The sequence below is a fragment of the Carex rostrata genome, chromosome 17 (assembly GCF_964058835.1).
Source record: "Carex rostrata chromosome 17, lpCarRost1.2, whole genome shotgun sequence".
Lineage (NCBI taxonomy): Eukaryota > Viridiplantae > Streptophyta > Magnoliopsida > Poales > Cyperaceae > Carex > Carex rostrata.
The window spans coordinates 5,542,065-5,614,153 of record NC_135934.1 but is presented as its reverse complement, the minus strand read 5'-3'; the positions used below and the strand labels follow the sequence as shown (position 1 = coordinate 5,614,153).

The 72,089-nt window shown below is 36.8% G+C and overlaps 1 protein-coding gene across 1 annotated transcript; it reads right to left on the bottom strand.

Moving 5' to 3' along the window:
• Nucleotides 1-28,608: 28,608 nt before the first annotated feature.
• TOR (target of rapamycin) lies at nucleotides 28,609-60,724 on the bottom strand. The gene is made up of 59 exons (XM_078318894.1): nucleotides 60,585-60,724; nucleotides 60,267-60,478; nucleotides 60,068-60,135; nucleotides 59,414-59,752; nucleotides 58,988-59,065; nucleotides 58,512-58,684; nucleotides 58,056-58,154; nucleotides 57,574-57,733; nucleotides 56,504-56,647; nucleotides 56,088-56,257; nucleotides 55,200-55,410; nucleotides 53,990-54,172; nucleotides 53,276-53,428; nucleotides 53,005-53,126; nucleotides 52,255-52,354; nucleotides 52,084-52,161; nucleotides 51,631-51,761; nucleotides 51,427-51,529; nucleotides 51,038-51,226; nucleotides 49,727-49,819; nucleotides 49,581-49,616; nucleotides 49,324-49,425; nucleotides 48,916-49,017; nucleotides 48,222-48,384; nucleotides 47,824-47,948; nucleotides 47,342-47,394; nucleotides 44,685-44,808; nucleotides 44,054-44,242; nucleotides 43,369-43,521; nucleotides 42,379-42,531; nucleotides 41,899-41,970; nucleotides 41,219-41,353; nucleotides 40,865-40,926; nucleotides 40,400-40,497; nucleotides 39,819-39,928; nucleotides 39,301-39,477; nucleotides 38,932-38,997; nucleotides 38,231-38,299; nucleotides 38,012-38,122; nucleotides 37,597-37,737; nucleotides 37,153-37,281; nucleotides 36,557-36,725; nucleotides 36,059-36,273; nucleotides 35,268-35,474; nucleotides 34,667-34,780; nucleotides 34,341-34,532; nucleotides 33,657-33,737; nucleotides 33,484-33,558; nucleotides 33,295-33,361; nucleotides 32,643-32,803; nucleotides 32,102-32,275; nucleotides 31,892-32,020; nucleotides 31,721-31,804; nucleotides 31,546-31,607; nucleotides 31,394-31,466; nucleotides 30,745-30,879; nucleotides 30,378-30,554; nucleotides 29,429-29,718; nucleotides 28,609-28,929 (listed from the first exon to the last, which is right to left on the bottom strand). Exons 2-59 carry the CDS (start codon nucleotides 60,310-60,312, stop codon nucleotides 28,911-28,913), a joined length of 7,434 nt encoding a protein of 2,477 aa, XP_078175020.1. The 5' UTR covers nucleotides 60,313-60,478; nucleotides 60,585-60,724; the 3' UTR covers nucleotides 28,609-28,910.
• Nucleotides 60,725-72,089: the final 11,365 nt, after the last annotated feature.

Sequence of the window (72,089 nt, the reverse complement as noted above, 5' to 3'; positions counted from 1 at the left end):
AAGGAAGGGGGGGGAGGTGCCTTAAGGAACGGGCAGGGGATTAAGATCCGGGCAAAAGGAGGCTAAAGGAGGTTGTCTTAATCCGCGCTAAGGAACCGGTGTTCGGCAAGATTAAGTGGCTAAGGAAGCTAAATGAGGCTCATTTAGCCTTAAGGAGGCCCTAGCCGAACGGGGCCAAAGAGAATCTTTTGAGTTAATGAGTATTGATCATCCAATTTGTTTTATGATTCGTACAGATTAAATCTGCACTAATATTAAAGGACCTCCTATATCATAAGCAGAAATCGAATTAGCTATGTTTAAAATCAGATGGTTGAGATTCATTAACTCAAACAATTTCTTTTTTAGTTAATGCAGAGAATATGCATTCTACACTGTCCCACGTAAAAGCTAGATGATGAGGCCGGGACCAGTAAAGTTGATGTATTTCTTTTTGTTTTATTGAAGAGGCCTAGTAATGTGGTAGGAGTGCGACGTGATCGTGATGCATTAATTCAGGAAGCAAATCTGCTGCGATTCTAAAGGATCGCAAGACTCTGCGATTCCAATTTCAACCATTCATTTATTGGAATATACTAATCTCAAAAGGATATTATTTTTGTGCACGAATCTCAAAATATATAAACGGTTGAGATTAGAATCGCAGGTCCCTGCAATCCTTTGGAATCGCAGCAGATTTATTTCCATTAATTCATGATGATGATGGGTTGCAGAGCGTGAGTAGCAAGCAGAGAGGTCGGTGTGGGTCATATTGGGTACATCCAAAATCCAAAACCTGTTCCAAATATGTGTATGCCACTATGCCAGTGGAAATAAATCTGCGACGATCCTTTATGAGTGAATAGTAACTCTACCATTCCTTCTTTTCTGAATTCAACCATTAAATTATTTCAAAATATGTGCATATAAAAGTTCTGAAAAAATTGTTTTGAGATTTGTTCTCTAAAAAAATAGAAGGTTAGATTAAAAAAAAAAATTGTAGGGTTACTATTTACTCATTGTAACAGATTTATTTCCGTATACTAGTTATTCGAAAAGTATATAATAATGTGGTATTAGTCAAACTTAATCTGTATAAAAAGCGGTACACGAATTATGAAATGAATCAAACGGTTTCTAACAGGCATAAATATTACAAAATACTTGTTGGCAGGTTGCTTCGTTAATATATCCCTCCAAAACACACATCCACACACGCAAGAAAATCTGTGTTTATGTATATGCGTCTCAGCGTCTCGTGGAGGAGAAGAGTGTATTCATTTTGTTTTTGTTTTTTCTTTATTAAGAGCTATTATTTTTTCCCTTTAGATTCATATATTATTGTATATATGTATTAATATTGTACTATGTTATTGAAGTATTAAATTTTATTGTTGTTGTTGTTGTTATTATTATTATTATTATTAATTTATGGTATACATGTATAAGTACTTATACGTACGTAGTTAATTTGTTGACAGATAAATTATTTTTTCTTAATGTTTTAGGTTATACTATGAGGTTTATATTAAGCAGTTGCGATTTGTTGATTCTTAAGTGCGATTTTTTTACAATAGCCCCTCTAGAATTTCTTAATCACAAATTTTACTTGACGGAGTGATTTTTATCTTTTGTGTGTCGTGTGCATATCCATCGATATAAAATTAAAGTAATTATATAGTTTCTCTTCATTCATTCTATCGTCCCCGCATCTTAATTTCCAATATCTAATTTAGTTCCTTTTATACATATTTAGACTTGATTTTTTTTTCTCCATGTTATAAAATAATACAAACAAGCATAAGATGAATAAACAAAATAGAGAGGAAAATATGACAATCTCTTTATTTATATATTTCTCATATGTGTGTACAATACAAGATTATAAAGCCTTTATTTATAGGCTACAAATTGTAAATGAAAGCCATACAAATAATAAATGGAGAAATGAATTCCAATAGTAGTGGGGATCAATATGCATGGAGTAGTGGGAAAATAAATTGAGGATTAATATGGGAGTTACAAAATGAATGACATCCACACATTTAATATATATTCATAACACTCACCCTTGGATGTCAATTATATAAGAATATACCTCATTAAAACCTTACTAGGAAAAACCCTATGGGATAAAAACCTAGTGAAGGAAAAATAGTACAATATTCTTCTAAATACGCAGCTATAGCCTTACCAGGAAAACCCAGTGGAAAAAACCATGGTTAAGGAAAATATAATGCATATTAACTCCCCCTCATGACAGCATCAATCAAGATCTTTAAGTCGGCGAACTCCAATATTATGAACTAGCTTTTTGAATATTGCAGTAGGGAGTGCCTTAGTGAATAAATCTGTTGAATTTTTCACTTGAACGAATTTTCTAAACATTAATAACATTATTCTTTTAGAGATCATATGTGAAAAAGAATTTTGGTGAAATATGTTTTGTTCTATCTCCTTTAATGTATCATTCATTTCATTGAGCAATACATATAATATTATATTCATATATGATCTTCGAGATCATTTCTCTAAAAGACAATCTACATGTCTGACAAATGTGTTAAATCACAGATCTTAACCAAACACATACTTGACTTGCTTTTGTGTATTGCTAAATTTTCTCATAGGTAGCGAAATATATGTTTAATTATATGTCAATATCTTCGCGTGAGAGAAGAACTATATCTTGCTAATAAATTTACTATAAATGATATATCATGTATTGAATGCTCATCAAGATAAGTGCTCATATTGCACTAAGATATGATACTTCAGGACCAAATAGTTCTTCATCATTTTCTCGAGGTCTAAATGATCTTTATTCACATCTAATGATCTTACAACCATCGGATTGCTTAATGAATATTATTTATCCATATAAAATTATTTCAGCACTCTTGCAATATAATTTTCTTGATGCATAAATATATCATTTTTAAATGTTCAATTTGCAATCCAATGCAGAACTTTGTTCTTCCAAGATCTTTCATCTCAAATTCTTCATTTAAATAATTTATTCTTTTGGAAGCTCTTCAGTAGTTCCAATGATACTTAGATCGTCAACATAAACTGCAGTTATAATAAAATCATTTCTATATCTTTTCATGAAAATACATGGACAGGTCGTATCATTCTTATATCCATGTTTCAATAAATATTCACTTAAATGATTACAGCATATGCGTCCATATTGCTTTAATCGATATACAAATTTATTCAATTTAACTGAATAATGTTCTCGAGAACCTAAATTACATGCTTCAGGCATCTTAAATCTTTCAGAGATTTTCATATAAATATCATTATCAAGCGAGCCATTTAAATAGGCTGTAGCAATATCCATTAGGTGCAAATTAAGTCCTTCATGGACTGCCAGACTAATTATATATCAAAAAGTTGTTGCATCCACCACATATGAGTATACCTCAAAATTTCACCTTTCTCATTTTATTTTCTCATAAATATTCATTTATATCCTACTGGTTTTATACCTTGAGGTACAAAGACTACAGGTCCAAAAACTTCTCATTTTTCAAGAGAGTTAACATCTACCTCAATTGCACCTTTCTATTTTGGCAAATCATTCTTTTGTCGACATTCTTTAATAGACTTCTAGTCATGATCCTCAATATTTATTATGTTTAGCGCTATATTATATACAAAAATATTATTGATATCAATTTCATCTCGGTTCCATCTTATTTCATTCATGATATAATTTATCGAGATCTCTTTATTTTCATGAATTTCAGATACATGAGTTTCTGCTGGAACTCCAATATTACTTATAATTTTATTCTCTTCTGGAGTTTTATCTAAAATTATCATATTCTCGACTTGACCATTTTTATTATTTGCTCCTTTTCTTTTTCGAGGATTTTTATATTTTTAATCTTTGGAACCGATTGCTTTTCCATGCTTCATGCGTGTTATAATTAGTCTGTCCAACAGGGACACCGACTTTAATTGGAGCATTAGCAGCTGGTACATGTGATTTGGTCACGTTCTTTGAGTTTGTGAATGTGTCTGGCAATTGATTCACTAACATTTGCAAATGAATTATCTTTTGAACATTTAGTTCACATTCTTTAGTACGAGGATCAAAATAAGACAATGATAATTCATACTAATATATGTTTTTCCAGCTGATAGTTTTCTCCATCTAAGGTTAGAAATTTTTATTCATCAAAATCACAACCGGCAAAATTAGCCATGAATAAATCTCCCATCAATGGTTCTAGATACTCTATTATATATGGAGATTCAAAATCAATATAAATTCCCAACTTTTTTTTTATATCACATTTTAGTGCATTGTGGTGGAGCAATTAGAACATATATCGCATATTCAAAAATTCTTATATGGGAAATATTAGGTATGTGACCAAAAATCAATTATAAGGGGAAGCTTTATAATAGCTAGTTGACATGATGTGAATTAGTTTTATTGCATGTAAAATATCATATCTTCTTTTTATATATGAACATTTACATGATGTTCAATATTAATTCTGACATTTTCTAGATGTATTTTCATAATTGGATAATCATAAAATTATGTTATTTAATCAAATCAATTGAGCAAGTAATCTCGCAAACGCCAGGTTGTGATTTGATAATAAACATACATGTGACCATCTTATTGATGCATCAATTAAAATCATAAAATATTCAAATGGTTCACATGTTGGATATATTGTTCCACAAATATCATATTGTATACGTTCTAGAAATAAAACCAACACATAAAAATTCATCAGATTGAATAATCTTCTGGTTCTTTGATGAATGTTTACATTAATTCTCTATTATTTTTCGCATCACTATTGATCCGGAATGGTCCAACCGGTCATGCCAAACTATAAACATATTATTGTATGTAAACTTCTGGTTTACAATAACATGTGTTTCAATTGCATTAATATATGTGTAGTACAAGTCAGAGAAAAAACATATGCAATTTATTTTCAATATGCATTGTTTTTCATATATTCAATATTTTTTCATTAGTTGTCTCAATATGATATCCATTTCGGCGGATATTTTTAAAACTTAACAAATTTATTTGAGACTTACAAGAATATAATACATCATCATCAATATAAATTTGTATTCCTCCATGTAATAACAAAATAACTCTTCTGGAGCTTTCAATCAATTTTTTTTTATAAAAATAAATAAACACCATTTCAACAATAATCAATAATAAAAAGAATAAATAAGTAGTATTTAAAAAAATTAAACATAAATAAGCAAATTTTATCTTACATTTATATTTTTTATGCACTACAATCAATAATTCATTCCCCTTTATTGTTGGTGGTAGGTAGTATGAGTAGTACTAGAATCTATAATTTTAAATTTGATAGATCTTGGTTGAGTGAACGAGGATTTATAGAATTGTTAGAACAATGGTGGACTGAGGTAGTAATTTTAAATAATATAGGAGATCAATGGAGAATTAAACTTCAGAAGTTGCGACAAAAAATTCGAGGATGGAGTTATAATTTAGTAGGGGAAAAGAAAAGAGTTAAAGCATGCTTACTTGAGGAAATAGATGCTTTTGAACTTAATAATGAAACTAGGCTTTTGAGTAATTCTGAATTGGAAAGATGGACTGAGTGTCAAGTGCAATTTAGGCAAATTATGAGTGAAGAGGAATCTTATTGGCAACAGAGAGCTAGGTTGACCTGGTTTTTAGAGGGTGATTTGAATACAAAATTCTTTCATATATGTGCCTCTAATAGAAGAAGAAAAAATACTATTCTAACTTTAGAACATGAGGGGGTAATCATTAGTGATCCAGCAGCTGTGAAAAGTCATGTGACTAATTTCTATAAAAACTTGTTAGGAACATGTAATACTAGAGATGTATCTATGCAGGAGGGGTTATGGGTTGCATCTGAAAAGTTGAGTGAGTCACAATGTTTTGACTTAGATCAGATGTTTTCTTTAGATGAAATTAGGGAAACTGTTTTTGCTTGCAATGCCTCTAAAGCTCCAGGACCAGATGGGTTTTCATTTGCCTTTTATCAAGCTAGTTGGGACTTCATTAAATCTGATTTATACAAAGTTTTTACATCATTTTATTTTCATGAGCTAGATATTTCAAAATTGAACATGGCTTATGTTTGTCTCATACCTAAGAAGGAGATAGCTCCTTGTATTTCTAATTATAGACCTATTAGTCTTATTAATTGCAGTTTTAAACTAATTACCAAATTGTTGGCTGATAGGTTAGCAAAAGTGATGGATTTTTTAATAAGTGATACTCAAACTGCTTTTATCAAAGGTAGGTATATTTTGGATAATGTGGTTTGTGCTAATGAGGTATTACATCAAGTTCAAGTCTCTAAAACAAAAGGTGTCCTTTTTAAGTTGGATTTTGAAAAGGCGTATGATTTAATAAATTGGCAATTTCTACAAGAAGCTTTACTTGCTCGGGGTTTTGGGTCTAAATTTAACGATGGATTTCTGATATTTTGCAAGGTAGTCGGACGTGTATTAGTGTAAATGGTTGTTTGGGAGAATACTTTAGTTGCAAGAGAGGATTGCGACAGGGGGATCCTCTATCTCCCTTTCTATTCGATATAGTGGCTGAGGCTTTGCATAAAATTTTACAAAAAGCTAAAATGGCAGGTTTTCTTAAAGGTTTGGGTAATTTTGTAGGTGTTGGGGATATCTTGAATCTGCATTTTGCAGATGATACCTTATTGTTTTTGGAAGCAAGTGACAAGATGGTCGAAACTCTTAAATTATTATTATCAGGTTTTGAGAATATGACTGGTCTGAAAATTAATTATCACAAGAGTGTTATGATACCACTGAATTTAAATGAGTTAGAAAGTAAGAGATTAGCGGATAGGTTTGGTTGCACCATAAGTCAATTACCTATAACTTACTTAGGAGTACCTGTGCATTGGAAATCTATTCCTGTCGAATGTTGGCATGTCCTAATCGATAAAATTGAGAAAAAATTACAAGGATGGAAAAGTAAATTACTTTCTATAGGGGGTAGAGTAACATTACTAAATGCAGTAATTTCTGCCATTCCTTTATATTGGATTGCTCTGTATAAAATGCCTGTTCAAATTAGAAAGCATATTGACAAACTTAGGAGAAGGTTTTTATGGTATGGGGGTAGTTCAGTTAGAAAAAAGATTTCTTTAGTTTCATCGTCAGTAGTTTGTGCTAGTAAGTCGCAGGGGGGTTTGGGTCTTTTAAACTTGCATACTATTAATATAGCTTTATTAGCTAAATGGTGGTACCGATATAATGACCCTGCAGTTGTAGGGATGTGGAAGTCTATTATTCTAGCTAAATATGGGTCGCAAGGGTATAGTTATAGGATGCCAGCTTTTTGGAGGAATGTTCTCAAACTAAGACCATTTGTTGATTTGGGGTTTCAAAAAAAATTGGAAATGGTAAGGAGGTTTTGTTTTGGACAGATAGATGGATGGGCGAATATCCTTTAAGTGATTTATATCCCCAGTTATTTTTAGTTGCAACTAATATTGGTATATCTGTAGCTTCAGTTCTAGATTCTGGGATTATTAACTTAGCTTTTAGGAGACAACTAACAGGGGAACTTAGGGATGAATGGTATAGTTTAGTTACTCAATTGAGGGTAGTGCACTTGGATATTGATGCGATGGATAGTTTGAGTTGGAGATGGAATACTAATGGTAGATTTACGGTAAATTCTTTTTATAGTTGGCTTGAGTATGGAGGGATTCAAAATGTTGCTTTTAATACTATTTGGAAAGCAAAGATTTCATTTAAAATTAAGATTTTCTTGTGGCTTGTTAACCAGGATAAGATACTTACCAGAGTAAATTTGAGCAAAAAAGGATGGCTAGGAGAAGTAGCTTGTCAGTTTTGTGGGGCACCTGAAACAATAGATCACTTGTTTGTGCAATGCCTCTTTTTTAGAACAATTTGGAATTGGATTGCTGATTATAATAATTTCGCATTTGATATTACAACTATGGAGGAATTGTGGTTTATTGATGCTTTAATTCCTTTTAAAGATAGGTATTTGATCGAATTGGTTAGAGGGGCAGTATTGTGGGTCATGTGGTTAACAAGAAATAAACTTTGTTTTCATGGGATACATACTTCTCTTAGATCCATAGGATCTCAAATTATTTCTTTAGCACAATTTTGGGTGAGATCCAAAGGAAGGGGTACTCTTCTTACACTATCCTTAGTTCTACCTACTGATGTCATGCAATTGCCTGTTTTCTTTGATAATTTTCTATTGCAGGAGGAGAGGGTAGCTGGAATAAATGGGTTAGAGCATCAGACTGATGATGATACCTTATTGGTAGTTCATTCGGTCGTTTCTGACATTTAGCTAGATGATATGCATGTTATTTCGTATATGTTGCTGTTTTTGATGGCTTTGTGTTGCCACCTATTTTTATAGTTTCAATTTGTAGTATGCTATGTGATTTTCGTTGATGTATCGTTTATAGGTTGTGTGTAAAACAGGTACCAGCGGTTTGGTACCACGTTTGATAAACTCTGTAGGTTTCGTTTCTTAATGAAATCGGTGGTCTATACCACTTTTATAAAAAAAAAACAATCAATATAAATAATAAATAAGTATTAATTCATTTTTCAAAATAAAGAATGAACAACTATTCATTTTTTATCTTACAATTTTCCGTAACAACATAAAAGATAAAAATTAAAATTCCACCTTATATTGTAATACCTCTAATGAAATAGATAAGCTTCTTTAAGGCATTGTATTAATAGAAACGAACAAGCTTCTTTTAGGGCATTGTATTAATAGAAAATTAAATGATTTATGAAAGTAAATCATCTCTTTTCAAATAATTTTGTATAAGTTTGATATACTATTTTTTTTTCAAATAGTGAGGGCTCAATTTTTCATAAATGTCACCTATTTTATATATCTCTTTTTCATCATTCAAATAATGTCAAATCATTTGACTAAATTGAGTTTGTCCGTAATAGTTCAATATAATGCTTTGACGTACTACAGGTACATTGGCGTACGACAGGTACATGACTAATAATAGCATGAATTTTCTTATTTGTTATTCTCTTCACTTTCTAATTATTTCTCCACTTCTAGTGGTAATTCTTTTTGTTCATTTATTTTTCCACTTCTAGTGGAATGATGCGTTTTTTCTTCATTATCACGTCCATATCTAATAGTTTGTCCATCATATTATTTTCCACTTCATATGTAATTATTATTTTGTTCAACCAGAACAAGACATGTGGCTTCAATAATTTATTATAATTGAACTTCAGGTCAATTGATAAAATTGATGAAATAGCTTCAGACCAATTTCATTAATATAATTTATATTCATATGGCTTCGGGCCATTTCATTAACATAATATAATGTAAAAGATAATGTATAAACTCGAAATATTTCTTGAATCTTTTTCGGGAAGAGTACATCAAAAAATTTCACATCATATAAATCTTATTGAAATCTTCTTCAAGAAGATATATTGAAATATTCTCATATTAATTTTTGTGAGCCACATAAATCTTCTTCAGGAAGATTAAATTATTAAAAAAAATATGAACATCACATTAATTTTTGCACATTATTTAAAAAAAATTTCATTATCTTTCCACTTCAGGTGGAAATATGTGTTTTTGTAATAATCACCATGATAATAAACTCATTCTTGTACGTCCACATCCACAAGTTTTTTTTTCAAATTTATTATTATATATTGCTATATTTACTTCAAGAAATGAAGCAGAACAAATTAAATTATTTTGTCCAACAACTCATTATAATCTCTTCAACCATAAAGAGATAATAAATCAACTTAGAATATCTTTTAACTTCTTCAAGAAGATTAAATTATTGAAAAAATATATATATAAACATCATGATAAATTTGCGCATCATATAATTTTTCTTTATATCTTCTTCAGGAAGATCTTCTTAATATCTTTTGAAATCTTCTTCAAATTGATAAAATGGATACAATGGCTTCGGGCCAATTGCTCGGTGGATTTTATAAAATTGAGAATTTTCGTAATATCTCTTGAAATCCTCTTCAAGAAGATTCAATTATTGAAGAAAAAAAATATGAACCACTATACAATATTTATACATCATATAAGTCTTCTTCAAGAAGATTTTTCTTTTAAATCTTCTTCGGGAAGATTAAATTAAAAAATGCACTTCATATAAAATTCTATGAATCATACTAAACATCTCAAAATAAATATAAATAAATTGATAACTTATTTCATTTAGAAATTACTAGGAAGTATTATTTATATAAACAAAATAGAGAGGAAAAGATGACAATCTCTTTATTCATATATTTCTCATATGTGTGTACAATACAAGATTACAAAGCCTCTATTTATAGGCTACAAATTGTAAATAAAAGTCATACAAATAATAAATGGAGAAATGAATTCCAATAGTAGTGGGTATCAATATGCATGGAGTAGTGGGGAAATAAATTGAGGATTAATATGGGAGTTACAAAATGAATGACATCCACACATTTAATATATATTCATAACACTCCATTCAATTTAGACCATATTTTTTGACAATCTATGAGTAATTTTGTTAATCTAAAACTATAAACGTCTTTTACGCGATTTTATATTTCAAATAAAATCCATGATGAAGTACTTTCGGATTCTTCACCTCGCAAGTATTTATACCTGATCATGCAAGTGTGCATAGTATGGAATATTTGATATTAAAATATGGAATATGTTAGGTACAAATATCTGACACATGTGTTGGATTGTGTCATAATCTACTTATCTGTTTGACTAGATTTACAAAACATATATATATTTTGTTCGCTTCTCAGAGTGTGCTTACAAAGTTCCAAATACAACTAATTGTACTTGTTTTAAACCTTGAATCCACTCACGTCTAGGATTGCAAGTGTACAATCCTATCCGTGTAGTAAAATAAGGTATCGATCCTCAGGAACGGTTAAACTCAATTCTAGACTTTCACAAATCCAAGTTAGGTACTAGAAGTTTGAAGAATTGGGTTTGATTTGTTTCAATTTCTAAATTTCAAAAGACAATTCAATTAAAGGTAAATGAAAGCGATTAAAAGATTTGGTTTTGAATCAATTATAAAATGTGTTCTTAGGGTTTCAGACTTCATCTCCAAACTTGTTCTTCTCTGGACCTATCATACAACTCGCATCATCTCTGATGCGACCTGTGTGATGCGACTCGCATCATCTCTGATGCGGGTCGCATGGCCCTCGAGCAGAGCTGACATGAGTTCGTATCTAAGTTGATTTCTTGTGCGAGGCTTCGACCTGTGGCTCTCGCCTACTGGTATCTAACCTAGATTGATTGTCTGGTTAACTAGAAGTATCTATAACCTCTCGATAATAGAAATTTCACCTCTCGGTTACTATTGATCTTAGATCTACTTCAAGTGCTCAATTACAATTGCAAGATACATCAAGGCCTAATTACTAGAAGAGATGCTATAGACATCTAACAGTAGACAATCAAGAATCAATCAAGAAATCACAATCAAGCAAACAATGAATACTCAAACAACAATCACACAAGTTCAACATTAGATCAAAACATCATTCAACTCAAAGAAAAGGTTTGGAGATTACATCTTAACCCTAAGAAACAGGGATCTACTCAAGCATAACAAAAGTAAACATGAAAGAGAGAGAGAATAGGCAGATCATAATGGAGCTCGAAGATCCAAGGTGGATTGGAGAGGATCTTGCAATCTTCTCTTCTTCTCCTCTTCTTCAAGCAAGCTCCAATCTCCTTCTTCTCTCTTGATCTTCGCTCTTTTTGTGTTCTGGAATGTAGAGGGGGAAAAAACCTCCCGAATTCTGGCATAGGACCTCCTTATATAGGCAACAGAGTTGACTTTGGGCTTGTCAGATTTAATTTGAACTGGGCGGCAACAGTTGATGCGACTCGCATCAGGTGGATGTGACTCGCATCAGATGGTCTTCAGGAGAGAGCAGTGAGGGTCGCATCGCAGGTCGCTTTGGGCTTGGATGCGACTCGCACCAGGTGAATGCGAGTCGCATCAGAGCTTCCTGAAGTCTACCAATTGCCTGATTTTGCCCAATTTCGCCTGATTCCTGCAAAGTAAGAACCAAAACTTAGCAGTACCACATTCTATGGATATTCAATGTAAAAGGTACCCTTTGTTGGTTCAAAATATAGATTTTTCGTATGGAAACAAGTCGAAATGATAGGTCTAATAATGTGATAACAAATTCCCCCAAGCTTAACCTTTGCTTGTCCTCAAGCAGAAATCTAAAAATTGGTACCGGTTTGGACTCTAAATGCAAATTTCCTAAATGCAAGAATTTATATGAGTTGTTTCAATTGGGAACTTTAAAAATCATGTTGGTATAACTTGGACTTTCCTAATTAACCTTGATTCTCCACACAAATCGACCAACCAAACTTCAAATTCTGAAATATTTGAATACTTGTAAAGCTGAGCACTTGAATCAATCAAGTTATCATTTATCTATTTAACTATTGTCCTCATTTGTGGAGATTTTCCCTTTTTAACCCCCCCAAGCTTGGAACAAGCTTAGGTCAGAAAGTTGCAGACTTCGCGTGTTGATATGTGCAAAATTTTCTTTTTTTTTCTAAGTGGGAGACGAGCTCAAAGGCGCCCTAAAAGGACTTATTGCCAGTACTCTTATGTTCTCCATCTATTATTATATTTTTATTCTTTTGCACATATCATGAATACACACATCCTTTGATATTCATTCATACCAAATGATATCCCAAACTTTCTTTATCAATAACCCCCATTTCCCTATTTGAGAAGGCACAAGTCAATTTCTAAATGAGTTTCTCAATACATTTCAAGTTTTCATCATTACAAATGGTCAAAACATTCGTCCTCATCAGTTTGTTGGTCAATTATGGGATAGTTCGAATCTCCTAGGGTCATCCTGATCAACACCAACAATTATTCAAAAAGTTTCCAATTTACACAATCACACAAATTCCTACCTAAAAATGCAATAAACAAGTAAACATGGTCTAAGTAAGAACGAATAAATCCTAAAAATCCTAAAGTCACCCCCCCCAAGCTTAGTCTGAGCATTGTCCTCAATGCTTCAAGACTCTAGGATAAAGCAAAAGGAAGGGGAGAAGAAAAACAAACCTGCTCAGTCATCGGAGGGGTCGAACCTCCAATCGCGCAGAACATCCTCAATGTCACCCACTCTGCGCTGTAAGTCGTAGAGAATGGCACCCTGCTCAGACCTCATGTCATAGACGAGGCTGTAGATATCCTGGATAGTGGGTGGGGGAACTGGTGGTGGATAGGAAGGACCAGCATAAGAAGTGGAGGGGCCAGCATGATAGGGAGATGGGCCTGCCTGGAAGGTGGATGTGCCTGCCTGAAATGTGGAATCAGGAAAGGGCATAGGAGAAGTGTAAGGGTGGGCAGGAGAGAGATGGACATCTGGCATGAGCACATCAACATGGGCGGGAGAGTGGTGCTGCATAGGAGGAGAAGGTGGTGCTGGCATGTCTGGCAGGGGCTCGGTGAAAAACCAGGTGCTCTCGTCATCGAAAGACAGGGGTGCAAGGCGGAGGGGCATCAAATGCGAGCCATGACCCTTCAAGGTCCAGAAATACCGAGAACGGTGGCCAGCACCACCGCGCTCAATCTTGAGAAAAGTGGCCCGCTCGTAGGCCCTGGCATCCAGGGTGAGATGGCCAGTGGAGAGAGTGAGGCCTGCGGTGGAGATGCCCAGCCGATCAGCGATCAGGGTGACATAGGCGCCAATGCGGACAGCGCCACCCACCTTCGTGTTGCGCTGGAGATCCACCCAGTGACGGACCATGAACAACATCAGGTCCGGTCGCACCAACTCAGCCTCAGGACGGAGCATGTGGTCCATAAGGCAAAGGTCCTCCTCATTGACTCGGGCTGCAGTCTCTCCGCGTGCGAAGATAGAGCAGCCGATGGTGCGCTGGATGCACCGCAGTACCGGGTGAGGGATGGCAATGCTGCGGTACTGGGCACTGGTGGCACTCATCATCCCAGTGATCAGACGCCAAAAATGAGCCTTGTCGAACCCCACGCGATGGTCAAGGGAATCAGTATCGGGGTCGCTGTCAAATCCGAACCACTCACGGAGTCGGACCAGAGTGAGCCGGTGCGTCTGGTTGAGCATCTGGAACTTGATGTAGTAGTTGCCATGCACATCCTGACGCAGCTTGAGAGAGGAGAGGAACTCGAGGGTAAGCTCGGTGTAACAGTTACGCTCGATTGCCCAGAAGGCAGGAGTGAACCCGATCCTTCCAGTGAGACGAAGGAATTCCTCGCGAACCCCAAAGGCATCCAAAGTGTCGAAATCGACTCGGCGAGTGTTCTCATAAGTGCGCTGCCTGAGGTAGAGAAAGCGTTCCAGCATACCATGGCTGGAGAGAGTGAAGTGAGGGGCTGGGTAGTCTGCTGCTCGGGGGGTTTCCCTACCCGAGATGGGGTCAGAGTCATCAGAGTTGTACTCTATAGTGCCCAACCCAGCCCCTGCCTGTGCGGGAGAAGGGTGATAGGAAGACTGAGAAGAATGAGAAGAAGAAGAATGAGAGGAGTTACCACTGGTGCGAGCTGAACTGGCGCCTAGCTGAGACCAGTCTTGGTCCTCAGACTCTGAAGGAGAGGGAGTAGGGTCCGGTATCCCCTGTTGGATACGGAGATCCCTCTGTCGGCGAAGCTCGCGTTGTCGGCGCTCTTGGTTGCGCTTGGATCGGAGCTCGCGGTTCATGGGTGATTCTGGATCACTCATGATGGCTGTGATGCGAGTCGCCTGACTGTTGATGCGAGTCGCCTTGTAAGCGATGCGAGTCGCACTGGGTAGCGATGCGAGTCGCACTGTCTGGTATCTGGCGGCAGAGGCGATCTAGCAGAGGCGGAAGAAGAGAGAATGAGAGGGTTGTGATCGTGGCAATGGAGAAAAGGGAAGTGAGAAGGAGGTTTCGGCAGGGAGAGATGGAGATGGGTGTGATCGATGGAGAGGAGGTGAAGGCCGGCGGATGGAGAAGGGAGAGGCTAGGGTTTTGGGTTGAGGGGTCGGTTGAGGCTCGCACGGAGTTGATTCGAGTCGCAACGAAGAAGAACGAGGAACAGGAGAGGTGGGGTTCGCTGGGCAGAGGAAGAAGAAAGGAACAGGAGAGGTGCGGGTGAGGGTTATATGGTGAGACTCGCGTCGTTTGGGCGCACCCCTTCTGATGCTGCGTCTGTTCGCATTGATGCGAGTCGCATCATGTGGGATGCGAGTCGCATCGAGTGATGCAAGTCGCATCGGAGATGATGCGAGTCGCATCGGAGATGATGCGAGTCGCATCAAGTGGAAGTTGGTAATTCGTTTCGGTAGAAAGGAAAAATAGCTAACTAATCTAACTAAAAGTAAACTGAAAAGGCTTGGGTTGCCTCCCAAGAAGCGCTTGTTTCAGGTCTCAAGCTCGACCTTCTTTGTGCTAATCCTCCGGTGAGACGGGATCAGAGAGGTCTTGAACAACCCGCTCCTGATAATCATGATCTGCCACATAGTGCTTGAGACGCTGACCGTTCACTTTGAAATCCCCACATGTGTCATTCCCAATTTCAATTGCGCCGAAATGGTGCACCCTTCGTACCACAAACGGACCTGACCATCTGGTTTTCAATTTCCCAGGAAAGAGTCGTAACCTGGAATTGAACAAGAGGACCAGATCGCCTTCCTTGAAGTCGCGAGACATGATGCGCTTGTCATGAATTCGTTTGGTTTTGTCTTTGTAGATCCTCGCATTCTCGTATGAGTGCTGACACATCTCTTCCAATTCGTGCAAATCGAGGATACGCTTCTCTCCAGCTGCTAACAAGTCCATGTTGATAGCACGAGTGGCCCAGAACGCTTTGTGCTCAATCTCAACTGGCAGATGACACGGCTTTCCATACACCAGCTTGAAAGGGCTCATCCCAATCGGTGTTTTGAATGCTGTACGGTAGGCCCAGAGCGCGTCACTCAATTTCAAAGACCAATCCTTCCTTGTTCTTGCCACGGTCTTCTCCAAGATAGATTTGATTTCCCTGTTGGAGATTTCAGCTTGGCCGTTCGACTGAGGATGGTAAGAGGTGGAGACCTTGTGCGTCACTCCATGTCGCTGCAGGAGATTGTTGAATTGACGGTTTATGAAATGCTTCCCTCCATCGCTGATGACAGCTCTTGGCACTCCAAAGCGAGGAAAGATGACATCATTGAATAATCGCTTCACCGCGCCTGAGTCAGCTCTTCGACAGGCCACTGCCTCGACCCATTTTGAAACGTAGTCAATCGCAACTAGAATGTACTCATTTCCACATGAAGCTGGAAATGGTCCCATGAAATCTATGCCCCACACGTCGAAGACTTCGACCTCAAGAATGGAGTTGAGAGGCATCTCATTGCGATTAGTGATGTTCCCAGTGCGTTGACACTTGTCACATGACATCACCAAGGTTTTCGCATCCTTAAAGATAGATGGCCAGAAGAAACCACATTGTAAAACCTTGGCGGCCGTTTTGGAGAACGAGGCATGTCCGCCATAGGCGGATGAATGGCAGTGCTCGAGAATGGAACGTGTCTCTTCATGTGGTACACAGCGTCGGAGGAGGCTGTCGATCCCTAACTTGAAAAGAAAGGGATCGTCCCAGAAATAGAATTTTGCGTCAGATTTTAGCTTTTTCCTCTGCTGGTAAGTCATGGCGTTTGGGAGGATCCCAGAGGCAAGGTAATTGGCCATGTCTGCATACCAAGGGTCTGGATACCTGCTCAAGCGGGTCGCATTGACTCCCATGCGAGTCTCATCATGAAGGATGCGAGTCGCAAGACACTCCATGCGAGTCGCATCAAGGTGAGCCAGAGTTGAAGCGGAGAAGAGCTGCTCGTCGGGAAAGGAATCATCGATTGGCAAGTCGGCAGAACTCTCGTCATCCAAACGGAGTCTGGAGAGATGGTCGGCTACGGTGTTTTCGACCCCTTTCTTGTCTCTGATTTCAAGATCGAATTCTTGCAGGAGAAGAATCCATCTTATCAGTCGAGGCTTTGCGTCCTGCTTTTTCAACAAGTACCTGAGCGCGGCATGGTCGGTGTAGATGATGATCTTCGAACCAACCAGATACGACCTGAACTTGTCAAGAGCAAACACAACAGCAAGAAGTTCTTTCTCGGTAGTCGTGTAATTCATCTGGGCAGGGTCTAGCACCTTGCTAGCGTAGTAGATGGCACATGGCATCGATCCCTTCCTCTGCCCAAGAACAGCTCCTACTGCGTAGTCGCTCGCATCGCACATGATCTCAAAGGGAAGAGACCAGTCAGGTGGTTGCAGGATAGGTGCTGAGATGAGAGACTCCTTCAAGCTGTGAAAAGATTTGACGCATTCTTCAGTGAAGACAAAGTCAGACTCCTTGATGAGCAGATTGGTCAATGGCTTAGCAATCTTGGAAAAATCCTTGATGAACCGACGGTAGAATCCAGCATGTCCAAGAAAGCTTCGAACTCCTTTGACGCTCGTCGGAATCTCTAGTTTCTCGATCACTTCGATCTTGGCCTTGTCGACTTCGATGCCTTTTGAGGTCACGACATGTCCAAGGACGACTCCTGACTGGACCATGAAGTGGCATTTCTCCCAGTTCAGAATGAGATGGACTTCCTCACATCTCTGCAAGATCTTGCACAGGTTGGTCAGACAAGTGTCGAAGCATGTTCCATACACCGAGAAGTCATCCATAAAAATTTCAACCTCTTTCTCAATGAAGTCTGAAAAGATGGCCATCATGGCTCTTTGAAAGGTTGCTGGTGCATTGCACAGACCAAATGGCATCCTACGGTACGCGTACGTACCGTAGGGACAGGTAAAAGTGGTCATTTCTTGGTCTTGTGGGTGAATCGGTATCTGGAAGAAACCAGAGTAACCATCCAGATAGCAGAAATAGGAGTGATCTGCAAGTCGTTCGAGGAGTTGGTCAACGAATGGCAGAGGGAAATGGTCCTTGCGTGTGGCTGCGTTCAGCTTCCTGTAGTCGATGCACATGCGATGTCCCGTCACCACACGGGTTTGGACCAGTTCATTCTTCGCATTTCTCACCACCGTTGCCCCTCCTTTCTTTGGCACCACGTGGACTGGGCTCACCCATCTACTGTCAGAGATAGGGTATATAATACCGGCGTCTAGAAGCTTGAGAATTTCTTTCTTGACTACCTCTTTCAGGTTCGGATTGAGCCGTCTTTGGTGCTCAACAGATGGCTTGTGATCATCCTCCAAGAAGATTCGGTGTGAGCAGATGGACGGGCTGATCCCCTTCAAGTCGTTGATCGAATACCCAATCGCCCCTCGATGAAGTGTCAATTTCTCCAAAAGCTTGGCGGTTTGTTCGGGATTCAATTCGGCGTTTACTATAACGGGGAGAGATTGATCTGGTCCAAGGTACTCGTACCTGAGGTTGGCTGGTAGAGGCTTGAGCTCAAGAATGGGTTTCTCTGCCTGGGCTTTGATGCAAGTCGCATCATGCTCCTTGCGAGTCGCATCACACTCCTTGCGAGTCGCATCAGGTGTACTTGAGTCGCCTCCATTAGCTCCAAATTCTCCAGACCTTGGGATGCGACTCGCATGGGGTTGATGCGGGTCGCATCCAGTCTCACCAAAGTCAGCTGCTTTCACATCCGCTCCACATACTTCCGAATTCGTTATTTCAACTTGCATTTCAGACAGAAATTCGAAGTGCTCGTTCATACTCTCATTGGTCCGCTCAAGAAGGTAGTCTTCTACCAAATCCGTTAAACATTCTTCGATCACATCTACTCGGAAACAAGATTCGGTTGAAGGATACTTCATGGCGCGGTTGATTTGAAAACACACTTTCTCTCCTCCAAAGTTCATGGTCAGCGTTCCCTGAGAGACGTCGATGATTGCACCTGCCGTTCTGAGGAAAGGTCGTCCCAAGATGATGGGGACTTCCTTATCCTCTTCCATCTCCATGACAACAAAATCGACAGGTACGAAATACTTACCGACTTGAACTGGTACGTCTTCCACAATGCCAAGTGGTAGTCGTACCGAGGAGTCTGCTAGTTGTAATGACATTCGCGTTGGTCTGAGCTCACCTACCCCCATTCGCTCGTAGATCGTGCGTGGCATGAGACTCACGCTTGCTCCTAGATCGCAGAGAGCTTTCCTGATTGTCGCCTTTCCTATGATGCAAGGAATGGAGAACTTACCTGGATCGTCCAATTTGGGAGGTAGGTCGTTCTTCAGAATGGCACTGCATTGTTCTGTCAACTTCACCGTTTCATTTCCCCCCAAGCTTCGCTTATTGGATAGAATATCTTTCAGGAACTTGGCATAGGAGGGCATTTGAGTCAAGGCATCGGTGAACGGGATCGTGATTTGCAGGCCTTTGATCACCTCAGTGAATTTCGCGAATTGTGCGTTCAACTTGTTCTCAGCTAATCGTCGGGGAAAGGGTACAGGTGGTCTGTAAGGTTTTTCAACTCCTTTCCCTTTCTCTCTGTCAGACTTGTCAGATTCCTTTGATGCGGGTCGCACTGTACCAATGCGAGTCGCATCCAGAGGTTCTTCTGGAGTCGATGCGAGTCGCACTGTGGTGGTGCAGGTCGCATCAGAGTTGATGCCAGTCGCATCAGGGGTGGTGCCAGTTGCATCAATGGTGGTGCCAGTCGCATCGGTTAGAATCTGATCAGTTGGGAAAGCTGGTTCATCGTACTGAGTCCCACTCCTCAGTGTGATCGCCTTAGCTTCTCCTCTGGGGTTTGGTTCTGGCTGCGCTGGCAGTTTGCCAGGTTGAGGTTGGCTGGAAGTGACGATATGACTCAGTTGCTCCAACAATTTGCTTTGGGTGGCCATTTGAGTTGCCATTGATTGCATTTGCTCCCACATCATCTGGTTCATCTTCCCTTGCTCGTGTGTGAAGTTCGTCGCATAGGGAGGCACATATGGTCTGGAAGGGCCAGCTTGAGGTGCTCGGTTGTTCTGATTGGGGAAGGAGGCGTTCTGGTAGAAGTTTCTGTTGTTGCCTCCTCCAGAAGAATTGTTCCAGTTGCTGCCGGATGATGGATTGATGAAGGAGTTATTGTTGTTGGTGGGGTTGGTGAAAGGGGGCCTGGGAGCATTGTTGAAAGGCGCAGGGTTGTTTTGATTCCTATTCCAATTCTGTTGTTCCATTGGATCCTTGGAGTAGGATCGGTTGAAGGGAGGTTTTGGGAAAAAGGAAGGTTCATTGTTGATGGAATTGACCTGCTCGCTCTCCTCATCAGCTTGCACCAATGGACATTGCTCGTAAGCATGTCTCTCATCACCACACATGACGCATGCTTGGGGTTGCTGTTCAACTGCTTTGACGCTGAGCTTGTCCATCGCTCTCTGCATGGCGTCCATCTTAGCGGTGAGAGCCGTGATGTGATCCACCTCGTACTTGCCACCTCCTTGGCTACCTCCTTGGCCTCCTCGTCGTCGTGAGTTGTCACGGCCGGACCATTGCTGGTTCTGCGCCATGCTGTCTATCAAGTTCATAGCCTCTAAAGGCTCCCTTGACATCAGCGCGCCTCCAGCAACAGCGTCGACGTAAGCACGAGTGCTTTCGTTCAAGCCGTCATAAAACGTTTGGATCAAGAGCCAGTCCGGTATACCGTGGTGTGGACAAGAGTATTGCAATTCTCTAAACCTTTCCCATGCCTCATTCAGGGGTTCATCAAAAATTTGACTAAAGCTGGTCAGGTCATGTCTTACCTTGGCAGTTCGTTTATGAGGGAAAAATCTGGTCAGAAACAATTTGGACAATTCCCTCCAAGTCAAAACTGAGTCCCTAGGTAAAGATCCTAACCATTTCTTTGCTTTGTCCCTAAGAGTGAAAGGAAATAGAGCAAGCTTGGTGTAATCAGCATTCTCACCGTTGGTTTTGATGGTCGTGATGCACTCGAGGAATGTTTGGAGATGAGAGTGCGGGTCTTCGTGGTCGAGTCCATGAAAGGTGTTCTGCTGCACCATGTTGACAACTCCCGGATTAAAGTTGGGTTGTTGTCCTGGAATGCGCGGCAGCCGGATTGCACCTCTCACATCTCCAGCCCTTGGTACATTGAACTCTCGCAAGGTCCTTGGCATGAAGACATCCATGTCGTCGTCAGACTGGTCAGTCAAGTCTTCTTGCTCTCTATTTCTTTCTGCATCCCTGTCCTCCCTGCTCGGATGTTCTGACATTGTCTCTGTGATGCGAGTCGCTTCGGTTGTGATGCGAGTCGCTTCGGTTGTGATGCGAGTCGCTTCGATTGTGATGCGAGTCGCGTCAACCCCTGTGCGGGTCGCTTCAGTCGATGTCTGAGCAGGGACTGTGTCTTCTGGAGGTGTTTCGTCGAAGAGTGGTCCTCTGCTCCTCAGTTGGTAAGTCAGCTTGTATTTACCTGCAGTAGGGGGGATGAAAGCCAGTTTTTTTTTTTTTTAGTGATAAAGAAGTAAAGCAAAAGAAAAGATACAAACTAAAATCTAGATTAACTAAGAAAAGTGTAAATCTAGAAAGGAATTGATAGCCGTTCCCGGCAACGGCGCCAAAACTTGTTCGCTTCTCAGAGTGTGCTTACAAAGTTCCAAATACAACTAATTGTACTTGTTTTAAACCTTGAATCCACTCACGTCTAGGATTGCAAGTGTACAATCCTATCCGTGTAGTAAAATAAGGTATCGATCCTCAGGGACGGTTAAACTCAATTCTAGACTTTCACAAATCCAAGTTAGGTACTAGAAGTTTGAAGAATTGGGTTTGATTTGTTTCAATTTCTAAATTTCAAAAGACAATTCAATTAAAGGTAAATGAAAGCGATTAAAAGATTTGGTTTTGAATCAATTATAAAATGTGTTCTTAGGGTTTCAGACTTCATCTCCAAACTTGTTCTTCTCTGGACCTATCATACAACTCGCATCATCTCTGATGCGACCTGTGTGATGCGACTCGCATCATCTCTAATGCGGGTCGCATGGCCCTCGAGCAGAGCTGACATGAGTTCGTATCTAAGTTGATTTCTTGTGCGAGGCTTCGACCTGTGGCTCTCGCCTACTGGTATCTAACCTAGATTGATTGTCTGGTTAACTAGAAGTATCTATAACCTCTCGATAATAGAAATTTCACCTCTCGGTTACTATTGATCTTAGATCTACTTCAAGTGCTCAATTACAATTGCAAGATACATCAAGGCCTAATTACTAGAAGAGATGCTATAGACATCTAACAGTAGACAATCAAGAATCAATCAAGAAATCACAATCAAGCAAACAATGAATACTCAAACAACAATCACACAAGTTCAACATTAGATCAAAACATCATTCAACTCAAAGAAAAGGTTTGGAGATTACATCTTAACCCTAAGAAACAGGGATCTACTCAAGCATAACAAAAGTAAACATGAAAGAGAGAGAGAATAGGCAGATCATAATGGAGCTCGAAGATCCAAGGTGGATTGGAGAGGATCTTGCAATCTTCTCTTCTTCTCCTCTTCTTCAAGCAAGCTCCAATCTCCTTCTTCTCTCTTGATCTTCGCTCTTTTTGTGTTCTGGAATGTAGAGGGGGAAAAAACCTCCCGAATTCTGGCATAGGACCTCCTTATATAGGCAACAGAGTTGACTTTGGGCTTGTCAGATTTAATTTGAACTGGGCGGCAACAGTTGATGCGACTCGCATCAGGTGGATGCGACTCGCATCAGATGGTCTTCAGGAGAGAGCAGTGAGGGTCGCATCGCAGGTCGCTTTGGGCTTGGATGCGACTCGCACCAGGTGAATGCGAGTCGCATCAGAGCTTCCTGAAGTCTACCAATTGCCTGATTTTGCCCAATTTCGCCTGATTCCTGCAAAGTAAGAACCAAAACTTAGCAGTACCACATTCTATGGATATTCAATGTAAAAGGTACCCTTTGTTGGTTCAAAATATAGATTTTTCGTATGGAAACAAGTCGAAATGATAGGTCTAATAATGTGATAACATATTTGTTGAATTTTACAGTTTTCTTATCTTGAGATATTGTGCATGTTCATGACTATAAAGATTGCAATATACACATCAATGATGGATGATCAATTGCTAGATTTATCAAAGATGCAATCATGAAGAACTTGGCATTGGACATAGAAGCATCATTTCAAGATTAGAATTAGATATCTGCAAAGTTGGTAAAATATGTTTGAGAATGTGCCAATTTATGGCTAACCGTTATAACGGTTCAATAACTATTGTAAAGGAATAAATTAGAATCTTTAACCATTGTGCAACAAAACAATTCATTCTTAACCGTTGCACAATGGAACAAATCAATTTGGCACTCCAAAACTTCCAGAGCCAACCGTTAGGGTTTCTTGACAGCCAAACCTGAGTAATTTGGCTAACCGTTAAACGGTTAAGACCAAATTACCTTATTCTGCTTCCCTCTCTCCATAAATAGAATCAAAATCTAAGTTTGGATTATCACTCTAGCCGCTCCTAACTACAATATTTCAAATTTTTAGATCTAGAAAAAGTCATTGTTGCTTGTACACTCGAACTTCAATACTCATATACAATCGCAAGCATATTCAACCAATACCCAATCTCTCTATAAGAGTTAGAGTGATCCTGCATGATCAACCTTCTTCATTCATACACTAGAGCCTTTGTTGGTCACCTTATTCAACCTTGAGCATTTAGTGCTCGTGAACCATTTCCGTGCTCGGGCCGTGTGATTTCTAGAAACTTTGTAAGGGCTCACCATTTTCACATTGTACTTCCTTTCTTATTGGGCAAAGAAAGGCGTGCCATCTCAAAAGTCGTGGGCCCCGAAAACATAGGCGTTAGTGCCGAACTCTATAAACAACTCTCATGTTAAGTGTCTCTAAACTCTACTATTTACTTTTATATATTTGTTTAGATTAAAGTTATTCTAGTTTCCACCAACAATAACTTGTAAGTACGTTAGTTTAAAAGTACTTTACCTTAAAATTTAAAAATGCCCATATTCACCCCCTCTAAGTGCATTTGGGACCAACAACATGAACTATATACACCTGCATATTGAGATATAAATACTTGTAATATTTGATATTAATACTTTTACAGGTCATTCAGCGTCATATGGAATTAAAAGTTAAAATTTGTTATTAGGTACAAATATTTGACATATGAACTATGCACACTTGCATATTAAGGTATAAATACTTGCAATGTTTGATATTAATACTTTTAGATGTCATTCAGTGTCATATGAAAAATAAATTAAAATTTCATATAATATGCTAGGTATAAACACTTGACATGTGAACTATTCACACTTGTATGATGATGTATAAATACTTGCAATATTTGATATTAATACTTTCATGCGTCATCGAGTGTTCTATGGAAACAAAAATTATATAATATGTTAGGTACAAGCACTTGACATATGAACTATTCATATTTGTATGATGAGGTATATATATTTGCAATATTTGATATTAATATTGCTGACATCATCCAATGTTATATGTAAAAAAATGCTTGCATGACGAGGTAAAATACTTGCACAACGAAGTATAAATACTTGCGTGATGGCGACTCCGAAAGTACTTCATCATGTATCTCATTTTAAAAAGAAAATCATGTAGAAGATGTTTGTGGTTTTAGATTCGCAAAATTTCTCACAGATTGTTAGAAATACATATGAGATTGAACGGAGAAAAAAAAATCCATCTCTAAGGACGTGTAGGGTCCCCGTGTAGTTTGAGTGCTCTCCCGGATATTTATAGTACATGTTAGAAGAACTTGATTGGTGGAACAATTATTTACGTACAAATTGTTCACCTCATAGGTATAAGTAATTCTATTGATAGAGTTAAATGCTTTAAAATAACAATATTAATATTTGTAAAAAAAAATTTCTAATACTGGAGCTATGCGGTCACCCCATATAATTATGATTCAACATACATTTCTAAGTGGTCCCAAATAATTATGGTGCTGGAATATTTGAGAGATTTTTTGTGCGAAAACAATTATTAGCTTCCACAAAATTACGAGATAAATTTTCTTCGAGATGCTCGTAACATTTTTGCAATAATAAAGACACCAATATTAAATATTTTGTCATGGTTTTGATAGTCACCTGTTCGGACCCTCAAACCAATAATTCTTTTGAATTATAAAAAAAAATACATAATTTGCTTGCACTTTAATGTTAAATATACATATTGGTGTGAATTTCAGCTCAAGGCAACTTCTGTTATTATTATTATTATTATTTCAAATTGTTCGTTTTATCTTTGAGACCAAACAACTCCGATATTAATATTTTTTATGGCCATACCGATAACTTTGTTTGATTGAAAAAATATAGATGCCTACGGGCTTGTTTGCAAAAAAAAGAGAGTCCAAATAGCCGATCCAAACCGTTAAAATTCTACACCATTAAAAAACATAGATTTTCAAACCATCTTAAGAAATAGTAAAAAAATCCCAAAAAATGTAAAATTTGATCTCCAAGCACATTTTAATATAGATTAAACATCTAACGGTTTGGATCGGTTATTTGGACTTCGAAACTAGAGATATGAGAGCGAATTAAAACAGCCCGTTTAATTCGCGAAGTAGCGTAGCCTTACTCTCTCTCTCTCTCTCTCTCTCTCTCTCTCTCTCTCTCTCTATATATATATATAGAGTTAGGCTGGGGTGCTATGGATAGCATAGAGGCCTCTATGCTACGGCTCAATATTCGAGTTTTCAAAATCCAAACGGTCGATCCGAACCGTTCATCTTATTCTCCATATTAATATCTGCTTGGAGACCAAATTTTACATTTTTCTGAATTTTTTTACTATTTATTAAGTATTTTACAAAATTGTTGATCCAACGGTGGCTGCACAAAACAGTAAAACCATTGGATTAGCGATTTTCAAAGTGGCTTAATAAATAGTAAAAAAATTCAGAAAATTATAAAATTTGGTCTCCAAGCAGATATTAATATGGAGAATAAGATGAACGGTTCGGATCGACCGTTTGGATTTTGAAAACTTGATTATTGAGCCGTAGCACGGGAGGCCACTATGCTATCCATAGCACCCCAGCCTAACTCATATATATATATATATAGGTTGGCTAAGATCAAAGTGGTAGTTCCTGAGCTTTGGTGCTACCAATTCGTTTTTCAATTTTCAAAGTTCAAAACATCGATCCGAACCGTTCAAGTTGTTCTCCATATTAAATTATGCTTGGAGACCAAATTTTACATTTTTCTGAATTTTTTTACTATTTATTAAGCCACTTTGAATATCACTGATCCAACGGTGGCTTAACAAAACAGTAAAATCAGAAGCCACCGTTGGATTAGCTGTTTTCAAAGTGGCTTAATAAATAGTAAAAAAATTCAGAAAAATGTAAAATTTGGTCTCCAAGCACAATTTAATATGGAGAACAACTTGAACGGTTTGGATCGATGTTTTGAACTTTGAAAATTAAAAAACGAATTGGTAGCACAAAAGCTCAGGAACTACCACTTTGATATTAGCCAACCTCATATATATATATATATATATATATATAGAGAGAGAGGACAAAATCAAGAAGAGCATGAGATAAAGAAGAGCGATAGAGTTTCGGAGTTTGATTGAAAAAAGTTTTATTTCGGTTTGTTTGAGGTTCAAACCGAAATATATATATTTTTTTATTTAAAGCAATTGATTTATAATAAACTGAAGTATATTAAGAAATAAATCGGGACGGCTCGGATCAAATTCATAATATATAAAAGTTCAGTTGGTTCGGTTATTTTGGTTTTGAAAATTTCAAACCGAACCAAACCAAATTGATAATTCGGTTTTAAAAAACAAACCGAACCGAACCATTAAACCGAAAAAATTGAAAAAACTGAACTGTTTGATCCAAACTACTTCTGTTCGATTCAAAACCGATTAAACCGGACCCAATGAACACCCCTATGTGCCACCATAAAATGGTGTAATTGGATCCCTCCTCATATATATATAGAGAGAGAGATGGGCTATGGTGCATTGCAATGTATGAAGGGGTTTGTGCATTGGACCATAAATCTAAAATTCAAAATTCAAATGGCCGATCCAAACCGTTCATCTTGTTCTCCATATTGATATGTGCTTGGAGACAAAATTTTACATTTTTCTGAATTTTTTTACTATTTATTAAGTATTTTACAAAATTGTTGATCCAACGGTGGCTGCTGATTTTATTGTTTTGTTAAGCCATCGTTGGATCAACAATTTTGTAAAATACTTAATAAATAGTAAAAAAATTCAGAAAAATGTAAAATTTGGTCTCCAAGCACATATTAATATGGAGAACAAGATGAACAGTTTGGATCGGCCATTTGGATTTTGAATTTTAGATTTATCGTCCAATGCACAAACCCCTCCATGCATTGCAATGCACCATAGCCCATATCTCTCTCTCTCTCTCTCTCTCTATATATATATATATATATATATAGGAAAATACTAATATACTATGCGTAGCATAGAGGGTATCCTTGCAACAGCTCAATATTTGAGTTTTCAAAATCCTAACGGTCGATCTGAACCGTTCAACATGATCTCCATATGAATATCTACTTTCAAACCAATATTTGAGGTTGGCTACTCTACTTCCATAGACATATAAAGGCATATGCTTATAAGTCATTTTTGTGTTTTTAATGTCCAAATGATTGATCTAAAGTGCTCAACATGTTCTTCATATTAAAATGTGTTTGGAGACCAAATTTTACATTTTTTGGAAACATTTTACTATTATTTCAGAATTTTTCAAAATAATTATAAAAAATATTTGTTTTGAAAAATTATGAAAACATAGTAAAATTTTTTTTAAAAATATAAAATTTGGTCTCCAAGGACATTGTAGTATGGAGAACATGTTGAGTGCTTCAGATTGACCATTTGGATATTAAAAATGCAAAAATGATTTATAAACATATATCTTCATATGCTTATGAAAATCGAGTGACCAACCTATCTATATGTATATAGATGCAGATCTGAATTTTCCCATTCAAGAAATACAAATATTATAGTAAAATTTATTTTTAGGAAAACCGGTGTTGCTAATTTCCGGTTATTTTAAGAAATGTTGTTTTTCCTGATAGTACTTATCACACCGAGCATACATGAATGAAAGCCATGTGAAATCAAAATCCCATCATAGCCAGTGTAATAAAATTCGATCTATACAACTACATATGCGTATTTATATGCGTATTTAGTTGTAATACGTATAAAAAACTGTATGCAATCTATACATACAATTTCGCATATGCAACCGCATATTTGATCGCATATTAGCACATACTTGTTTATATATATATATATGAATTCTCATTTTAAAATCCGCATATATAAGTCAACATAAAAATCCACATATACAAACAGACGCATAGTGCACAACCGCATTTAAAAACATTGATCATACCCATAATATTCATTCCTACCCGTGAATGCATAGTAGCTTCTTCCCCATTCTACCCTTAACCCATTCACCATTCTCTTCAATTGCACAGAAAACCACTTGCTCAGATATGATACTATGACTTTAAAGAGATGCAAGTCGAATCAAATCAAATTTAGTGGGTAATAAAATTTATAAAATTTAAATTTCTTTCATTGGTGAAAATGTGAAGTTACAAGTATGATTGTCAATAATGAACTCCTCATAGATAGGTCTACGAAAGGAAAACAAGGATATTTGCATTCTCAAATACCATAAATCACAAATAAAAGGAGCACATCAAGAAAATTTATCCCCTTGCATCTTTGGCATACATTGAATAAATATGAAATATCAAGTGAAACATAGATACATGAGAAACAATAGCTATTATGTACAGCATATGTACAAATTATATACATAATTGAAGTGAATGTTCACCAAAATGGGCACCACCTTCAAAAAAAAACACACACACATATATATATGAGAATTTGCATAACCGTAAGTAGCACTCATCTACCAAAATTAACCCTAGCTAATTTGTCATGATAACATTCTACCAAGTTCAAATCGTCATGGTGGGTTCATCTTGATAGAAGACAGCATTGAGATTTGTTGGCCAGTTTCAGAAATCAATCGGTGAAGGCCAACCCAAAATAAATATTTGCTAAAACATGGTTTTTGGTTTAGCACAGCTAGTTTCATAAACGAGAAATGAAAAAGGACGAAAAACAAGTACCACATCAAGCCAGAATGGAATTAATGCTTATACAGAACACATTCTAACACACGGTTACCAACACAAAATAGTTTGGTATGCTCTTCATGAGTTTATTATTTTTTTATTGACAGTTCTGACATTTCTAACCACTAAAGGTGCAACACTCGTGAGCATAACATTCATGTTGAATCAAATAAAAAGAAGAAGATAATCACAATACATGCCACTTACCCAACATAGCTCTGGCATAGGTTCTCAGAGGATCTGGCTTGTAAGATGAGCTTCTGAACCTGATCTTTCACTGACAAACCATGCTCCGTATCTCGACCCGTATCTCCAGTTACCGTATTGACACTGGCATTCTCAGTCCCTGACGATATGGGTCCTGGGCCAGCAGAAGCTGAGGACAGCAAGGATCCCGATGAAAAGTCACGGCCTGTGAGCTTGTTGCTCATCCTTTCCATGACTGCCACTGCACGCACATTTAGTACTTCGTTGGCATCCCCTAGTTGATTCACCGCCTGGATCAATGAAAAGCAGGACCAACAATTATAACTAAATTTAGTTTTCTTAAAAAAACAGTGAATTAACAGCCAGATAAAAGGATTACATTAGTGTATGAGTGAGGCTATGGTACTATGCATAGTGCGTAATGGTCCGTACTACTGATCAATATATTTGTTTCCGGAGTCCGTACTATGCTTTGCGCATTATTTAAAATCACTACTTTTTAGATCAAGTGATTTTCTACCTATCTAAAAAAATAGTAAAATTTAGTCTGCAAGCACATTTTTAAATGGAGATCATGTGGAACCATTCAGATCGTTTGTTTAGACTTTGAAAATAGAGATATTGATCCATAGTACGGACCATTATGCACTATGCATAGTACCATAGCCTTACTCTTAATTTATTAACCAATAACATTTGATCCCAAATAAACTAGCTTTGTTATCCCCTATTTAATTAAGCATTCTATGTGCTGGTTATCTGTTGATAGAGACTGTATTGAGGTCAATTAACACAAATGTATAGTTCAGTACCAATACCATTTACCAGACTGTATATACCTAACCGATGAAGTCCAGCAGCATTATTTACCAGATGAAATTTTGGTATTTTGACAGAAAGTTTCATAATAGTTCAATCATATTCTATGGGGAAAGTAAAAAATTATTACCTGAAGCAATTCTCTCTCACGAGCTCCGCGGGTAGGATGGGTAAGGTCTTTGCTTTGTGAATTAGTTTCTTCACTACTCACGATAGGATGAACATATGCATTTCCAATATTTGAAACTTGAGGCACCTCATTGAAATTAAACAGACGCCAATTGATGAGAGGATCATGCACAAAGGCCTGAAAATCAAAATAATGGAAAATTTTCAGTCAATGATTCAAAAGAGAGTCTCATTTTGGATCCTTTGGTTCTCAATTTATGAGTCAAGAAATGCGAGTGAAAGATCATTGTTGCTGAAATAAGAAGCACAGTTATAAGAAAATACTGCTCAGATTCAAGAAATAACGGATGAGAGGTTAAAAATGGTACCTCCATCATCGCCATAACACTGTCTTTGTTGGTACGAAGTACTTGCATGACATTCTCACAGGTTGATCTGAAGTTGCCTTCTATACCACTTACCTCCATTGCATTAACTAGCATGCGTGTCAATCTGAATGGGACCTGAGAATTTACTTACTTTAGCCAGATCTCTCTAAAATTTGCTTTATAAAGATTGGTTGCTTCTTAAAATTGGTATTTACAAAAAGGAGGGTTCACATATAAAATCAAAAACTTCATCTGCAAATGCAGGCCCGAATTTCATTGTAACAAAGCCTCACTTGTTATGATACCTATAAACAACACCTAACGTACAGATAAAAGATGGCAAGAAGAACAATATATTCCCTTAGATATCACCAATTTTGCACCGACTCAGAGGAGATATTCCTTTCTAATACTGTTAATAGAACCCAGTCAACATGATAGGGCACCAAATTATATGGAGAAATCAAGATGAATATGTTAAGCAAACTATTTATTTTCTTAATTTGACTATACCATCTTTTTAATGGAGAAATCAAGATATAAGTCCATTCAAATATGCAATATTAGTTGCAAATGCAAAAGTGCTAAATATAATGGTAAAATGTAAAGTCAATTTGTAAGTTCCTTAATAATGTCCAGAAATTGGTACCTTTTCAGGAAATTTCTCCCGATTCATCGAGGCCTCAAAGCAATCTCCGAAGTCAATATGCAGTATTTTTCCACTGCAAGGCAAACCAAACAAAAAAATTTAACAAATAAGAAAAGACTTCAGAAATATTTTCAATAGTTATTTGTAGTCACCTGTATCGGTGCAGCATAAGGTTGCTTGGATGCCGGTCTCCCAAACCTAGAAGATAGCCGACCTACAAAGATTGACGGAAATGGTTCTAACAAGTCATTACCAGGTCACAATAAATTCATTTCTAACTAGTTGAAAAAGAAAATTGATGAATAAAGAGATGTACAATGTACGTACCATACTCATAACAGCTAGACTCCTGGTGTAATTTGTGCGCCTTTCAAGCCAGACTTCAGAGGTGCGACTCTTAAGCCACAGTACCTACCAAATTAATATACTTCATTAAACTTTTGTATACTTTTAGAAAGAGGGTTAGTTTGATAATGCAAAAGGTAATCAACTTTTTACCTTATTAAGGTCGTTACCCTCAGTATTTTGCAAAGCATGCTCAAACACTTCAACTTTCGCAATCAGGGGTAAGTGATCGTAATCGGGTGCAAACGCTAACATAAGTCTGTGTTCTTGGTTTAGAAAAATCTGAAATGAAAATACAAGTGAAGAATTCCGTAACTAAATAAGAATATAATAACAGACTATGGAGAGAATTAAATAAGGAACCTTTCTAGCATCTCTGTATTCCCGGATGAGCTGATGGAGAGTGTCGCAATGTGGGACCCACCCAATCAAGCCACTATTGGGAGATAAAGGAATAACTGCATATCTCTGGATTGAAAGATCTTTCTCTGCAGTGTTTCTAGAATTCTCTAGAAGGGTGTTTACCAATCCAAATAACTACAGAGAAGAAGAAATAGCAAATGTAATTCTGTTATTCGTCTAAAAAAAACAGTGCACATGAGATCATGTGATACCAGAACTATTCCTACCATGATTGATAGTCAACACAGTTGCATACATACTGGTTCAGTTACTGAGGACTACACCAGTATAACATACCAGAAAACATCAACCTTTTCAACTCAAAACCAGTGTATCCCACCAATTTATCTGCATTATATTTTCTTAGCCATTTTATCGACAGATTATTTTCAGTATAATAATTCTGGTACAATATGTTTTCTACCAGCCCTGACACGCCAGTGTGACACACAATTTCAATGGTGAACAATGTAAAAAGTGTCAGTGTGTGAGAGAGAAAGACCTGCATGACACGTTCGTCTTGGCGAAGATCCTCGTGACCTTTGAGCAAGAAGGCATAGTCTTTTCCGTCACTGCCATGAATAGTCAGCTTTCTTGGTCTCTGCTTCGATGTTATCACCACCAGCTCTGGTGCAAAGCTATCTATTGTCACCACAGGTGCATCTGATGCACAAAATATAATTCCAAAATTGGAATTAAAATCATTCAAACCAAGAATATTCACTTCCACTAAATCGTATGATTGATGTCCACCAAGCAATTTTCTATTAAAAAAGTAATAGGCAGCGGAGACCTAGCGTAACCTGAACAACCAGTGGGTCAAGGAGTCCTTTCATATCTGTTTTCTCTCATACATTTACTATCTAATGAAAGACGTTTTCAACTGTTTAGGAGCTTAATGTTAATTCTAAATTAAATGCATCAAGTCAGGTCATGGTCCATTGACCAGAACCAACCTAACTATTAGTGGGTCCATAGCATCAGAACCTAATTCCACAAAAAAAGAAGTCTTATCTAAATAGGGCCTGGTTCACCAAAAATGCACATAATGCTATGAGTTGTGGTTACAGCACATTTGATAAGGATAACAAATCCCCTCTAGGACTCCATTGGAAAAAATAAAAAAAGAACAAAAATAATAATTATGCACTAACCAGCACAATAAGTTCCCGGTACAGCAAGTTCAAGATTACGGCATTTTAGTAACTCAGGTGAAACAAACTGCCAGGGAAGAAAAAAAAAAAACAGAAGGTGAAAAACAAAGTCAACTCTTTTTCATTTTCATAGAAATCACTGGTTTACCCAGAAACAAACAGGAAAAAAAAGTGAAAGAAGTTGCTAACCTGCAAGTCTAGTTTAGTCAGGCTCGGGAGCTGCTTGTCTATTCTTCTAAACACATGATAATATAAATCCCATGCCTGAAGAGTGTTAAAAATATTATAAAAAAACAATAAAATCAAGGAAGTTGAGAAGCTACTTCATCATTGACACTCTTATATGTCAGATGAAAAAGAACCTGAGTTAGTTCAGCATCCTTTCCGGTAGTTCTATATTTTTTGCAGCATTCTCGAGCTTCGGCCAATTCGCGGCCATAAGCCTGCATCCATTTTTCATAGTAGAAAATTCAGGTCAGAACTACAATAGATTAAAACAAACAACAATAGCTATCTTGTTTTTTCTACTGATGCAAAAATATGGCCCATCAAGGGCTAACGTATATTTCAGAGTGAGACTACATACCATCAATAGTGCATATTGGTCCATATTATGGATCAATATTTTCATTTTTAAAATTGAAACAATCGATCTGAACCGCCCAACATGATCTCCATATGCAAATATACTTGTATATCAAATTTTACATTATTAGAATTTTTTTTACTAAATTTTTAGATAGGTAGAAAATCACTTGATCTAAGGTTCTAGACCATTAAAAAATAGTGGATTTTTTACCTATCTAAAAAATAGTAAAAAATGAAAAAAAATGAAAAATTTAGTCTGCAAGTACATTTTTATATGAAAATCATGTAGAACGGTGCAGATCAACTATCTGGACTTCGAAAACGAAAAATATTGATCCATAGTATGGACCAATCTGCACTATGCATAGTACCATAGCCTAATTCTATATTAAATATGTTAAATTCACACAAAGCTGTTCCTTCTGCAGGGCTTTGTAAGAGTATTCGCATGCGATTACCTGAATGAAAGCATCTTCTTTGACAGTCTCTGCTCCTTTCTCTAACATTGCATGAAGAGGTTCAAGCACGGCAAGCATGCCTTCTATGTTTTGCTCTCCAAAATAGAGCCGGCTTGCCTCCTCAAAGGCCTCATACCACATCTCATGCCAGAGTATTGCCACTCTAATCAACTCCTTTGAAACCAGCTGAGCCTGTAGTCATTTAAAGAAGATTATAATTCCAGAAGATGCGGATCAAATTTCGATTCACAAAAATTCCTTATTGTAGAAATATCAAGCTGGCATAAGATGAAGAAAGGAATATATTAAATTGAGAAATAACCAACTTGATCAACGAGACGACCACTATGCTGCCGGATTTTGTCGACCACCTCCTGGGCAGCGCGTTGTCTCAATACACTTATTGATTTGCATGCTACCAGTAGGGGGTACATCAGGGCCTGCCATGCATACAGGTAAGAACTCATAAAAATAGAATGAAACTAACACCTGGCTAGTTCAACTGAACCAGTGAAAATTGAGTATATTCTATAAAAACACTCAAAAAAATAGAATGAAACTAACACATGGCTAGTTCAACTGAACCAGTGAAAATTGATTATATTCTATAAAAACACCAATTTGGTACATCTAAAACAAAACTCTATCGTTTCAGAGAACCCCAGATGTGCATTCATTGCCATGCTTGCACACATATAAGGTTCACTGAACCAAGTGGTTATGAAATACTCCATGCCAGTTCCATTTCCGTCCCTGTTGGACCAGCATGTTTGGGTACCTGTTGATCTATTTCAATTTTTCCATGAAAAAAAAATGGTAAAACCCATCTGACATATTTGGCACTGTTAACAGGTATGTTAGCTCTCAGCATGTTGGATCCTTGATTAAATATAAATCAAACAAAATTATGAATTGCATAAACCAGACCTGAGGATGGCCTTGTCCAATGCGAACTAGCAATGCCTGTATAAGTTCTCTCACAACCCTATTATTTGAGTGGATTCTTGCGATTATCTGCGGCAACACAACTAACCACATCTCAATTCTGACAAGTGAAAATCCCTTTTGTAATGCAATCTGGACCTCCGTAGTGGAACCATAGTTAAACCACAAAGTAAGAAGCCTTAAAATATCCTAAAAACAAATAACAAGATAGGTACCAGGATTAGCAACAATCAAAAATACAAAATCAAAGAAAAGAACAAAGATTATATGCTTGAGTTTAACTAATTTTTGACCAAACGTCTCTCCAATTGTTGCTTATTTTTACTCTGTTGGTTGTGGTGTTTACTGTTCAGTTACAAATGTTGCACATAAAGTGAGTTAAATCAATAGATCAAGGTGTAGTTGATGCATAATAGCACGGTGAGGGATAACTGAGAAAAAGTATGTACAATGAAACTTATTCGCAAAATTGACTCTTAACAGAGTCAAAATTGTGTGGTTGAGGTTTGAATGTTGTTGCACTTAGTTAGTTTTGGGGAACGGACAGTGTAGCAAAGAGGTGATCAGCTAATTGCAGCTGATATTGGAATGCACCGGATGAATATGCAATACTTTACAAACCCAAATGAGTGTTAATCCAAATCTAATATCAAGTTGGATTATATTAACCACTACACACTACAATTATCTTTCTCGACATTTCCAGTCATAACTTTTGAGAGAATGCAGTGTTCCACATAATACTGGGTCTATTGCTTTAGAAATTTTGACACCTGTAAGCTGTCATCAACTCCCTTAGAAGTGGATGCACAAGCAATGGAGTAAAAGTAGCCCGTGACAGCAGCTACGACATACTTCCCCACTATCTCACTGCGGCCCTTGTTAGTGTAGTGAGACATCACAGCTGTGTTGAACAATGCCCATGTGTGCCATGCCTTCCCCCAATCCTTCGCACAAATTGTGGCATTCTTTAACGATTGTAGCATATCTGCATATTGATAGGCAGGCCTCAGATCTCAAAAGAAATATAAACAAAGGGGAGACCCTCACAAACAATTAAAACTGTAATACTGGCCATAACTCGTGGATATGTATCAGGTAGCAAATAAGACTGAACAAGCCCATACCTGCTTATATCATGCAGTATGTACCGGTACCAGTCTCACAAAGCTCCATAAAAACAAAAAGCAAGTAACACTAAGAAATGGACTCGAGGGCTTACGAACAACGATATAGGACAGTACAGTTACATTGTATAATTACTTCATTACCTCGAATGGATTCATCATCTAGTCCAGGAGAAAGTGCTCTTTTCCATGTACCAAGTCTCAAATAAACTTTCGCAAGGAGTGGGACACGTTCACGCGAAGATACAGCTGATGTACTTAGTGGAATACCAGAATAATCATTTGTACTGTTTGCAAGCTGCATTGCTAGCTCCTAAATATGAAATACAGAATATAACAAATCACTTACCTATGGCATTAGTTTTTGTCCAGCTGTGCATTTTCCAGCTTAAAACTTCAATGATCATGTCTGCTACCAGTATATATGCCCCTACTACTAGTATGAAACATGCCATTGTACAGCATTTGCCCAGCTTGAGAATTGTTTATGTTTTCAATTCTATTTAGATAAACTTTTTTTTGAGAAAATATTTAGATAAACTTGATACTAGCATTGTGCAGTGACAAATTGTTCTAGCTGCCCAGACAACAAGAAACAAATACAATCAGACTGCTAATAAAATGGGCTTAAATCTGCATTTGCAACATGCTAATTCTTGTTAATTTTGTTCAGCATCTTTTTACACTCTGAACTCGATATTTTACGACTAAATTTGGATAAGAATGTCATAAAATTGTACCTGTAACCTAGAAAATGCTTCACGTCGTGTGATGTCATCACCTAAAGACCACTCGTATTTCAGGTATGCAGCCATGACTTGAAAATATCCATGCTTTGATGAAATTGTAGGAACTGCTTCAGTGTCATTCTGCATGCAAACAAGATAGACCGGTGTCATTTACCATAAAGGACTGCATGTTACTGTTATTTGAATAATAACCATACCAATAGGTTGAACTAGGGGCACCATGTGACAAAAAAACACGTGCAAATCAAAATCCAGAGAAAAACGTACTTAACAAAAACCAAACCAAATAACATCAGTCAGCATTTCACGGGAGGGGCAGATGATGCCATAACAGTTCAATAAACATGACTAAAACTAATGCTCTGCAATAGCACTTTAGCAGAAGATATAACTGAAGGCTTCAATTATTAGAACATTTTATTAGATAGGAGAGACCTGTAAGAGTTTGGTAAGAGTAGATCTGGCCTGGCTGATGCGACCACTTTTACGGCAAAGAGAGGCAAATTTAAGCCAAGTCTCTACATCTTTGCTAGGAGGAAGCACCAGCTCTCTTACCGCCAGTAGGGCTTGCCACACCTGATATTATAACCTTATTTTTAGTACAAATATCCAATATTACAATCAAGAGGTGTTAGATCCATGAGACATTGTAGGACATCAACTAGCACATAGATGACGTGAATCCAAATGTAAAATGAGCCTCTTATCATTCATACTCAGGACTTCCTGTTCTAATGATGAATGCAACATCACTCTTTTAAGTTCCAATAATTCATATTATTTCACCTCCTAAATGATGTAGCATTTACAAATTTACAAAAGATATTTACAGAGGTGCAAGTGCAACAACCTCAACATTTCGTTTTGCACCCTTGATGCGCTCACTCCACATATTTCGAATAAGCTCCCTTCTTCCATCGGCAATCGGATTACTTAGCGGCAGAGTACAGTAATCAATTACCTGTTTTCACATAGAAATACAATACTTGTGAGACAACTCTGGAAGAACACCGAGCACCAAGCATGACAAATTATGCCTAGCAAAAAAAGAAAAGCTCATACAAGATACCTCTTCTAGCTCTGACAACTGCTGAACCCTGACCATGTTGGTATATGCACGCTCGTAGCTCTCAAGAACCTGATGTTAACCATAAATACACCAAGATTAGTGATTCTTCATTTAATACAACATAAGAATTTTCGTAATTTTTTGGAACTTATATGTGAATTCCAATTATGTTTAATTCCAAATTGGTTTTTTGATAATTATGTCAGTTTCTTTTCAATATGTTTTTTTTTTCCTGGTGATATTCTGATACAGGTTTGAACAGAAAGAAGAATTCCCAAACAAGATGCTCTCAGCAAGGTAAATAGAAACGTTCACGTATTAATATTTCACATTCAACTACCTAGTATTGATGTTCACATATATCTATCATATTTTGGAGTGGGCCTTTTAATCGTTAGAATAAAAGCCAGTGGACCGTACTTAGAAGGTGGAGTATCTTTCTGTACCATTGGAGGGTCCGTAAGTCACAAGTTAGGTTTGTGAAGAGGTAAATGAAACATGTGGATGAGATTTAAAAAAGGAAGGCTAAAATAATATATAATTAATAACTTTTTCTTTTCTGCTGCTTAAAAAAAAAAAGAACTCTTTTCTAATTTATTTTTGACAAAGTCAGTAAGTTGTCACAAGGTTACAGTGAGTAGCATTGTTGGTTATTCTTTATATGAACTAAAGATGATATTAGAAAAGAGGGAAAAAAGTACCAATGCTGCAAGTTCAGTTGCCAAGCATTTCCTTGCTCTGTCTACATATTCGCGAGCTTCGTCATACTGGAAATGACAAACAGCTTAGAAAAGAGAGCAAGTTTTTTTTTTTTTTAAAAAGAAAAGAATCTAACAAATGCCTACATTTTCTGTAATAACCATTGCGTCTGAAATTCAAGAAAAGTACATGATTCAAGTTGGATGTAGAAACTAATGTCACAAGTACACACACTATTTAGTCTAACTTTACCCATATTTCCACAGTAGCGATTTCTTACAATTAGGAATGTAGGCTACAGTTCATACGCCTCAAGATATTTTTATATTTTACCCATGGAAAAATACAAAAAAAATTAAGAAACTTCAGACCTTCTCACGTCGCACCAAGAGAACAGCTCTAAAGAAGGCACCATTGCTACTACCATCACCACTAGCAGCCGTGTTTCCCAATACACGGAATCTGCTTTCATCTCCCCCATCATCAAGTCGGGATACATACTCTAACATCTGGTCCCACTCTCCCATGTCCCACGCTGCATTTGCTGCCTAACACACCCAAACAAAATAAAAAATGAGAAAACAATGAAATGCCATGGAATAGACTGAGAGTACTGGATATACTTAACATGACAGTTTTATCGCCACAATGACAATTTAATATTCCAGGAATTTTGCTTTTATAAACACGTATCATTGACACCAAGCTACTTTATACATGATGTGTGCCCAAACAAACACACACGCACCTATGCTTATAGCTGCATATATATGCATATACACCACACATGCATGCTCAAATACAAACATTTGCACATCTGCCTCCACACTATGAAAGTATATTCATAACAAAAAAAGTATAAAGAGGTATCTAAAGAGAGAGAGCAAACCATGGGGGCCATTTCAAGGCGAGCAGCAGGTTCAGCAGCTGTCCATTGCTCTCTGCATAGTGCATTTAATTCTTCCCACCGGGCTAAGGCCGCAAGACATCTCATCCTTCCTATTATAGATAAAAAAAGAGAAATAAGTACTTAAGTAGATGACTATGAATATTTTTTTTCAAGATAATATAAAGAAGAAAATGTCTGGTGGTGTTATAAATAAAAGAAAAAACATGTTTTTCTTTTCAATTTACCAACATCTGTTTATTATCTGACTAAACTAGCACATTTTTCATATATTGAATATTACTAAACTATTTTGAGACCCCCCCCCCCCCCCCCCAATTAATTCAGAATCCATCAATAGAACCCATGAAGTCCCAGTGATATATACAATATTAAATCTGACGGGCAACAATTTTATGAAAAAATGATCTGACTAACATTAGGACTCAGTAAATTAAAATTTAAACAAAATGCACACAGTTAAAAAAAACATAAAATATATGTCAATAATAAACTGAAAACAAAATAGGATAATACCAAGTGCAAGAGAGAGCAATATATGTATCGTGGTAAGTAATACACACCTAATGTGGCATCTAAGTTTTGGTTAGGACTAGATACTTGAGATGACTTTGCAGTATATGCATTGAGTGCCTCCTCCCACCTCTGCAACTTCTCATACCTTTTCCAAAATAAGTTGAGTAAAGGAGAACATTTGATATTTCAGCAAGTTTAGGAACTAAAGAAGATGGCAAAATTAAACAACAAAGATCTAATGCAGCATTATACAGGTATGCACGTGCAAGATTTCAAATTATGGTGCCAAATTCACTCCAATAAGGGTAAAACCAGTACAGACCAATGCCATACCCCACACAAGAGGTGGGCAGACTTTTTCATAATATTCTTCTTTAGTTTTCCTAGTACCATGCTTCAATAGAACATGATGGTAAACCAGTTTATAGAGTCATTTATAAGGAACCAATGCATACACAGCATCAGGACTGTAATTGCAAAAAGAATAAAACAAAGGAGTATAGAACACGTACCAAGATTCCTTCAGCTGGACATCCAAATTTTCCTGAGAGTAGGTCAAGATTCCTATTGCCGCCTGCAAAGAACAAGATTTGAATTGGAATTTGCAAGCTTTAGCCACACCCAATTCAAATTGAAATATAACTAGGGCCAAACACATCAGTTTGCTTGTCCTCGTAAAGATTTGATTTTACCAGTACCAGTCTCCAACCGATTTGTTGCACACAGCACAGCACTGTATGATACTGAACAAGAAATCACTGACCCACTAAAGCAGATCAACAGTCACCCAACCGGCCAAAATCCAGTCTCATTCCAAACCTTAGCACTATGATTTCGACAACTTAAAATTTAAATAAAGGAATGACCTCGTGTTGATGTAACTGGTTGTTTATGTGGATAAGTGACTCGACAACTGTAACTGGATTTGCTCCCATCTTCTTTGAACAAGCAGCCTGGAACTCCATTTCTTTGTAGTGAAGAGCTTTTGCGTAGGCACGGCACTGCACCATATAATCATATAAGGACAGAGAGAGAGAGAGAGAGATTCTGCCAAGACTTCGAAAAGAGAGGGAGAGCAAATTTGTGCAAAAACATTTTGGATTTTGGTAAATTTCAATAGAAACTATAACATTACCTCCAACAATCGTCTTCATAAATATTTAAGAGTTTTTTGTTTCTTTGCAGTTACAACTAATTGCAAATCAACTAAACAATTGTATTCAAGTCAGTCCTTTGGAAAATGACATCATAATAATCAGGGGCCAGATTTTCAAGCTATGGGGTCAAACACACATAGGGGGTAAATCATATAAAATTTTCAAGTATGGGGGTCAAATTTACTGTAACCATAGCATTTTACTCTAATCAATATAGAAAATCATGTTTAAGCATAGAAATTTTGAAAATGAATGGACGTCAATTAACCCCCACTCTCTTACTGGATCCACCCCTGATAATGATTACAATATCCAAAAGAAAGAAGTTTTCAAGGTAAAGAATTAGAGCCCAAGGGGACTAAATCTGTTGAGGAGAAATTATAGCGTACCTTCTCAGCAAGAGCACCTAACAATCTGGTGTCGATTGGAAGTGGCTTGTCATCATGTTCCATAAACTCCGCCTAATGAAAAATAGAGCTAAATTTGCACAACAAGCATCTTACAAAAAAGTACATATTGCAGGTACTAAAAAATGTCAAATTGACAAGTTCAAATCCTTGCCTGCCTTTTTTCATGTAATATTTTCATGTTATGACCAAAATTTGATGTCTAGTGCATTTACTTAGCTTGCAAATGACGACCCCAATTGTACAACATGAATATCTATCACGACCCCAGTCAGACAAAAAGTAAAAAAAGAAAAAAAAGAAAAAAAAAAACAGAGAGAGAGAGAGAGAGAAAAGAAAAGAAAAGAAAAGAAACGAAAAAAAAACCAACCAAACCAGACCCCACTCACACACACAAACGGAAAAGGAAACCCAACCTTAGCATAGACAATGAAGAAAAATAATTATGGAAGAATGATTTACAAGGTTAAGTAAAGTGGCGAGAATCTCGGGGGGGATATTCTGAGAAGAAAATGCAGTCTTGAGATTCCTAACAAGAAGCTCTTGCGATGCCTCATTCATTTGTGCCCAGCAGCTAGCAAAGCCAGCTGCAAACAATTCACGCCACACCGATGGCTACATTATCATTGTTTCATTGTTAGAAACATTTACAATTTTAATCTTTTTTCAGGTAACAAGCTATGAAACCCAACATAGAAAACCAAACATGAAGGTATCTACTAGATGCGTGCTACATAGTATATTAATAAGTTGAATTGGAACAATCATGTTCGTTTTCAAACCCTGAAGGCTCAGTAACTACACCTGACCTGTTTGTGTGAGACCTGTGTGGTACCAAAGCCTGTGATAAATTTATTAGCTTCTCTGCCCAAAACTTGATGAATGGAACAAATAAAAAGACGGCCAAACGAAAAATAGTAACAACCAATGGTAGATTAATAAATGATATGACACCACCACCAACAACAACAAATGGTATAACAAAATAATACTGAACTAAAAGACTGCAGTTCTTAGTATTGGTATATAACAATAATAAATGAGGGTTAAAATACCTCATGTCTTTCATGCCTCACATCCTTTATCTCCGTTTTCAAAGTTCAAACAGTTGATCCAAACCGATCAACATATCTCCATATTGAAATGTGCTTGGAGACAATTTTATATTTATTGAAAAATATTTACTAATTTTTTAGATAGGTACAAAATCACTGTTTTTGCTCTGGACCATCCAAAAGCAGTGATTTGTACCTATCTAAACAAATAGTAAAAAATTTCCAACAAATATAGAATTTGATCTCCAAGCACATTTTGAATATGGAGATCATGTTGATTGGTTCAGGTCGACTGTTTAGACTTTGAAAACGGAGAGAAAGGATGTGAGGCACGACGAAGCATGTGAACCCTCCTCATAATAAATTCCATCTGTAGGTATGCCAAACCAAACAGTACCTGAAGTTGGGCAAGCCTGGCACAGGTGCGGAGAGCAGGTGAAGGGGACTCCTTGAGGAGCTCTATACTAAAATGACGCATCCACTCGGCCCAATCTTCCTTAGTACTCCGTTGTGAAGCCTCTCCAGCTATCCTTAACCTCAAATCATTCACCTTTAAAATATAGAAATTTGCTAGGTTTAAAGGTATGCATTACTAACTACCTGTATGGAACTTTTATCTCTATCTACTGTACCAGTAAGGTAGCAACTACCCTTCCCTTTTTTACCAGCTTTCTGCCATGTATTATCAACTTGTGTGTTTGCCAATGCACACGGGACCTCTTTTGATACTTTCCTTCTCTTATTACAGTTTTCATGACTCATATTTCAACAAAGGCAGATATCGAACTAGAATATAATACCAATTAGTATTGATAAGTAAAAACATTAAACATGCCATTAAAAAAGTTCCTGGTTAATACATTGATGAGTTCAGCATAATAACGATACATAGTAGCTAAACAAAACAAAGAAAAACCAATTACTACATAATGCAGCTAAACTAGGGTTGCCCTTTTGAGGACGTGTTAAAATGTTAAGCAGATGCTACAACATAACTTCATGAAATATAGCAAGTATACAAGAAATTATAATTTTTCTGTAAAAACAACCATTAAATAAGGTGAATGTAAATGTAGATATACCTGGTGGCTCCTGACCTGCCTTTGCATCTCATCACCTTCTTCATATGAGTCGTTATCAAAATCATTAAGCGGGTCACTGATGACCTCAGGCAGAACATTTTGTGTGTACTTTTGGATGCACGAATCATCTAAAAGGAAATGCGGGTCGCGACTTTTCAATCTGCCTTCTATCTTATCCCATTCTCTATGCTATAATATGATATTTTTTAAATAAAAATAAGGGTTAAGAGAAGAAATGCAATTTACAACTTATTGGTCTATTGCAACACCAAGCTTACCCATAAGAACTAAGTACAGTCAGTCACATGGGCAAGGTTAAGTGCTTTACCAACTAATCGTTCATACATGTTCATCAAACAAGCATATACCAGACAAAATACCAGCCATGTGTACTTAAAATGCAACTACACAATACTCCCTCATTGTGGGAGACCACTAGTGGTCACTCTTGTGTGGTTGTTCGTGCGTCAATACACGAATCAGCATGTTTCAAAGACCAAACTTGGCAGTCAAAGTAATTTAAATTATTAGATATGCCATGTGGTGTATCTGATACATATCGTACATGAACATATTGGATACACGTATCAGTAGCATAGTTAAAATGTAATTATAAGAAGAAAATAAGTACTCGAATATGATGCTTCAAAATAAGCTTGTTGATTGAAGATAAAAATATAGAGAAGTCTTCTCCAAGTGCATAAGCAAGGCAACAGAGGGCATCCAATGCATCTTTCCGTAACTCGTCATTGTTCCTGATAAAATATCAAGATATGAAAATATTTCATTACTCTCCTTGTTGAGTTTGCTTGCAAATTGTATGTGCGTGCGTGTGTGTGTGTGTGAGAGAGAGAGTACTTAACCATACAATAGATGGTGTAAATAATTGTAATTAATACAATCAATTGGCAGCCACTACCAATATTTAAAAAGAGAGAGAGAGAGAGAGAGATAGCTACACTCCGAGAGAGGAAAACGAGAAACTTCAACCAAGTTAAATGCATAAGGATGTGAATATAGACTTTTGGTGAAAGACGACCAGATAAAGAACAGATGGAGAGAATACTTCGACAAGTTGTTCAATGGAGAGAATGAGAGCACCATGATTGAGCTGGATGACTCTTTTGATGACACCAATAGACGATTTATTCGGAGAATTCAGGAGTTTGAGGTAAAGGAGGCTTTAGAAAGGATGAAAGTAGGCAAAGCGTTGGGGCCTGATAACATCCCGATCGAGGTATGGAGTTGCCTTCGGGACGTAGCGGTAGTGTGGCTAACTAAGTTGCTCAATAGCATTTTCTCATTAAACAAGATGCATGACAAGTGGAGAAGTATATTAGTACCAATCTTCAAGAATAAATGAGATATCCAAAGTTGTACAAATTACCGAGGAATTAAGCTTATGAGTCATACAATGAAGTTTTGGGAGAGAGTAATTGAGCATCGCTTAAGAAGAATGACAAGTGTTACGAAAAACCAATTTGGTTTTATGCCTGGGAGGTCGACCACAGAGGCAATTTTCTTGACAAAACAACTTATGGAGAAATATAAGAAGTAGAAAAATGGTCTACACATGGTATTTATTGACTTGGAGGAAGCGTATGACAAAGTAAAAAGGTCATGTGGTGGGCTCTCGAAAAGAAGAAAGTTCCAACAAAGTACGTTACCCTTATCAAGGATATGTACGATGATATTGTGACTAGCGTCAGAGCATGACAAAAACGATAAGTATAGCAGAAGATAAGTATAGGAGAGATGTGTATGTTGCGGCGAATCTGTGGTCATACAAGAAGGGATCAAATAGGACCAAATAAGAAATGATGATATACGTGACAGGCTTGGGATAGCACCGATTGAAGAAAAACTCGTCCAACACCGCTTGAGATGGTTTGGGCATCTCCAACGGAGGCTTCACGAGGCACCGGCGTACTAGGATTATAAGCTATATTGAAAGCACAAGGAGAGGCAAAGGTCGGCCAAGATTGACATGGCTTATACATGACAGGCTTGGGACAGCACTGATTGAAGAAAAACTCGTCTAACACCGCTTGAGATAGTTTGGGCATCTCCAACGGAGGCTTCACGAGGCACCGGCATATTGGGATTATAAGCTAAATTGAAAGCACAAGGAGAGGCAAAGGTCGACCAAGATTGACATGGGAGGAAGCAGTAAAAAGGGATTTGAAGGACTCATATATCCGAAGAGTTGGCTACGGACAGGAGCCGGTGGAAGTTACCGATCCATTCACTGAAACCATGACTAGGGGTGTTCATTGGGTCCGGTTTCATCGGTTTTAAACCGAATCTAGAGAGTTCGATTTTTCCAATTAAATGGATCAGTTCAGTTCATTTTTTTAAAACTGGTTCAATAGTTCAGCTAGGTTTAGAATTTTTAAAACTGATTAGACTAAACCGACCGAAATTTTTGAGCTCATCCCCCATCCGAACCAAACATTTAAAAAAATTAAAAATTTACGACATAATGTTATATTGTTTGGTTCGGTTTAAAACCAATTAAACCAAACCAAACAAAAATTTTAAATTCATCTTTTAAAAAATAAAAAAATAACAAAACAGTGTTTATTTTCACGATTAATATCCTATTTCGGTTCAACCGAACAAACCAAAATTTACTTCGGTTTAGTTCTTATTCTATTTCGGTTCGGTTCAGTAAGATTTTCGAAAACCGAATAAAACTTTGGTTTGCCTATTTAAATTTGGTTTGGACTATCGATGAATACCCATTAGGCTGTAACCATGACCTAGGAATCGGGGTTTAGGGATAGTGTTATAGGCATTAGGTCCTTGATTCGGGATCAAGGACGTAGGGCTTAGGACTTCGGCCCCAACGATTTATAATGTAGGCATAATATTGTTAGTATTATTACTATTATTATTTGTACCATTATTACTAATTAGTATTACTACTATTGTTATTATTTTTATTACTATCTACCATGGTTTTGTGACTTCGGCTGGGTTTCATTTGTAGCCTACCCCAACTTTTTTCAGACTAAAGGCTTGGTTGCTGTTGTTACGAGTACTTATCCATAGCGGCCAATTTGCAATTTAACTAATGTTTTGACTGCTAGTGGGTTTTTAATTAGATTATGACCGCATTTTATATGACCAGAAAGAGTGTAAAACAAACAAAGTATAATTATGCACAAAGAACTTACTGCAAGAAGTTCAAGTATGGTACCATGGTACGAGTGCCAATTCTGAGTGCTAATTTTTTTATGAAAATTCAAGACCAGAGTAAGGACATATTCTGATGATAATCCTTACCCGTCCAAGACTAGATTCAGATGATGCACCAAAGATGAAACATGACCGCTGACCTGAATATATAAAAAATGAAACATCATATGATAGCTTGAACTCCAAATAATGTCAACTACAGTTTTTTTTTTTTGGCGTCCAAAATGAGGGTTATGAATAATTCTATGATTTTTTTCTTAATCAAACATCCATAAGCAATTCCACAATTCATTCTTAACAGAATACGTGGTAAAGTACAAAATTTAGCAGAAAGAAAATTGGTCTTGAATTAACTTGAACAGTAGTACATTCGTATCGGCATTACTACCAGTATGGTAAACTATAGAATCTGACTGGCTGAGTGCAAAAAATTGGGCTGTTAATTGGTACAAGCTCAAGAGTACTTCTTTGTGCTTGTAATCGCTAACCAGTACAATGACATGAAATTTTTTTAAAAAAAACAAAAAAACAGAGAGAATTGGGAGAGCAGACTAGAAAGAGTGACAAACCTGAACCCTGGGAATGAGCTTCGTTAAGGTGTGAATAGCATGCCTTCTGATATCAATAGAAGCTTCCACTCTGAATAAGCGGATGAGTGCAGGAAATACCAAATGCATATGTACATCCAGCGTCCCTACAGCGACGATCACAATATAATTCTTGTTGTTTTAAATAAGCTCTCCAAACTAACCAAAGCAAGAACTGCAAACTTGATTCTTGATGAACAAACAGTCCAGAAAAGCAAACCATTCTAGTTATTCTATCATGAGCAAGACAATCCATTGCCAATGATGTAGTATTGTCATGTTTGCTACTACATATCTAATATACAGGTCACGCTTGAATAGGTAAATTGTCCAGTGCAAATGGTTCATATGACAATTAATTTTTGGGACACATGACGCACCGCCAAAGACTTCTAGGGTGTGGAGGATATCAGGGACATGGGAGTAGTCGTTGCAGCGCTCGGCATCATTCAAGACTTGAATGCAGCAGGGCAGTATATCCAGCATGTACGTTCTGAAGTCATCATTCAATGCCAAGCAAAGTTGTTCCACCAGGTGCAGTACCTATAGAGAGGAAAGGGGAGAGCGATAGAGGAAGGGAGAGAACTATATATTAGGGCTTGATGGCTGGGATCAAGGAACTAAGTATATTGGTTCAACATAGGCCAGAAAGGTTTCTTGTGGTACAAAATCATCAGGTGAACCAGAATTGGTCAGTAGGGTCAGTTTATTATGTCAGTAGGTACAGTGTGAAAATCAAGCTAACTCATACCAACAAAATATAAGGAGCGCATGTCCTAGAAAGAAAGAGCTATTGATATACCCTAAACATGGGAAATAAAAACTTTCACTGCTTCCTCCTCTCTCTTATGTTCTTGTGATTCACTCAAAATGCCCTTTCTTCCTTTGCATTTTACTCAAGAGTGTAGAATGCAAATAGAAGGAAAAAGAGGAATAAAAAGGGTAGTCATTATGTTATTTGGTAGTTCAAGTGATTTTCCTATTTCAAGTACGGGACACTTTCAATTTTCAGGTGTATATGTGGTAGTTGGACGATTTACAAGGGAAATTGTCAAAAGAAAAGCATGCCCATACAGGAGAGCCTTGGATGGGGCGGCTGACAGCGGGCAAGCTAAAAGAAGCCATCCATAGATCCGAAATAAGTTGAAGCAGCTCAGGCAAGTACTTTCTTATGTGCTGCATGCATAAAAAAAATATCACAATCATAAAAGAACTGTCATTCCAAGAAAGTATAAAGATGTGATTGCCCAAAAAATCACCGAAAACCATACTTTACTGACGTGTACAGGATTTAGGCAAAAAATAAGTTTTATTCATTAGCAAAAATTAGCGCACAAAAGCACAACAAATTTTAATTCACCAACAAAGTATACCTTACAAGTTACAACAAAGGTTAAAAGTTGCAAAAGAGTCTAGCAGGCAGACACAAAACTTGAAAAGGATAAAAACATGTGAACCAAAGCAGACGACAGGAACTCCTACCTGACGCACAATAGAAACCAAGGTACCGAGCTTCCAAGTTATGAACTCCTTCAAGCCCCCATCATCACAGATTCTTACAGCCCTAAAAAGCTCTGGAAGAACCTACATAATTAAAAAAAAACAATGTCAAATCTGACATCATTTTAAGCACTAAGAACACAAAGAAAGAGTGTGGGAGAGAATGAGAGAGAGATCTACACCCTTGGTAGTCACTGCCAAATTCTCGAAGAGTGAGTGAGAGAGAGAGAGAGATTTACCTTAGGTAAGTAGGGAACACAGCCAAGGCCCATCGACTTTCGAGGCAGAAACAATGAACCAAAAAGTATCAGAAACCAAAACACATATGAAGAAAGCTAAAACTAAAATGCAAACAAAGAAAAATAAATAAAGAAATAAATAGTACCTTGAAAATGAATATAAGAGAGCCAACCACCATCTGATGGTAGCTTGAGAGAGAAGGGTCTCGGAGAATTCTCATCAGAGAGGATATTGCAACCTAAGTTTGCAAATCCACGATTACCACCCAGGAAAATAGTTGATGTACGAGATAAGATTAAATGTTTGTATTGCACAGAACATCAACATACCACAGAAACCCCGACAACCACAAAAAATCTCATATAAATAAACTCCGTGTAAAAAATATCACTATTAACCCCTCTCTTGATTCCCTTTCTTCTACGTATGTTTAGATCCACATCTAGAATAGCCAAGTCCCTATTTGTCTTGTTAGAATAGCCAAATCCTACTTTTTGTAGGAATAGCCAATTCTAATAAGACAAAAGGTATGGATTTCCTAATCTATTCAAACCCAAGCAAACATAGAACAAATTAGTCCGAATAGCCTATTCTCACTTTGTCCAAACACCCGATTATCTAGATATGCAAACAGTGAAGTGCCATCAGTGCCAGATATTGAGTCCGAGGCTGACTATATCGAATATCAATGTTGGTTTAAATGTAAAATCCAACACTTATGTTGTTGTTGTTTTTTAAATAAATTTTAATGTGGCTAGCCTCCAATTTTGATAGTCATAAATATTAACAACCAGAAAATCACAAATAAAATATCAAAATATCACATTATTCAACATATATGAACCGTACACCTATATATTTTGCTAACTAAAAAGTAAAAAGGTAAAAATACTACAATAAATACTAAGAACTAATTAATTCAACAGATCTGATGGGTACACACGATATCTTAACAATTCCTAAGAATCAAATACGGTAAAGAAAAAAAATGAAAACTAAGAGAAAAAATTGAACCGGAACTTCTACTCAAGTTTTGAGGGCAAATAAAGTGCAGAGATCTTTGATGTTCAGTACAAATGAATCCAGAAGCGGATCCATATGTATACATAGCTATCCAATTAAGTTCCCTTCAATTCTAAAAAGTGCTACTCGTATACATATAACTAACATCCTTAATAGATTCCCTTGAGATCCCAAGACTTGACAGCACAAAAGATGTCTTTTCAGGTACACTCCCCATAACCCAACCAAAGTCAATATGAAACTATTAGTCTACTGAATTTATGATTTATATAAAAGATTTAACACTGCCTTATTGAACATCTAAGCTCAGATTTGGCATTACGTATGATATTTTGCAAGGAATGCATGAACTGAGCCTGATCTACAGAAAGACAATCAACAACTCACGAAAAGAAACTTTCATCAAAATGAGCAAAACAAAGGCAAAATTTACAGTGGAATAGTAATCTTCTGAAGCAGCCGCAAAAGAAGGCCAGAGCTCTATCGGCATCTCTTCCATGGACACGATATGCTGCCCGCCTGCCTCAGTCGATGGACGGTTGACAGCCTCATGTGGCCCTGGCAATAAGCTTTGGTTCCTTTTGTTTGTGTGTGGATCCAAAGCACCCATTATCCCTAAAACCTAGAACAACAGAAACAAATGTGCATGATAGGAAGGCTTAACAAAAGTCCTCAAGAATCAAAAGAAAACACAAAACTGATAGAATTAGAAAAATGGTTTTTGCTGCTTAGCAAGAGATGAAGGTAGCAACTTCATACTTACCTTAAGCAAGGAAGACATCAGACAATTGAGTATTTTACTTTTAAAGACTACAAATTTACCTTGAGCACTTCTCGCCTAGTTGTCCACGCCAATTCACCATTCAATAGCTTTAGCAGTAAGCCAAGAAGCATAGGGTACTCATTGTATGGAGTTATAACATAACTGCATGTATTTGATCAATCTCAAAATGATAACAGCTGATAGAAATGATAATGATCTAACTTCAGATATTAATAGCTTGACATGGAAAAAGACACACATACCCAGTGCTTTGTACGACTTGACCAAGGGTAGAAACAGCAACTTCCCGTTTATGAATGGCGGCACCATCTAAGAGAGCCTCAACAATCAAAGGCATCAGCTCAGGTAGATATTTCCCCATTACAAATCCACCCTAGTTCAATTTAATCAGAAAAAAAAATATATATATATATATAAGAAACGGATGTTAGAGAAGACAAAGGCAGTATACAAATAAGCATTTCATTGTTAAAGTTGTGTTCCAAAAAGTCCCGAGATTACAACAGCAAGCACATTATCTCACTGACAGGAGGTTTCCACAGTTATCTAGAAGGGCCCATTCTCTATGGTACAGAAATCAACTTTGCTTGAATTTAAATGTTCTCTTGCTAAACATGTTCAGCCCACAAACATAAGATTGATAAAAGAAACAGAATTTTCCATGAAAGCATACTTATTAACTTAGGAAAACGTACCACTTTTGCAAGCTCCCCTACTGTAGCAAGTGCACCAGTGACAACAGCATTATTATCACGCAATCTAGAAACAAGTGCCTGGCATATGGAACAATTTGGTCAAGAAACATGAATTACTAATATACACAAATAGAGGTGAAAAACTAATTGAGACAACATCTGTAGAGTTACTTTGTGAACAGGAGCTATGTAAGGGAGTATCAATCGGCCACAATTTCGTATCAAACAACCCAGCAGCTTAGCGCTTTCCTCTCTGCACTTGCTATCCGTGCTACAGTTCAGAGGAAATAAGAAACAAAGTAAATATTACAAGAGAAATGTTGGTATTTGTATGTTTACATATTAGTAGCTTTGTTAGGGTCCTTATGATAAAAGGACATTATAGAGAAGTCGCGGTACTTGGTTGTAAGTTGTAAGCTCTATATAAGCCCAAGGGGCTCTCTATAACAATTCATTTTCTGAAATTCCACATATAGCTGTCAACTCAGAGAGCACCTCTTTAAGTGTAAACCAATGGCAACCACAATCAACTAATTGTAAAAGGAATGGAGCTGCTATACTCAGAGAGCACCTCTTTAAGTGTAAACCAAGGGCTGTCACAATCAACTAATTATAAAAGGAATGGAACTGCTATATGCTTATCCATGCCAGGCCATGTGCTTTCTAGTACTGGTTAGGCACCCTTTTATGTATCTCTTTTGTTCTATGGAAGGTTAGTAAACCATCCACTGCCATTAGCCCATTACAAAAATACAATAGAAAATGACAGTGAGGGCAGTGCTGATAAGAGCCGCTAGGTACTGTACAACAGCATGTACAGACAAACACAAAATGATGGATTCTAATGGCACAGTAGTATTCATTACCTAATTAAATCTGAAGCCCTCTCGTAAAAATTCTGAAGTCTTACAGAAAACAAACCTTTGGTCAAGATACGTCAACAACTGTATGAGATGACGGCGGAGCGCGGGAAGGACATATGCGGGATTCTTTTCTGACAATCTGCCAGCAACTGATATAGCTAAAACGCGCACATCATATTCCTAAAAGAAGCGAGTCACATATGATTTAGCTTATAGTGATAGCCTTACTACGTAGCTGTTCAGACATTAAATTATCTAGAAATAGGCTTGAGGTAGTGCCCCCCCCCCCCCCCCCCCCTCTTCCCTATTGAAAGAAGAAAAAAGATTACCTCATCATTTAAGGCGACAAAAATTGAAGTCAAGATATCAGCCTGGGCTAAGAAGTCATCGAAAGTGGGATTGTTCTCGAGTGATTCAAAAACCGATTTTCTAACTCCTACATCTAAATCGGCCACTGCTGCTATTAGCAGTTTCTGTACTATCTGCATGGAGATCAACAAAACTTGCATTAAAAGACACTAGGAAATAGAAGCTTCTTTCAAATTCCTTTTTAATGAAATTACATGTACAGTCAAAGGCTTTATTGATACTCAAAAGGTGCAAAAAAGAAAACACAATCATATACACTCTGCGCTAAATACACCTTGGTAGTTTATAATTGGCTTTGGCACTGAAATAAAGGACATGTCAAGTTGAAAAGATGACTTACCCTGGAAATTTAGATACTAAATCAATTTGATCGTTTCCTATGGTTTGTATAAAGTATCAAAGCCAACATTCAAACAAGCTCAGAATAATTTTAGTTAAACTGTACTAGAGAAAGGGAAGGTTTGTAGGTATCAGGGCAGGAAGCTGAAGTTGTCAACATTTGATCAACAGACTTCCGTAGCAAATCTAATGACTCAGTATTGTTTTCAAAAAGAAAAGGAAATATTAATTGTTTTTATAAAATAAGGGAACTTTGTTGTTTGCATGCAGAATAGTTTTACCAATGATTTTCAATAGAAAATAGAAAACTGAGTCAATAGAAAAATGAAACTAACCTCTTCAACAAGGCGCCGCCTCTTCCTACTGCCAATCCGACTAGATCTACTAGTGTATTGTGAAGACAGAGAGTTTGCGACCAACCGGCAACAGCAGATTGCTGCATCCTTCCGTGTGGTACTGTCTTCATCCTCCAAATATACAACCACACACTCTCTACAGAATTCGAGAAGTTCATAACCCTAAAAGCATAACAAACATCAACTAGTTATAGTTCAACAAAGTGCAGTAAATCTGTCATTTTATTGCCATCTTAGGCTCTTAAGCTTAGTTGTCAATTCAATGCAGAAGTGACCCTTAACTAAAGGGTAATCAACCATCCTACTTTCGAATAAGCACCTAGGAAGAATGACTTACAAACCAAACTCATTCACATAGGGTCAGATAAGAGTAAGGCTACGGTACTATGCATAGTGCACTTTGGTCCGTACTACGGATCCATATCTTTATTTTCAAAGTCTAAATAGTCAATCCGATCCTTTCATCATGATCTCCATATAAAAATGTACTTGGAGACCAAATTTTATATTTTTATAATTTTTTACTATTTTTTAGATAGGTAGAAAATCACTACTTTCCAAATGGTATATCATTTTTAGATCAAGTGATTTTGTACCTATTTAAAAAAAAAAATGCCCTTAGTCCCAAACAAGTTGGGGTAGACTAGATATTCTAAAATAAATGTAAAAAAATGTAAAAAAAATACTAAAAAAAATTGTAAAATTGGCATTCAAGCACATTTTCCTATGGAGATCATGTTGAGCGGAACAGATCAACTGTTTGAACTTCGAAAATAGAGATATGCATCCATAGTACGGACCAAAGTGCACTATGCATAGTACCATAGCCTCACAATTTAGATACTCCTTATACTGACCTGTGATAAATATATATACCAAAACTCCAACTAATAAAATTGATTTCAAGTTTCTCAATGAAGTCAGACTACTTTGCAAGCAATAGAAAGAGGCTTTTGTACAAATTCCTGGCAATTTATGCTGTTTGTTTTATCTTTTAATTTTGGTTCCCATTTCAAAGTTTAGTTATCAGTAGATGCTCTGTAAATATGAAGGGGCTTTAGATATGACCAGGATCAAACTAAAGTACACCCATACAGTAAAGTAATTGTTAATTTCTTTAAGTTAAATAAATGACATTGGTTCAGCCAGCTATCGATTGTTGAAATAGATAAGGGAAAAGAAAGATAACCTTAAAGTTGAAATGAGCTAAGGTGTGCAAAGCAAGTTGCACAAGCTCCGCACTATTTACATCTGATGAAGACTGAGAGGCATTGACTACTGTACCAGCTCTGATACTACCAGTTGAACTTAGTCTTGAAGGTGGATAAGGGGCCTTTGAGAGTACAAAGGAGATGGAATCCAGTAGCCGTTCTTGTATGGTTGGAAGTAAAGATGGGATACTGCAGCACATGCATAAAACAGAATCAGGACTAACCAGGACTGGAAACTTTTGACCCTACCTGATGGTCAACCTTACCCATAATCCTAACTTCTATGACCTGCTGCAGTTACCGGGTCATAACCTAACCTAATAATTTCTATTTTGTTAGAACTAAATAAAAGAGTAGTCAATTGAATCCGTATCCCAAGCACTCCTACTATAAGATAAAAACTCTAACCATCTAGATTAGTTCACCCTCATTATAACAAGGAAGCAATAAATAACTCTAAAAAATTATAAGCCAAAACAAGTTGGACCAGATTGACCCATGACCTGGCATGATGTGTACAGATCGGAAAAACATGGCCAGCTGTCAACATAATTATGCTGTTAGTGCATATCTTTGACCCACCAGAATTTTAGCAACCCTTAGGACCATAACGCAACACTCTGAACATTTGTCTATAGAAACATTTCTTTTTTGTTTTAATGTTTTTTGTGTACTTGTTTGGCATCTTGACGTTATGCTCAAGCTTAGCATATCAAATTTGGTAATATCATATGACAAGAATTAAGCTGCGTAAATCCAGAGGCAATACAAAACTTGCACCTTTGCATTCACTTCAGTACCAGTATGGACTGATGATAGGGTCAGACATAAAGCAGGTTTTGACGGCAGAGGCAATAAAATGGTACCTGAGTGAAATCTGCTCAAGAGCTACAACAAGAAATTTGGAGAGGCCAGCAGCAAACATGCAATCTAGTAGGCCACGGACATGGGGCTCCATTGCAGGGCCCATGGCTTTCGCAAAGTTCCCAACACAAGTGATAGCTTCATGGGACGGCCTTCCTCTTCGTGGGGCAATCTGTAAAATTGGATGATGAAATTATAGCTATGAAAAAGGTTGTTTCACCTAAGCCAAGTATTCACAGACCCATAAAATCAACATGATAGTTAACCGGGTATAGAAAAAGTCTATGTTGAACATGTTAAATTTTATACACACCTCAGAACTACATTCTTTTCCCACAAGTTAATGGCAAAAACTAAACTTGTAACAGACAAAACAGACAGAGAGAGAGAGAGAGAGAGAGAGAGAGAGTAAAAGTACAGCTTCACGAAGATATAAGGTAATCGTTGGCAGGTATGGTACGAGCTCGCCGCCAAGAGCACCAGCCATCTCCCCAAGAGCAGTGAAGCCACTTCCTCGCTCATCTCGTGTTCGCAAAACCGCAAGTATGTGGTCCATGCAAATCTGTTATTTGTACAATTAGTCCAGTCTATTGCAGTCCAGACAAAAACATGAAATATAATCCAAATTCTTTCATGAGGAGTCGAGAATCATGGTTGCAGCATTAACAATGGAGGTACATAACTACATATGTTGTATCAGTAATCACAAAAAATGATTCTTGTACAGTGAGCTAGCTAATTTCACGTACTTCTTTTTAGTAAGTTATCTGGCTACATCTAAGGGGCTGTTTGGATCTGTGAGATAGAAACTTCATGAGGCAAGTACAAAGTTTGTGTTGTGAATACTGCAGTTGGATTTACAAATCTTTTGTTCAGGTGCCCTTGAGGAGCAAAAAGCTTATCAAGTGGGGTCAACATTTCTAATAATAAATAAAGCCCAATGATGTCCTATTTCAGCTACTTTGGATTTCAGTGGTAATAACAACAAAGACAAGAATAAATTAAGGGGACAACTGCTTTTCAGATTATAGGGGCTCTGCAAGTTGAGAGCAGAAAATTTTTGCTGTAGGCCAAGTTACAGTGCACTGGGAATTGTAACTACAGTAAAAGTTCTACTTAAAATGAACCAAACAGCCAAAAAAAATTAAAATAACCGTAAAGGACCTTCTAAAACCCCAGTTACTGAACCAAACAGGTCCTAAATGTTTAAAAGTTAACTGAGCGTTCAAGCATCCTCATATAAGCAATTATGAAAAAAGTACAACATGAATACAATATACCTTAGGATCAGACCAGTGTGAAATGAAACTTTGAGCGAGCAGGGATAGTTAAACTGGTACACGCAATGATACCTAATAGAGTCTCTAATCATAGGCTACTTAAATGGAATATAAATAAAAACAGAACAAGAGACAAGGATGGACAACTTTATGCTGCTATCTGCACCTTGATCCGAACACTCTTTTGGCCACTATTTATAAAACTTACCTTCAAATAGTTGGTCACAAAGCGGTCCCGCAAGAAATGTGCAATCCGAGGAAGCAAAGCAGTAATGCTGAGGCGAACAAGGCGGTCTTTGTGATCCAGGTATTTCAGCACAATGTCAGCCACTTCTCTATATCTTGACATCATAAACTCTCCAGTATTCCTATTGTTAAAGTTTTGTTCTTTACAAATGAGTTCTACACAGCAAACACAGATGGCAAATTGAGCAGAAAGTACTTTTCTGTCTGGCCCATACGCTGTGCAACCTTACATAGGCCGGAACATTTTGTATAGGGATGCACAATGGAAATTATTCGTTTTTATAATAATGCTTAGACAAGGAAAGCAAGTCAAACTTTGTACTGTATTACACAGGCAAATTCTATTTTCTTTGCAATAGTCAGGCTTTATTGTGTCATTTCATAAAAAGAAGAATCTTATACACTCAATAAATTGGCCTAAAATTTGGCTTCAGAAATCATCACCTCAACAGCTCTCCCACAGCGAGTAGCGAGCCGTGAATGCTAGGTACTGAAGCATTCTTACCCAGACCTAGTTGTGCTGCCTCACACATGCGATAGTACCTAAGGATAGTCATGAGTAACAGATTTTGTAAAATATATGTTCTAGCCTCAAAGAAAATTAAATAATTAACAAAAGATATTCCAACTCGTCCTCCTGCCTTTCACATATCTATCTGAGACGAAGGGAGGACGGGAGGGGTGTGTTGGAGGGGGGGGGGGGGGGGGGGGGGGGGGGGGGGGGGGGTATTTTCCACACTGTTCACAATTTTGCATTTCAACGCAAGATCATATGGGTGTAGTGGCGGGGAAAAGATCAAACAGAACTTTAGAAAAGCAAGATATTTTCTCACTTTAGCACCAGTTCTCTCATGAAAAATACAAACTGCCAATAGTATGGTAAACCACATAATAACATACCACTGAACTCGCCAGCGAGTCTCACGCTTCTCGATGACGCGCAGACAGGCACGGAGAGCCTCCACCGCACGCTCACGCACATTGAGCTCCGGGTCCCGCAAAGCCACCCATATCGCATCCACAAATTCAGGAACGTGGACATTAAATACTGTAGATGCATTCTCGGCCATTTCCTTTGTTTCATCAATCACAATAATAAATATTGAGGAAAGCATAAGCAATGCTGTCTAAAATCAGAACTTAATTCCCATAGAATTTTATCTGAAATTTAACATTTATTTTCTGCTGCAGTCATTCTGAGACCCTGTTGGCCATTCTCAAGCTAAAAGGGTAGACTGGTCATTGTGCACATTTAATTTGAGTTGGTCAAGTGATGGCTGCTCGAGTTCATTGTATACCCCAAACAAATCAAAGAGATTGTTATAAAACCTGAAACTATGATCAACTGCAGTACAAGATCCCAGACAGTTACTTACTTTTAATATGAGAACAGAAGCAAACCGGCGGTACTCAACTCTTTCTGCAGCTTTTAGCCACTCCAAAGCATTCTTAATCTAATGGATAAAAAAAATGATCGTACCTTATAATTTGTACCCAAGAATAAAATTTTCAGTCCAAACAATATCCTTGAATTTTATTTTAATTCCAGACTTTTTAATTCTACATTTCCATGTACCAAAGTAACCAAACAAACACTGTTTTAATGTGGGTGGTTAGAAAAAAAGAGCTAACAATAAAAAATAAAAACCTGTGGCAATTACCAAAAAAAAGAAATAACAACAGGGGTTAAGGACTTAAAGACATGCATAGTGTTATGATGGAATCCACCAAACATATCAAAGTCATAAACAATTACACATAAAACACTTCCAAACCCTAATAATATGAGAGAAGAATAAAACCTGTCGCTCAACTTCATCAGCAGTCATGGCCCCACCAGCTCTAGCCAGATGACCCAGCACTGAGCTTGCAAGCACCAACATCTTCGGCTCCCGCTTCGCCTCAAAAACCATGCGGAGATAACTCGAAAATTTTGACACTTTGGAGGCATTCTCGCCATATGGAACGTCTATTAAAGCATCGATTGCACGAAGAGCAAGCAAATTCTCAGCTGTGTCAGAACTTTCAAGAAGGTTATAGATTTGCTCATAGAGCTGATCCATAAACCGCGAGAAGGCTTCCCCACTGAGCTCCCGCGCCTCTTCCTCCACATGCTTTCTCAAAGAAGATGTTATGGCATCCTATTAATACAGAAATAATTATTTGGCAGAAGCTCTGAGGACTCGCATTTCTTAATTAATTATTTGTTAAAAGAGATGCATAGGTATGTATCCTGATAAGTGTGTATCGAAATCAATTAGTGTCATGTGGTGTCTTAATATTATCAAGGTAAAGAAAGTGTTTCTGTAAGATGGTACTGATTTAGTACTGGTACAGCATATGTACTCCTGATTTTATCATCAACTATCCCTGAGTTGAGGCCAAATCCAGATTCAATATTGGAACTATAGCAATGTAAACTAAGTGAAAAAAATCAAAGACAGATAAACTTTTACCTGACCAGAGGAGATATAAGTTGAGATGTTGAATTTCTGATCAAAGTTGTAGTCCTTTGATAAAAGGTCTGCATTAAATCCACAAAGATTAATAAGACTCATGATCATTACTTGATAAGCCAGAAAAAATAGCAGTTCAAATCGTTCTAGTTCAGCCCTCGCCCCCAATTAACAGAGAGTGATGTTAAGGTGTCCATACCTTTAGGTTTCTTTCCGACATCTGGATAGTGGCCCGAAGCCTTCATTGCTAGCTACTTCTAGATAGAAAGAGAGAGAGTGCAAGAAAAAAAAAAGATCGGCGCAGGCCTGCTAACTCAATAATAAGGCATAGAAAGCCCAGATCTGATTTGGCCCCGACTTGGAGAAGAAAAGTCCAAACCCAGATCGAATTATTTAAAGCCCAAGCCCTGCCTGTTCAAATGATGCCCAATATTAGACCAGGCTAAAAACAAAACACCATGTTTACAGAAACAAAAAACAAGAGATGAGACACCAAAACAAATTGTGCTGATGCTACCTTCTGAAATATCACTCGGGGTTGTAAAGAAGATGTAAAATATCACTCTAGCCTAGGCTTCAGGAGACAGATCCTGCCTAGGCTTTTCACATGTGCGTATATTTGTTGCATCTTCAGTTGTGCTTCTTCTAGAAGCCCTAAATAAATTTTCTTGGTTAATTCAATCATTTTTTCCTAGAATTATTACTGAAACAAGTTTAGAATTCATTTCAGGTCATTTTGTCATTATTAGATGTTTAAGCCTCAAGTAATCCTTGCATGAAAACCAACTAATACTGACCAGATAGTTAAAGTAGAAAAAAATTAATAAGAATACTTTGAATCGAAAACAAGTTTCATTTCAGCATGAGTCAAGAACAGTATGAAAATCAGTATAACCAGGTTAAAAACTCTTATCATATAATTATTTCTCAATTTCTCGTTATTCAGTTACATGTCATGTATTGATATAATAAACAGCTGTGTACATATACTATTCTTATTTTCTAATATACCCATCTATTATGCTGTTTCAATTGTAAAGACCATACAGTATGTGCACAACATTCCCTGAGTTTAGGGTTGAGTCAGTGATACTTTCGCGACAGCTGTTATTAGGTCATGTTAGGTTATGATTTTTTTATGATTTCTTTTTGAGAATACTCAGCACAAAACCAACCAACTATTTCATTAAAAATGAAGGTTGCACAGTTACAAATAGAATGAAAGCGAAAATAATAGCACTGTAAATTTTGTGTTTTTGACAGCACAAATTTCTCAACAAACATATACATGCTTACAAGAAAAACATAAACTAAGAATTTACATTTACAATCTGCTATGCATGACATGTGAAAGACTTCTAGTGTTTTGCTTACAGCTGCCAATTTAATTATCAATAAACTAATTGAGATTTGGGACCTGTGTCTCTAGGAGTTTGAGATTTGAATTCAACTAAACCTCCAAAAAAGAAAATGACATATACCACCAAAAGACTGGAAACATTTTCATCCCAGTATATACATTCAGACTTAATTTTCAAAATCTATCCGCAGTGCCAAAATTTAGAAGACGCCGAAATTAACTCTGAAAAACTAATTGTAAATTTACCCTAATTTAGAAACAACCTTAGCTAGAAGAAAACTTGTGCTAGATAAAAGAATCAGAGAGAGGCATCTTACCGTGATGAGCCCCGGCAACGATGGCGCTGGTAGGAGGAGAGAGTGAACCGGGCCGAGTAAAAGAGAGAGACGGCGCACAAAAACAGTGAAGGAAGCGCAACGGGAGAGAGAGAACTGCGTCAGAGAGAAGAGGTGACGCAGTTTGGTTTAGAACTTAAGATCCAGAGAGGAAACGATTTTGGGGGCTGGAGAAAAGAACGACTTGGGAGAAACAATTTGGAGAGATGGGAGAAAAGATTTTTGAGTTTTGCTCGGCCCTGCGAGAAATCGGTCCTGATGGAACTTACATTTCGAACATGGGCCGCATTTTAGGGTTTGTCAGATTTGCCCGTCCAGTTCATCTCACAAGAAAACCCACCTTTCGGGCCTATGAGCTGACACGCCTATTGAAAGACCTAGATTTGGGTTTATATGTGGAACGGAACACGTATCCTCTGCATTAACTCAATAGAGAATCTTTTGAGTTAATATATTTCGGCCGTCTGATTTTAAACAGAACTAATCTGACCGTCTGATTTTAACACATGAACTCTTAAATATTAGTGCGGATCTAGCCTGCACAGATTTTAGAACAGATCGGATGGTCCAGATGCATTAACTCAAAAGATACCCTTTTGAGTTAATGTAGAGGATACGAATTCATGTGGAACGAGATGAATTCGGAACCCTAAAGTAACTTAAATTTTGAATTTGAATCCAGACGATTATTAACGATACCCTTTTGAGTTAATGACGCGAATATTAAAGAAGTCTCATGCCTTCTGTCTCGGAATGTATTAAGCTGGATTTTGATCGAAGGTCCGGATCCAAACTCAAAATTTGAATTACTATAGGAGAGATATGTACGACTGTACCCGGAAGGAGATAAGGTTAGAGAAGCAACGGGGCGGGGGAGCCGATGTGTGGAATTCGCCGCCTCCGAGATATTTCAAACTTCTAGTTGATCTTGAAAAATCCTGACCTTTCAAATTCTTTGCATACAAATCTAAAAGCACAATAATATTGTTCCGCCCAACTTTAGATAAACTGAAAATTAAGGAGAAATTTCACGTATAAACCTCCAAAATTTTGAAATTATGTATTCCTTCCTATAAAATTCATAATATCATATTTACCCTTCAAAATTTCAAAACTCACAAAGTTACCAATTTTTTTTGTCTTTTCTACAAAAACACGTTTTAAATTTATGAAATACTCATTTCACCCTCGTTAAAAAAAATAAAACTAGTAGCATATTTCAGAAAAATGTCAGTCTTCTAATTTGTCAATTCACGAGAACAAATACTTGTAATCTATCTCATATAGAAAATCCAATATTTTGTTAGTCTCATCTTTCTGAATTATAAACCTATATTACTAAAACTTTTAGTAAATTAAATATTGTGAATAATATATAATTGATCCTCATAATTATGTGAAAATTTTATATAATTAACTTCATATGTATATTTTTGTGAATACTATTTTTCAAGTCATTACTGGAAGCTTGTGTTGGTTATATGTATGCCATCTTCTAATTACTTTGTTTGACATAATTTGCAAAATGTACATTAGTTTAATTTAACCATTTCCATGTATAAATGAGTTTGTAGGTTCATGATGATTATAATTGCAAGATTAAATTGAAGAACCAAAGAAAGGCTCATGAAGATCTTAATTGCAAGATCAAATTGAAGAAATCAACAAGACGTTACAAAGACATAAATTGTAATAATCAAATGAAAAGGTAAAGTAAATTTGAGATTGTCGATTTTTGTGGAGCAACCATTCGGAATGAAACTGGACCGTCCAGAACAAAAATGTGTAGAAATTCATAGAGAGTTTCCAATTAGTTTCTCTCCATAACAATTGTGATCCATCAGAACGCTTATCAAGAATATCATGGTATAAATTGTAATACCCGTCTTGAACTGACAAAAACGTTCAGAACGGTTAATATTAATTTAATATTGTAGAAACCCTAATTTTAATATTTGTACATTCCGTTCGGAACAAATATGATCAAATCTGAAGCCCCACTATAAATATATTGACCCCACTTCAGATTTTTCCCAAGCTAGCGCGTCTTACATTCAAAAAGCATTTATTGTGCACTATTGAAAGCTTCCATTGTTGAGTGAGGTTAAACTTCAATTTCTTCTCAACTATCTCAAATCTATTGAGACTAATCTACTCTTAGATCTAGTTAGAGTGCCTAGAATTTAGTTATAGAACCTTTCCTTCTATAGTGTGGAAATGTTCTATAACTAAATATAACTAAATGTATTTTAGAACATCAATATATTTTGTATAGAATTGAACAATACGTGTAACGTCAATAATTATTATATGTAATTTATATTTATTTTATGATTATTAAATATATTTTAGTTATAGAACCTTTCCTTATATTTATTTTATGATTATTAAATCTACTCTTTGAATAGTCGTGTGACTTCTCGCTTGTAGGGCATTAAAGGGCTCATCAATTCGAGAGTCTTCTGCTCACCATATAACCATAGTTGTGTGATGATCCCCTTTGTTGGGACTTGACAACTCGAGATTCTAGACTCACCTTGTACATGAGTTAAGCCGTGACTTCCCAATTTGTTTAGGCTCACGTATCACGAGTTGTATCATTTCTTTTTGGGTAATAGAAAATGGGGACCAACGAGGTTGCTCTACCCCGGAGATGTAGGTATTTTACGCCGAACTCCGTTATCATCTTGAGTGTCAAATTTATCTTACTCTCATCTATTTACATTTACTTATGTACACTTGCTTGGTTATGGTTTGACTTATTAATTTAGAGCGATTACATAGAAAACATCTAAGGTTGTTTAAAACACCGTATTCAGCCCCACCCCCTCTAGATGCCGTAAGGGATTACAATTTGGTTTCATCTAGAGGCGGAGGGACATAGATCGAATGAAAATCAGTTGATCTTCAATACTTTTTCAAGAACCGGTTATTACTATATAGTTTTGTTATATATTTTATAATAAAATACTATGAGTACTATAAATTGACTTCCATATTTTTTTTTATAAAAAAATTTACATGATTGACTTCATTTCTTTTCAAGAAAAAAAAATAGACTGTTGTATATTATGTACAACTTAAATTCTTATAACATTTTATTTTTGTATGTTTTTGACCCCCTTACTCAAATATATGCTTCCGCCTCTTATCTTAGCCACTTTTCAGACATGAAAAATGAATATTACAATTTTTTTAACATTATTAAGTGATAAAAATAGTATAATTCAAACATCTAAGGTTGTCTAATAACACTAGGAACAAATAGTATAATTCAAAAATCATGAAAATGACAAAATAGTCGTGGAAATGCAGCCTCAGAAATGTACCATCAAAGCTTAGTGCCGCAAATATAATTTCTATCATCTCTTTCCGGACAATTTCTCGGCATTTGGGTGTCCGTCTTACTATACACTTTTGTTCCCAAAATAAAAAAGAAGTGTGCCAAAAGAACCAATACCAGTAGATAAGTTCTTGAATATTCCATTTCAAGGTTTGGGGTGTTTATTGAGTCAATTCGGTTAAAATCGAATTAAAATAGTTAAATTAAAATTTTATTCATTTTTTAAAAATATAACTGAACCAACTGAATGAAACTTGTCAACCGAATACCAATCAAATCAAAATAATCAAAGTAAATTTTGATTTGTTTGATTGAAGTGAAAGAAAAGAGATTTAAATTTAAAAAATCAAAATTCAATACATACACAAATACATTTAATAATCATAAAATAAATATAAATTACATATAATAATTATTGACATTACACGTATTGTTCAATTCTATACAAAATATGTTGTTCTAAAATATTCAGACTAAATTTTTTTTCTCCATTTAAGTCCAAAACAGTCAACGAACCAATCGATCATGCTAAGTCATGAATTTGAACAATATAGTCATATAAAGTTTGGTTGGTTTGGTTTTTCCGGTTTGAAAAATCTAAACCAAATCAATTTTAAAAAACCCGAAATAATTCAAAAATTCAATTAATTTGATCTATTTAAACTGAAAAACCGAACCATTTAATCTGAACCTTTTCAATTCGTATGAAAACCAAATAAACCGGACCCAGTAAACACTTCTTAGTTAAGGTCTGCTTTTTGTAGACTGGATGAAAGAGTCACGGGTACTTATGGTACTGAATTATTCATTGAAATCTTTCAACTTAAAATTTTCTTTATAATCATTCAAAATAGAAAAAAATGTTAAACATTTTGTATAATAGCCATAAAGAGTTTACAGTTTAGATATAAATAACTTCTATGATAAGTATAAACATTTTCAGGATACAGATAAGGGACGTAGAACAACTGAACAAGGGTGTAAGAATAATTTCTTTTATTTTAAATACATGCCTTTTGGAGTTTATGTTGAAAATTGAAATATATAATAGAATTCAAATTGCAACAACTATTTTCTTTAATAGAATAAGAAATAATGTCTTGTAAAAAATAGTGTCTTGTAATTAATAGCAATAAGGAATAGTGCATTCTAACTATTAATTTTTTTTTGTCTTGTAACTATAAATAAGAACACATATAACATATAAAGCTATAAGATTATAATATAATTTGTTTTTCTTAATTTCTCTTCTCTCTATCTTAAAGAGGCAAAGTACATTAGCTCTCAAATTTTATTTCTTTTTGTTTGCTTGGATTAATTTAGTTAAGTGTATAATTAATGTATTATAATGTTTCCATAATGTGGTTGTTTATATTACATATGTATAATTTTGCTATTGTGACTCGAAAGTCGAAACTATCGCCTGAAATTTCTCCAAAATTATATGGCAATATTAATAGGAAGCAACAGTAACTCCGAGGAAAGTTGACCATTTAAGGCTTACATCTAGTGGATTAACAATACCCGGGTCGGGTATACCCGACCATACTGTTATTTTGTAATAATCTAGAAGTCAATAATATGATAATTTATCATAAAGTTTTGTTCATGAATTAAATGTTTATATCATTTTGTTGCCTTGAGTATTATTGCATTTATGGATCATTTCGAGTTCATGACTAAAATTGTGAAACTCCATAATATAGATGATATATACTCTTAAAAGGTCACTGACCAAGGTAATTAGCAGGAACACTAATTACCGCTATAAGGTTAGTATGTGGATTAAAAGATGGTTAAGTTTTACAAACCACCTGACACGAGATGTCATTTTAATCACATAGATACATGTTCTAGGAACATGGTATTTGACAGACCCCGAATGAGACATTAAATAGAATTGTGTTCGTGTCATTTATGTTTTCATTCAGTGTCACGTTATGAAGTATGAGGTATTTATCATTCCCACTGAGAAATACGTATGTGTGATTGCTATCTACCGCTGTCCGTAAAAAACAGTCATAACGGTACCATTTCCATATGTATAGCTTAGTTGAGGAAGTGATAGTCTGCCAAGAATACTATTTGTCCCTCGTATCTCTATACGAGCTATAGCATCACTGGGTCCCTTGGTAGAGTTAGATTATCTGCATGCGGTATAATTACAAGAGTAATTATATTTGATAATCTGCTCAAGATCAAGAAAAGATTAATGTTCGCGTGAAACCGCAACGCAAGTTTCGGTACGCTTGGGAGCGTACCTTTTAAAATCGCGGTTACACCGTCCGATTAGGGTTGCAAGTGCACAACCCTATCGAGGAGTATAATCGGGTATCGATCCACAGGGATGGTTTCTTTGTCTAGAATTTACTTATCTTGACTAAAGACTAGAAGTGAGAAAGAAGGAGTTTTGGTATTTAATTTTCCTAAAGAATCAATTCAAACAATCAAATAATGCAATATAATAGTGACGGTGCAAGGAAAGGTATAAACTGTGTTTTGATTTAGGATAAAAGATGTTTCAAGGGTTTCAGACTTCATCTCTGATTTGCCTCTAGTGGTACGGGTCTTACCAAGTTGGTACGGCTAGGCCGCACCAACCTGGTCCGATCAAGCCATGTAGGGCTTGGTACGGGTAGGCCGCACCACTCTTGTAAGACCCGTACTGATTTACCAGAACAGAGCTTACAAGTTCGAGTTGATGCATTTCTTGCTGGTACCTCGTATTAAACTCTTGAGAAAGGTTCAATTGACCATACCTAAGGTTCCTAAACCTCAACTCTCGTTTGTTGGTTCAAGATCTAGGTTTGGGAGTCAATTCTTCACCTTCTAGGGTTTCTAAATCTCAGCTCTCGTGTTTTGGTCCAGATCCTCTAGTTGATTGATTGGAGATCTAAGGTATCCTCTAATCTGTCAATTAGGGGAGAATTCAACCTTTCGACTTCAATTCGAACAAGTCTACCTAAAGGGATTGGTTTGGTTGAGAGAAGGCAATGGTCACATGACCTTGTTAGGGTTGATCTACCACTATAGGCACACCACATGCAATCACAGCAAGACAAAGCAATCAATGCTGGGTTTTCTGGATACCACTTTTGGGGTTTTGCGGTAACCAAAACCCTTTTAGGCTTAAGCTGCGGAAAGAACGTAAAACAAAAATTTTTACTTCTAACTCAAGCCGTGAATTAAAAGGGATATGCCGGAAAGACCAAAGCAGAGTTCCTTCTGAAGTCTTTCATTGCAAGGACCCTTTTAATCCATTTTACAGTTCTACTCCATGATTGATTTCTAAAACTTTAATCTACTTACAAATTAAATAGATTAATATAACATATTTATACCTTGTTTCCAAATCACAGTTGGAATGCAGACCGAGCGAGTAGAGCCTCACCAGGGAAGGAGTCGACTCGGAGTATCACACGTGTGATACCTCTATCGGTAATCCACCAGGACTAACCGGAGAGCGGTTTATTTCTTCTGCCAGAAATACCGTAAACCGCGGAATTATGCAAAAACACTATTCACGGGAATAAGACGAAAACCCGTAATCACGAATTTTCGATTGCTCAGTTTCATCAATATGCAAAACTGACATACCGCGAAATTCGGTAAAACACTATTCATCAACCCGTAAATATTCTCCACAACAACCCGCAAGATTATACGTCAACTACGTATAACTTTCTTTTCTCAACCGAAACACTATTTGAGAGAGAAACCGGGAAAGAGAGAAAATACCGATTCGTTTCTGCACGAAAAGATACATGTGAATGTGCATATGTATATATGTGAATATATGTTTTCTCTCTCTACCCCTCCACCCCTATTTATAGTGTTTTGATTTGGTTGCAAAAGACCAAAATGCCCTCCAAGTTCGGCCTATTTACAAGATATGTCATTGACACCTCATCCTTTTATATGTGAAATGACCAAAATACCCCTTCCACACCCTTCCACATCCTTCTCCATGCTTCTACACATGCAAGGTGGCATAGGTGTGAAATGACCATTTTGCCCTTGTGGATAGGATTGATGACATGTCATCTGGATAGGATCAATGACGTGTCATGCGGATAAGCTCGAATCTGAAAAGACCCGAATGCCCTCGGCCCGAACACAAATAATATTCGTATAATTATTCTGAACAATTATATATATATTTTTCTTTCGGTTATTTGTTTCGGTATCGATGACATGTCATCTGGATAGGATCGATGACGTGTCATGCGGATAAGGTCGAATCTGAAAAGATCCGAATGCCCTCGGCCCGAACACAAATAATATTCGTATAATTATTCTGAACAATTATATATATATTTTTCTTGCGGTTGTTGTTTCGATAATTTATACAATGTGTCCTGCACATTTATAAATTAACCGGTTAACTTTTATACAACGTGTCATACACGTTTATAAATTAACCAATGTTTTTGCTTGTTATTTTTACATAACATTTATAATTTAATTATAACACGTATAATTAATTATAACCATCTTATCATTGATCATAACCAATTTATAATCAATCAAAATAAGATTCTCCGATTAACTCCTATATGGTGTGACCCAATAGGATCTGTGTTATGTTGGTAAATAGAGTTAAAACTATTTTAACTTCTGTAATCATGGGTGGCGTCTGGCAACACATCATGACCATCCAATTACACAGATGATGCTGTACTGTACAATATCACGATCCAGTAAACAATTTACTTGTGTCTGTTCTTCTGTCTCATAGCTATCAGATCAGTTTCAAGGTAGATGTGTGTCATCCTTGCTAACTGAATCTTTTCTTGATCTTAAGCAGATTATCAAATATAATTACTCTTGTAATTATACCGCGCGCTGATAATCTTACTCTATCAAGGGGCCCAGTGATGCTATAACTCGTATAGAGATACGAGGGACAAGTAGTATTCTTGGCAGACTATCACTTCCTCAGCTAAGCTATATATATCGAAATGCTACCGTTATGACTGCTTTTTATGGACAGTGTTAGATAACACTCACACATATATATTTCTTAGTGGGAACGATAAATACCTCATACTTTAGAACGTGACACTGAATGAGAAACATTAATGACACGAACACAATTCTATTTAATGTCTCATTCGGGGTCTGTCAAATACCATGTTCCTAGAACATGTATCTATGTGATTAAAATGACATCTCGTGTCAAATGGTTTGTAAAACTTAACCATCTTTTAATCCACATACTAACCTTATAGCGGTAATTAGTGTTCCTACTAATTACCTTGGTTAGTGACCTTTTAAGATTAAGAGTATATATCATCTATATTATGGAGTTTCACAATTTCAGTCATGAACTCGAAATGATCCATAAATTCAATAATACTCAAGGAAACAAAATGATATTAATCATCCAATTCATGAACAAAGCTTTATGATAAATTATCGTATTATTGACTTCTAGATTATTACAAACTAACAATCAAGACAAGCAAATACACAATCAATACAATCAAAAGAGTTCATACAAGATCCAAATCAAGAAAAGCAACACAAATCAAGAAAATCCATCTACAAACCCTAGAAACAATGATCAACTACTCACAAGTCATAGATCTGTCCAGAAATACAAATAAAGAGATAAAGAGAGGCATGATAGAACTAGATCGAAGATCGGGAGTGGAGAAGGGGTTGATCCGTCGATTTTCGCCTCTTCCTTCTTCTTCTCTCCTTGCTCCTTTGCTCTCTTTCTCTCTTTCTCTGAGCTCTCAATCTGGAAAATGGAATGGAATCCCCCAAAATGGAGAGATCCCTCGCTTTATATAGCCTCTGCCAAGATTTGAATTCTGTCAGGCTGCATCTATGTACGGCCCGTACCAAGGTGGTACGGCTAGGTCGTACAAGATGGGAAAGAGCTGGATCGGCTAAGTCTGGTGCGGCCCGTACCAAGCCTGGTAAGGGTCGTACCAGGGAGTCCAAAAATGCCGTTTCTTCGTGTATTTTGCTCTAATCCTGCAGAAAACAAACAAACTCTCAGCAGTACCAAATTCTAAGGATATATCAATGAAATGCACATGATTTTGACAATTTAGAACGTGAATTTGGTACGAAATCAAGTCAAATATAGGCTAAATATGCGAGGTATCAATTAAGTTTGCAAGGATGACACACATCTACCTTGAAACTAATCTGATAGCTATGAGACAAAAGAACTGACACAAGTAAATAGTTTACTGGATCGTGATATTGTACAGTACAGCATCATCTGTGTAATTGGATGGTCATGATGTGTTGCCAGATACCACTCATGATTATAGAAGTTAAAACAGTTTTAACTCTGTTTACCAACATAGCACAGATCCTATTGGGTCACACCATATAGGAGCTACTCGGAGAATCTTACTGATTAATTATAAATTGATTATAATTAATATTAAGATGGTTATAATTAATTATACGTGATATAATTAAATTATAAATGTCATTTAGAATGACAAGCAGAAACAACGGTTAATTTATAAACGTACACGTTACGTTGTATAAAAGTTACCGAACAACAACCGAAAAGAAATATAATTGTATATGACAATTATATATATTTGATTTGGATTTTAATTTGTTAATTATGGATTTGAATTATGGGTTTAAAAGCCCAAAATAATCAAAGCCTTAATTAAAATTAAAAGCCCAAAGTCAAAGCCCAAAATCAAAGCCTTTTACTATTCATGCCTTAATGGGCCAAGGGCAAAATGGTCATTTCACACCTATGCCACCTTGCATGACACCTTAGGGTGTAGAAGCATGGAGAAGAGTGTGGAAGGGTGTGGAAGGGGTATTTTGGTCTTTTCACATATTAAAGGATGAGGTGTCAAGGGTTTTTGGTAAATAGATTTGTTTTGAGGGGTATTTCGGTCTTTTGCGAACCTCCTCAAAACACTATAAATAGAGGGGTGAGGGTAGAGAGAAAACTTACTAATTCACATGTTAATATGATTACTTCGTTAATCGGTT

Excerpts from the sequence above, each read along its gene's own strand:
- TOR (XM_078318894.1), bottom strand. The coding sequence starts at position 60,312 with ATGAAGGCTTCGGGCCACTATCCAGATGTCGGAAAGAAACCTAAAG. Across the intron at positions 35,475-36,058 it reads GAGTTGATGACAGCTTACAG|GATATTTTAAGGCTTCTTAC; the intron begins GTGTCAAAATTT and ends ATTTGTTTTTAG. Across the intron at positions 30,555-30,744 it reads GTGTTATGGCGATGATGGAG|GCCTTTGTGCATGATCCTCT; the intron begins GTACCATTTTTA and ends TTTGATTTTCAG.